The 72089-nt window shown below is 38.3% G+C and overlaps 1 non-coding gene across 5 annotated transcripts; it reads left to right on the forward strand.

Annotated features, from left to right (window-relative positions):
* Positions 1–8736: 8736 nt before the first annotated feature.
* On the forward strand, positions 8737–31672 carry LOC114283469 (uncharacterized). Of its 5 annotated transcripts, none has more exons than XR_014336367.1 (6): positions 8737–9621; positions 10115–10202; positions 11817–12894; positions 30510–30610; positions 30703–30880; positions 31257–31672. It is a non-coding gene; the product is annotated as an uncharacterized LOC114283469 (transcript). The 5 variants fall into 5 exon arrangements; XR_014336366.1 differs by having other exon boundaries at positions 30510–30601; XR_014336364.1 differs by having other exon boundaries at positions 11817–12567; positions 12803–12894; positions 30510–30880.
* Positions 31673–72089: the final 40417 nt, after the last annotated feature.

Below are 72089 nucleotides of genomic sequence, written 5' to 3' on the forward strand. Positions count from 1 at the left end.
TTGGCACTAGGGTTCATGATGAGGCGTTTGAGACTCGGACGCAGATGTATGCCCTATTTGAGCAGCATTTTCCACCACCGCTAGATCCAAATTAGTGATATCCATTGTATTTTCTTTGTTTTGGTTTTTCATTTATTTTTGTTTTGTTTTGTTTTTAATTTATTTTTCTTTTCCTTTTATACTGTACAGTTCAAAAAAAAAAGAAAAAAAAGTGTGTGTGTGTCTGGTGTGTCCTTGCCTCGCTGGATGTGCGCATACGCCGTTTGGTAAGATCCTCCCTCTCTCATTTTGCTATCTACTTTCCAGTTGCTTACATTGAGGACAATGTTGTATTCCAGTTGGGGGGTGAGGATTTTTATGAAAGCAATTCATGTTTGTATTTGCTGCACTTGATTGCACTACCTCACTTGATGTTTACTTTGTGCCAATATGGTAGTGATATGAGCATATGTTAATTGGGGAACGTAATGGGTTTGTATGAAAATGGTTTATTGGGTAGATACTCCCATGTGATGTTTGCACTACGAGAGTTGTTTGTGTTTGTGGTATTAGTACACTTGTCATGAGTATGCCTTGATTCACATTAACACACTTTCATAGCAGTGACCTCTCTATTCTAATCCCTGGTGTATATCATTGATAATTGCTAGGGTTGCAGAAAATAATAAATGAGTAACCAAGATTCTTTAAAAAAAAAAAGAAAAAAGAAAAGAAAAGAAAGAACACTTGACTTGTTTGGGTTTGTAGCCTCTTTAACTCGAGTTATTAAGCCCGTAGGGGTGTCTCTACACCTAGTGTCCTAAAATTGTCTGGTTTGGGAGTCATTGGCCCAATACTTGCTACATGGGTTAATTAGAAAGCTTAAGGGACCTAGACATTGCACAGTTAAGGAAAAATAAGGAGAATGACTTGTCCGGATTCATAGCTTTTTCAGCTTGAGTTATTAAGCCCATAGGGGTGCCTTCACACCTAGTTACCTAAAACCATTTGGTTTGGGAGTCATTGGCCTAATGCTTGTTACATGGGTTGATTAGAAAGCTTAATGCATCATAACAATGTGCAGTTTTTCAAAAAAAAATAAAAAAAAAATAAAATTGAGAATCTTGGTTGCAATAATTTAGTTTTTTTGTATATGTTGGGTGTTATTATGAGTTACACTGGGCTATTATAGTGGCCAGTTAACTAGTATGGAGATTGCACTTTACACCGAGGGTATTAATGATGTGTCTACTAGCATTCACAAGTAAAAGGGACTTTACTTTTGTCTTAATTGAATTGTGGTTTTGGCTCAATAGATTCCTTCATGCTTATCACTGTGCCTTCAATGAATCATCATGTCTTTATATCACACTGTAGTGGCACATAAGTTGATTGTTAGGTGGAATGGTGTGGTTAATTATTGTTGAGCAGATATGAATATGTTGATGTTTGTGGGTATCATTTCTGGAAACCCTCACGAGACTATACTCGTCCACTTGGGATAACCTAGTGGTTTAAAGGCTTGTTGCACATGCTAAATGCAATCGTGATCTCTACGAAAGTGGCTTAGAGTTATTTTACTTTTCTTATTTCTTTTGTTTTGCTTGAGGACTAGCAAAATGTGAGTTAGGAGATATGATGTAGGCCGAAAGGTACCATATTGAGGCCACTTAAGTTATATTTTTAGTCTTTTAATTTTTTTATTTGGTGCAGATGATGTGTTTGGTGTATTTGTATAGATTTGGCAGGAATACGCAAATTCAATCAAAAAGGGTGCAAAAGCAAATTCTCCGTGCCAGAAGCAAAAAAGCCGAGCCAGCCACCTCACTGTACGTGCGGCCCACCACAGCTCGAGTGGCCCACCTAGGGATGCATGCGCAAAATTTTGGGTTTGTTTTGCTGAGAACAAAAGGAAGAAAAATAGGCTAACCTAGGGTTCGAAAATTATTCTAAGGAAAGGGAGGCTAGGGCTTTGAAAAGGTGATTTTCCTCAAGCTTCAAGGAGAACTTTTATGGGGGCTTCTTCCTCTTCCATCTCTTCCACCTCTTCCCACTCCTCCATGAGCGGCTAGTGTAACACCCGCATCCTTTAATCCATTGGAGAGTGTATTTAATTCTCTTATTTTCTTTTTTGGGAGTCTTTGAAGTTGTTGAATGTTGGTTTTGGAGGAGTATGATCTGATTTAAACTTGTTGGGTTTGTTTGTTTGCGCTTGATCTTGCCAAAAAGTTCCTTGGGAACTTAGAAATTCTATTCTGGGGTCGACACTAGCATTCCTAAGGGTCGACCCTTACCTGTTGGTGAAGTTTCTGGAAGTGTTGCTGGAATTTAGGGTCAACACCAGCCTTGGTGGTGTCGACACCTGCCTTTTGTTTCTGTCCACAAGGGTCGACACCAGTTTGGGAAGGGTCGACCCTTGTATATTGCAGAATCTGTGTGCTAGTTGTTGGAAATTAGTGTCGACCCTTCCTGTCTAAGGGTCAACCCCTTGCTTGCTGCTAGATTGTCTTTTCTACCTGAAGGGTCGACACCTCTGCCAAAGGGTCGACCCCTACGTGTTTTTTTTTTTTTTTCCAGAATTTTAGGGTTCGAATGGGCCCTACTTTTGGGGGTTTTGGACTTATCCTTTTTCATTGACCTTAGGGCTATTCTTTACTACTATAAATAGACCCAAACTACACCTCTCTCATAATTTTCTCCTCTTTTTCCTCTCAAAACTGAGATTCTCTCTCTTTCTCTCAAAAACTCACTTTTCCACTTCAATTACTCTTTTAGAGGTGTTTTCTCACCTTGATCCTTTGAGACAACTTGTAGATCTTGCCAAGGGTTTCCTTTTGGTCCAATTAGTTCGTGGTTTCATTGCCATTGATTTTTGGCTCATCATCTCTTGGCTTCAAGAGGTAGGGGTTTCTAGTTCTCTTTCAATACTCTCATATATAGATAGATTTGTGGTATTTTCTTTATATAAATATAAAAGTTTATATTTTTATGCATATTGTGATTAATGATGAGATTGAGGGTTAGGTTTTGAAGAGTTGGGGTTTACTTGTTGGGTTATGGGTCATGAGTTTGGGTGTAAAAGTAATAGAATGGTTGGAATAAAATGTGTTTTTGTGAAAAGCTTTAACTTCTTTTAAAACCCCTAGTTTGGCTCATGAAGATGGTTAATGATTTGCTTCAATTGATGGTAGAATCATGAAATTGAGGTGTTAAATTACACATGTACAAGTTTAATTGAAATTTTAAAGAATTTGAGAAATTTATGTAAAAGTTGCAATTGAACTCATAATGTTGATATTTTAAATTATGTTATAATATGAAACCAAACTTAGGGAAAAAGAAATTACTAATGGTATGAATGATATGAGCTTTGTGTTGAAATGGTTGTGTTGAATTTTGTTGTGTGTTATGTGAATTGTATTGGGTTATGTTGTGTTGAGTTGGTTGTGTTGTGTTGTGTGGAGTTGAGTTATGTTGGGCTGAGTTGAGTTGAGTTGTGTTGGGTTGTGTTGTGGTTGGTACCCACGCGGGGAGTTGAAAAATGGTTTTTCGGTGCCCATAATCGTCCGTATAATAGCTGGTAAATGTGGGGGTGGTTTGAATTAAAGGTGCCCAATTTCCCTGTCTAGGCTTATCGTTGGACGAATGTGGGAAAAGTGTTTTTGGTTGTCCACACAGTCCTGCCGTATTGTAGCCGGCGAAAGTGGAAAAATGATTTTTGGGTGTCCACACAGTCCTATCGTATTGTAGTTGGCAAAAGTGGAAAAACGGATGGTTTCGAAAATGTTTTGGGTGCCCACGTTCTGCCGTATAATAGCCAGCAAATGTGGGTGATGGTTTTAAAAAGTTGAAAATGGTTTTTGGAAAAAGATATGGTTTTTTAGAAAATGATTTTTGAGAGTTCACTTCCCGCCGTATAATAGCCAGCAAAAGGTGGAATGTGCTATGAATTGGGCGCCCGCTATCTCGCCGTATCAAGCCAGCAAAAGGTGGAATGCGTTGTGAAGTGTGTTGAGTTCATTGATGATATATGTGACTTGTGATGAACTTGTGAAATTACCATTTGATGTGTAAATTGGTATGAAATGAGAATGCATATAGAAATTATTTGAAAAGAACGGATAATGAAATGGTAATTGGATAAGGGATTGGTGATAAAGAACTCACCGAGTTGTTTGTATCTATAAGGAAAAATTAAGAGTTTTGTTTTGTGATTAATTGAGAAATTGAATTAAAAGGGTTTATTATCCTTGTGATATGTTGAATTATGATTGATAACACACATGTGGATATGATGTAGTTGTGACATATTGAATTATAGTTGCTAATGCAAGTGTGGATGTGATGTAGTCGTTAGATATATAGGAGTTGAGTGTAGGATAACAATTATTGAATATAAAAGAGATTTGGATTTCTACATTGAGGAGTTACAGCAAATATGAAATAGATTGGTGGGAATAGCATGCATGTGGGATGTTTTGGAATATTAAGGGAACTTGAATTTGATGTTATGACATTATAATAAATGTAACTAGTAAAAGGGGAGAATGAGAATAAAAAGAGGAATGTTAAGATGAAAATTTAATAAGGAATATTTTGAAATGGGTTAATAAATATAAAATGATGTGGTTCCTTAAACATATTTGTTTCCAAAAAGGATTTATGATTTTCTGATAAAAAGGGATAGTTTTGATCGTTGAAGGTTTTCTTTACAATGTTCAAATAAATTTTGAGAAAAAGGTACTTTATGTATGATATTTTGAAATTACAAAACATTACTTTACTATATGGTATCACCTTGCATGCATGATCATTTCTATCTATAGGACGGTTATTGTTTTAGAACTATGAGATTTCTACTGGGCAATTGTGCTCACCCATTGTTGTTTCATTTTTTTTTGCAGAAAGAGAATTTCGGATTGATTGGTTGAAGGATTAGGAAGTTCATGTACTTCTTGTGTGTAATCTCATTGTACTTTGATGTTTGTAATTATTTATTTGTAACTCCGTAGCGGGAGCTTGCATGTATTATTATTATTATTATTATTATTATTATTATTATTGTTGTAATCATCATGAGAGAGACATGTACTATTATGTTTCTATTACTCAAGGGTAATAGATATTTGTTTTTTTTTTTTAAAAAAAAATGGACCTAAATTTCAGGTTCTTGGTAATGTTTCCGAGTAATTAAAATTCAGGGCGTGACAGCTAGCTCTTCTTTTCTAGGGTTTTGATGAAACCCTAGTTATGTAAAAGGATTTTTTTTTTAAGCTTTGATTGTGAAACGATTTGAATAAATGTATGGATGATTTAGAAGTTCATAATAATTGTTCTTTTCATCACTTCAAGTATTTTACTCTCTATGATTGTTTAATGTTTTCCATACATTAAATTTTTTTGTGTTTTTGTTCAAAGTATGAGACGAGTCATGCTATGAGAGACGGGTCGTGTTACTATCACAGTTTAGAGCAAACGACTCGTACTGCTTGGGATGATTCGCGCTTGTATGTTGAGTGCAACAACCCTCTTGATCAATATTTCAAACTTGTAGTTGTAAAATATTAGATATTTCAAATCGGATTGCAATTGATGGCCGATGTTAAATCTCATTTATGTGGTTAGTGGTGAATTCTTTGCCCTAGGATTTTTCCCAAAAATCAATATCTCAAACCTTACGTTTAATTGTCAATTTAATTTTTCAATTTCATTTAATTTTTGTTTAGTCATAGTATCCTTCAATCTTTTTAATCAAAATTAATTTAGGAATTTAGCAGTTAAATTAGTTTAATTTCACAATTGTCTTTGTGGATCGATACTTAGACTTGCCATTATTCTAAAAGAATTTAGTATAGTTTAGTATTTATATTTGGTTTGTGTAACGACCCATCAAATTGTTTGTTATCTTTTCACAAAAACTATATTTAGTTTATAGATTTAGGTAGGATTTTAAAATATAAGGGAAAATGTGTGTGAAATGTATTTATATTTCATTAACATTTCACTAATCTTCTTCTTCTTCTTCTTTTTTTTTTTTTTTTTTGTTTATTCTTATTATTAAATTTCTATCCAAATTCATAAACTAAACACAAAGGTGTCGGTGTATTTTTCCTAAATGCAAGGAAGTGCCTGTAATATAACAATTTCAAGAATGTATGCGATATAATTTTCAAAAGTCTTGACAATTTCAGGATGTTTGTGATATAATTTCTAAAGTTTTTATTTTCTGTTCATGTGGTTCAATTGAAAATAATTATACAAATTAATAACCATTAAAACTTCATTTAATGAGAATAACATGTTATTCCATAATTTGAAACGTTTAAATCATACAACAATATACTCATTTTTCTTATTATTCTCAACAAATTACACCATCACAACCAATTTAATAGTATTTTAAATTGTTTAAATTATAAATTTGTCTTTGCCATCATATCAGGATTTAATTCCCATAAAAAAAAAAAAAAATCATATTAGGATTTAACAATTAATAATTTATACAATCATCTTTAATTAGACCACATGAATAGAAATTAACAATATTTAGATGATTAAGAACGAAATAAAAAAAAATTAGTGGTAGTTTAAGGGATAAAAAGTAAAATTAAAAAAAGGGTAAATTACAAATACACCCTTGAGGTTCAGTTAAAATACAAATTGTCCCATGTGATTTGAAAAATTACAAATACCTCCCTATCATAATTTTTTATTTAACAGAATTAATTGAAAAGTGAAATTTGTAACTGTTTACCTATATAATAATAAAATCATCTGAATTATTAATCGAAATAAAATTTTAACATGATTAAAAACTGTTAATTAACTTAATGATTTATTAATAAAAGGATCTAGTTGTTATGAAATTAGAAACTTTAGTGGGTATAATGTAATTTTTAAAAGCACAGGAAGTAATTTATAATTTAAATAAATATCAAGGGATGTGTTTGTAATTTACCCTAAAAAAAAGAAAAAAGAAAAGAAGCACTCTCATCCAAAAGCAGAGAGATTAATACTTAAGGGGTGCTGGAAATGGGAAGGGGAGCAGCAACCGTTGTGAGGCCCACGGGAGCTTGTCATTTTATAAGATTTATTGAGTAGGTGATTCGTAAAAAATTTATGTTAATCAGATATTTTTAACCTTATAATAAGATCATATATTTTTTTTTTTGTAAAAAGATAAACAGCTATCATAATTTTGATAATGTTTTTAAAAATAATTATAACTCAATCTTTGGGTTACGAATATTTGATTAACCTGATTTTTTTACATAGATGATATGTTCGACAAATGTTATAATATTAACCTAATTTTTTTTACCTAGATGATATGTTCGACAAATGTCATAATTTGAACGTTTCGAATAATCGATATAGGCTTGAAATAAGCCCCAACAGGCCTTCCAACAGTTACTGTTGGGACATAGAAACAACAGTAGCACTGAATCCATGGAAATGAAACTGCAAATTATCTAAGCTATTTGTAAGCTTGACTCATTGAGTGCTTGATTCGTTAAATAAATAAATGAGTTCAAATTAATTTTTTTTGACTAATTTAATAAAGGATAAATTATAAATACACCTTTGAGATTTGATTAAAATACAAATAGCCCCTGTGGTTTTGAAAATTACATTCTATCTCCTGGTGTTTTTAATTTCATAACAAATCGTCCCTTTTATTAATAAATCATCGAGTCAATTGACAGTTTTTAATGATATTAAAAATCTGTTTCAATTAATAATTTAGGTAATTTTATTGTTGTATAGAAGAGCAATTATGAATTCATTTTTTAGTTAATTCTGTTAAATAAAAAATTCTAACAAGGGAGTATTTGTAATTTTTCAAACCACAGGAGGTAATCTGTATTTTAAACAAACATCTGGGGGTGTATTTGTAATTTACCCTTTAATAAATGAGTTGAATTTGAGATCAAATAAGCTTACCTGATAAAGTCTAAGAGCATCCTTATCAGACTATTTAAATTTTACCCTAAAATATTATTAAAAAATTCATTCCCTATTTTAGGAATCACTTTTTCATCTATTTCTCCCAACAAACTCCCTATTCTTTCTCTATTCTATTAAAATAATATTTTTAATTACTTTTAAATTAAAATATTTTTTTTAATAATAAAATAATAAAAACAAATGCAATAGCACAACATGCAACAACATATCAGGAAGGAGCAGAGGAAAGCAAATAGGGGCGGTCGACCGATCAAGCTAATTTTGGACATTTTCTTTCTTTAGCTCCAGGGCTATCACAAGACATCTAGGGGTATGTTCAGGGGGACGTCCGGGAGCTTGCAACACGAAATAAAATAAGAATTTATTAGATATGAGGGAGCTACAGCGACTCCCTACAAATAGGGAGTCATTATTGCAATACTTATATTTGGGGGGTTGGAGAGGGGAACTGCTGGGGATGTGTTTTGACAGAAAAACTCCTTATTTTGAGTAAGGAGGTAATATAAGGGAAGAGATGGGGATGCTCTAACTCGTTTACTTTAGGAAAATTTAGTCTCACATTCCTCTCCAACTTTTAATAATGGAAGAAATCCACAATATATATATATATATATATTTATATATTTTTGTAGCCTAAGGTCCCTCAACTACATCCATATATCACACCCATTCTTTCATCTCTCTCTCTCTCTCTCTCTCTCCTATCTTTCAGCATGGACCACTCATCACACCATCTAGTGATCCAAATATGTGGACCCATTCTTCTACTTGCAAGATCAAAAGGTGATAGCTATGAAGGTTTTGTTTTTGTTGATACTACTGGGCTTAGTAGTGTGGATGAAAATCACTCTAATGATGCTCGTGAGAATAGTCATTTGTTTAAATGAATCAATGAAGATAAATATGCATGCATGATGCAGTTTGTGTTTCTACATGTGTGTTTGTGTTTCTATTTGTCTATCCATGTATATAAATTCATATGAAATGGATATCAAAATTTAGATCATAATTGTGCAGAGGAAGGTTGCTATGATAATGGTTACTTGTTATTCTAGTTTCACTACAAGAAAAATAGATTTAGGCGGCGTTTTTTTAACGACATTTTTAAACACCACTTTTGTTAATATTTAACGACGCTTTATAAAAACGTCGCATATTTCTTTAATAAAACGACATCATTTTGGAATAGAAGGCATTTAAAAACACCTCCAAATACGTTGTGCCTCACACGGCTATTTTGAATCTGAGAATACTTGTTAAAGCTTTGTAAACCCTTATTTTGAATCCTCACGCTCTCTCTTGCTCACCCCCAATTGCTTCTAAACCCTTGAAAGTGATTTCGATTTAGAACGATTTTCTTTGAGATTCATTTTTGAGATTCATACAGATTCATCAAAGTAATTTCAATTTGAAGCTCTGAAGCTCCACTATCTCTCTCTCTCTCTCTCTCGATTCATCCTTTGTTCGATATCGATCTGAAGCTCTGAAGCTCTGAAGCTCTAGGAGATTGCGAAGAGAGAAGAGGGGTTGGTTTCGATCGCAGAGGAAGTGATCTCAGGAGAGGCTGTGCTTGATTTCTCAAAATGATTTCAGAGCAATTTCAATTTTGAGATTCATCTCAGAGCGATTTTGATTTGGAAGTTCTCTCTCTCAATTTCGAAGCTTCACCGCAAGGTATTGATTTCTCTCTCTCTCTCTCTCTCTCAAGATCTTCCTTCCCGTCTCTCTCGATTTGTTATTGAGATCTATTGCTTATTTGTGTTGAAACCTATAATCATTGACATACTGCTGTTGCAGCTTATAAAATATTTATATGAGCCTGTCTTGAAATTTTGTGGTTGTTGGGCTAGAATCTAGGAAACTATCTTGCTAATAGCATAACAAAATAATCGAGCAAACTATTTTGTTGTTGTTGTGAGATTCATCATTTCCATTCCTGAATTCCAGAAAAATGGTGTAGTTCCAAATTGAGCACTAACAGTTGGTACTTGTAAGACCTCATGGGCACTTCTCACTTCTTGCAAATTCCTAGAAACAATGTTCTATGATTTAAGCCCTATCATTAAAATCCAGTGCAAGCTCTGATCATTGAATTTAATTTAAGTATTGACTGTATGTTAATTGTGGAACTTAATAACACAATCTACATTTTTTTTTTTGTGGCAAGCCTTTCAACATATATTCTTAAGGGCAAGATCTACAGCAACAAGCACCGTCAAACCCATCTAGCTCTCTATGAAGACATTGTTTCAAAGGTTTCTTTCTCTAATCAGTCTATGCTTTCTTGTTTTCATTTCCATTTTCACAAGATTTTCCTCTTTGTTCTTAGTCTTGTTGACTATTTGCTTCTTATTTAACCCCGTCTCCCCCCCCCCCAAAAAATGTATTTAGTTTTTTTTTATTGATGATTAGATGACTGTTTTGATATGGTGATTTTGCTTATGACTTTGGTACTTACTAATGTGGAATTGATGAGGGTTTATTTTATGTTGTTATGCACAATTAGATACAAGTGATTGTTTGAGTTGTTTGTGGTCTGATCTTTAGTTATTTGTTTTTTAAACCTAGGCAAAGTTTGTATCATTGTCTTGTTTTCTCTGAGGATTCCAAATTCTCCCAATCTAGAAAATGAGGAACCCCCATTTTGTCCTTTGACTATGAGTTTTGCTTAACTAATTCAATCCCAATGATATGCTCAATATTAATACTAAGATTATTGAGTGTCTCAAAAAATTGGACTAGAAGGAGGACCAATATGGGCTTAAATGGAGCATGATGGTCAAAAAAGGATTGAAGCAACCCAAAATAGTTGAATGCAGCTTTGTAATGCTTGGAAGCTCTTTGCTTTGTAGGCCTTGGCATTAAGCAATTGTGTTAGCATTTACAATAGATCTTAATTGGCAATTGAGTTTTATTGATATAGTAGGTTAAAAGTTACAGTAATTCTTAGCACTTAGGAGAGCTCCCTGTCACTATTTTTTTTTCTTTTTGTGTTTCCTATTTTTATTCTTGTAAATGGAAGAATTTGTAGTTTGTCTTGATGCCATTCTTGTGTTTTGAATCCCCGGCCTCTAAACTTAGGCAATAAATCACTTCACTTTCTACCATTTTTACTTTCCATCATTTATTTCTTTTTAATCCTTTTTAACCAAGCGTACCCTAAGGCTATGCTTGATTAGAAAGAAAAAATGGTGGAAAGTGAAAGTGATAGAAAGTGAAGAGAGATAAGAAAAATATTTTCTTGCAAACATTTGATTGGGTTGAAAATTTTAAAAGAAAAAGATGGAGAAATTAAAATTTTCTTGTGTTTTTTGTTGCCAAAAATTATGAACTTAGTTACCATGCTAATAAGTGTTGTATGGAAAAATTAACTTTCTTGTAGTTTACACCATTTTCATCCTCAACAAACTTAGAAAAGTCCCTTTTTGTTTTTTTTTTCTTCCTCTTTCCTCCACTTTCCACCACTTGCATCCTAAACTAACTCAGCCTAAATTTGCCTTTCCAAATGAAATTTTTGCTCCATTACTAGCTTAGGTTTTTAATGCTTAATCTTGCATCTCCAAGAACACTCATACAAAGAATGTGAATGAGTCTACACTTCCAATCGAAGATAAGCATTTGATTGTCTTAAAGCATTAGTTTCTCAATCTTATTCTTCACTTCTTTCATGTTCAAATGTGAGACAAAAATATGATTCTGGAACTGTGAGATTATCAGAATTCAACAAACAAAACTGGGAATTGGAGAATTGAGGATGCAATGGATTGGCATGCTAAATCATATGCTCTTTGTAACATTTTAAGTCATTGATGTTGTACATTGACATTTCATTGTTCTTATGTTTTGTCTTGTTTCTTTATATCTGATAGAGTGAATGTCACTGTTGGAGAGGGAGAAGAAAGAATGATGATGACCGGATTGCACACTACTGCTGACATTTTTTGCATTGGGTGCAGATCCATTTTGGCATGGAAATAAGTAAGAGCACGAGGCAGAGTTCTTAAGATTATGGTTTACACGTGTTTAGTTGACTTGACTGTGGTGTTTAATTACTTTAGTTTTTTATTTTCAGGAGACTGCCTATGAAAAGAGCCAAAAGTACAAGGAAGGAAAATCTGTCCTTGAGCAGTTAGTAGATAGTTGTTTTGATGAGTCGAAGAAAGAGATATTTGCTATGAAACCAACCTTGGAATAAAAACATAAATAAAATAAAAAGGAAAAATAAGTTAAGGAAACTAGGAAAGCGTATTTTGACAACACAACTTCAAATATGAAATAGTGTTTTCAAAATATAGTTTTGAAGAGTTCTACAATAAGTTAATTGAGTTTTACTGTAAATATGAAATTGCATTTATGGTTTTATGATAGTTGTTAACTTCTATTGAGCTATGAAATTACTTTCCAATTCCAATTCCAGTATAGTATTCTGGTAGCTTTAACTTTAACCTCATCAGCTCTATTTATTGGTCTAAGAGTAAGATGAGCTTTAGGCTTTTCTTGATTCCATTTAGTTAATTTGTTGGCTCTCTCATTTTCCTTCATTTTCCCACAGTTCCTTTCTCATTTTCTCTCACTTTCTCGCCCCAGCAAATTCTGATGAACGGTCTTTAGCAAGAAAAGGTTAGTTCTGTTCTTCATTTCATAGCTTTACTCGCTTGAAATCGATTATTTTTGTGTCCTTGAAATGTCCATTGCTCTTTGCACTTGTTTGTGGTTTGTTTACTGAAATCGAAACTGCAAATTTTTGTGTTTAGCTGTTAAAATTTCAGCTTAATTTGTTCGGATTTGGTATAGATACTATTGCCGTACTCAAGATACTGTAATGGCGGCTCTAATAATTCTAGCTTGAAATTAGGCTTTGAATATGTAGAAAAACCGGTACGATGGAGTTGTGGAAGTGCCAATTATAGATCAAATCGAGTGAGAAAATTGGGCTTGGAAGTACCGGTAAAACGATATTACCTTGTTTACAACTCTTTTCAAATTTTTTATTGTTTGTTTGTTTGTTTTTGGAGCTCTATTTGTTTAACATTTACTATACAGTACTTCTGCTTTTAATAGTTAATGGCGCAATGCACTATTGATTGTGATACCAATATAGAATTCATATCATATCCTTGTTCTGTATAAAATTGGAGAGAAGTGAAGATATAATTGTCACGACCCCAACCCGCCCCTAGTAGGATGGTGCCGTGATGGCCAGTAATCCGAGATTACCGAAGGCCACTTACAAAATTCACAAACGATCACAGTATAAATATATGGGGCTAACATGTGCGGAAGCAATAATTTACAATACAAGTGGTCCATAAGAGCAGTGTATAAGTCAAATGGAATGGCATACATCTTTACATAGCTTTACAACTTGGATACAAATAAAATGAAGTACCAAAAATACATATTACATCTTAACAAAAGGCTTCTCAAGCCGACATAAACAAAATACATGAAATACAAGTCAAGAGACTTAGTCTTCAAAATTGTCGACATCCTCACTGCCGACATAACATGCATACAAAACACACATCTCGGCGTAGCCGACTTCTTGCTTGTTACCTACATACATACATAGGGAGGGTGAGCTTGGATACTCAGTGAATGGTACAAGTAATAAAGGGGTTAGATGAATGATACCCGAGATCTTTGCAAAACATACATAGTATATCTTTGTCAAAACCATACATAACATAGCTTAGCTTGGCTTGAAATAAAACATCAATCGAACCTTGGTCTTTCAAAACTTACTTACTTACTTACTTAACATACATCAACTCAAAACATGGGGTGATGACATTCCGGGCAAAACAAAAGCATAACCTCAGCATCGAGCACACCCGTTCATAGTCTGTCGGTGGCCGATATCTTAACAAGGGTGCTACTTAGGCTTAACGTCCCCTAGCACGAAAGGACGGTGCTACCTAGGCTTAAAATCCCCTAGCACGGAAGGACTTACAAGACCCACGCGGTAAACCGTCAGTGGAAAAACAAGACAAAGTAAGGGAGATATCTCAAACAAGGGTGCTACAAAAGTTTAGAGTCCTCCAGCACAAGGGACCTATGTTACAAAGGCCCGTAGCCCTTTAACACGAGAGTACTGCGAAAGTTTAGAGTCCTCCAGCACAAGGGACTTTCAAAACAAGATGTGCAGTTGCATTATAGTCCCCTGGCACTGAGGACTTTCCGAGAATGTCACCCAAAACAAAACTTATACTTGATACGCAAAACTTATACTTAATACACAAAATAGGGGTAATCATTCATGCTTAACAAATACTTTTCAAAACAAAGCAAAGCAAAGCTTATCAAAACATTGTAACATAGCTTTATTAAAAATACCACTCACATAGCTCTTGGGATGTCGGGATCAAGGCAAAGTGTAGACACCCCATTTTTGACCGCCCTTAAGACTTGGGCACTACTGATGGTTTGCTCCGTGTTGAGAGATGTGCAGGGCAAAGATTCAGTTTCTTCGGCAAGGAGAGAGGCAAACCCTTCAAAACACTTTGTTTAGGGGTTTGGAGTTGAAGAAAAGAGGAAAGGAGAGGAGAAAACTAGTTTGGGAGAAGTTTGGCATGAATCCGGGTAGAAGCGAGTCGAGCAGCCCTCGCTGAATCGGGCTTATCTGTCTGTACACTTGGAGTTTAGCTATGAGGCCACCACCGTCGGAAAGCTTACTTCCGGGGCTTCATTTTTCACTCAAGAATCTCTTAAAGCCAAGTCCGGGTGGGGGAGATATGATTGGTTGAAGTTGGGTATCATCCCGGTTGGATTGAATCTGCGCGGCTTCACGAAAATGGGCATAACTTTTTCCACAGGAGGAATTTTAATGCAAGGTTTGCGCCATTGGAAAGCTAACTTCCGGGGCTTCAATCTAGATACCAACCGGCCGTTCTTTGACCTTACCGGCCATCCACCGGCACTATATTTATCCGGCCGGCAATTTATTGTGCCGACCGGCACTTTATTTTTCTGACCGGCAATTTTCGCTAGCCGACGACCTTCCGGAGCATTCTGCAGATTGAGTGGATTCCAGCTGTGCCAGCTGGAATGCACAGAATTGATCCCCCACGCACATGTGTGTTTGTTTTGCACCTTGTGAGCCTTTGAACCCCTTATCCTTCTTGAAGCTTGAACCCTTTGGCCAAAGCTTGGCCAGCTGTTTTAGCTTCCTCTAGAAGCCTTGCACCCCCCTTGAACCCCTTGGCCCCTTTGAAGCTTGTCTTAGAAGCTTAGCATTGCTTATATAAGCACCTCTCCTCCTCCTTTGTTTAGGTTAGAGATTTGAAGCAAAAAAACCAGAGATATACCACATATATCTGATATACATACATACAACCCTCAATCTCTCTCCATATCTCTCTCATCCAACCATCAAACACCTTTGTTCTTGGGCCATTTCTTCATCAACTCATAGCACAAGGCATCCAACGCCTATTCCAGCAGCTTGAGGCTGTCCTCTAGAGGTTAAAAGTTCCCAAACTTGGTCCAAGAGGTGTTGGTTTGCTGGTCTTCAAGGGTGAGTCCTCATCTTCCCTTTTCTAGCCTTTTCTTGCTTCATATTTAAGCCATAGTTTCTTGCACTTTTGGGCTCCGACCTAAACTTCAAATCATCATATTTTGAGGTCCTCTTCATGTTTGATTGAGGACCTCTTGCTGTTTGAGGACAGTAGCTAGCACTTCCTTCATTAGCCCTCTTTATGCCATAATCTTGCATAGAATTTTTGGCTTGCGTGTGATCTGTTTTAGAGCCTGATGTAAACTGAAAATAGGCTTATTTTGAGCCCCTCTTCAACATTGAAGAAGGGCTCAACACTGTTTGGATACTCTATGTGCTACTTGCTTTGAAATCCATGTGGTAGCCCCGTTTTTTGTATGCCATTTTAGCCCTATCTTTGCTTGCTTTTTGGCCATGTCATGAACTGTAAAAATGCTTATCTCAAAGCTGTCTTGCTTCTGTCTTCATGTTCCATGTCCATATTATGCATGCTTTGTATAGCTGTAAGCCATTCCATATGCCTAATTTCGCATTTCGGGATTCATTCCATGCGTTGAGTGTTGTTTCGTTATGTTTCGGGGCTGTTTTGCATCACCTATCGCCTCTGAAATTTGCATGCGAATTGTCCATGTTTGTGCCTTTCAAATGCGTCGAAAAGCGGCTTCATTATGCTTAAGTCTTGGACCATGTATCTATGCATGTTTGCATGTCATTTGCCTCCATGCAGTTAGCACTTTGGCCACTGTTTTAGGCCTATTTGGGGCTGCCTAATTCATGTTTAAGTCCATCTTCTATTTGGTTTGCATGCTTACCTTGCATGTTTGCTTGTAAGCTTTGCATGATTACATTGCATTGTTCATGTTGCATGATAGCTAACATGCTTAGGTTGCATTGCATCAACATGCGTTCCTTGTCCCTTGATTTGGGTGATAGGGATTGGGAGTTTGTTTGATTGATTTGCATTGCATTTGAAATCAAAGTTGCATACTTGGTTCTTTGGGCCATCATGCATGGAAATGCGTGATTGGTGGTCCGAGAATCGAGGCACATGCCCCTTTGAGTCATTATCATGATAAGGGACATGGTTGGTGCATATATGCCTTGAATTGTGCTGCCATGCTTTGCCTTGCCCTCTGTTGCTGTCATTTGCAGATTCTGCAGGAATACTCTGCCGACCGGCAGTATAAGATGCCGACCGGCAATCTTTCCTCTGCCGATAGACTCCATTTTGTGTCGATGGCCATACCACACTGCCGGTGGCAATTTCAATCAGCCGGTGGTGATCCTCTCTGTCCAAGGGATCAGTCCTGAGGCTTTGACAGCCTCCAGAGGAGGAAAGGAAGGAAAACAGAGGCAGCCCATGCATGGTGGCGCGCTTCCCGAGGCGTTTTCCTGTTTTAATTAATTTATTTAATTTGTTAATTAAATTAGTTAATTTGTAATATTAATTAGCTTGCGTAGTTAATAAATTTGTAATATTTATTCGGTCCCTCCGAGCGAGGGCAAATCTGTAATAAGTGTGCGTGGGTGGTGTGTATGTCTTCCAACCTCACTTCTTTCTTCCCTTTTACTTACCCGCTTTAATGGTTAGTATTAGGGCACGTTTAATTTAGCATACCTCATGCTATGCATGTGTGCATCCATGCATTTGTATTGCATGCATTAGGCTCGGTACATCACGCTAATTGCATCAATACTTCAATTCCCAAACTGAATACATGATAATTGTGCATTTTCACATGACATGTTTAGGATAGCCGAGCCTATTCTAGCAACATTTTGTATGCGATGCATTAAGCACTTAACATGGACTTGGATCATGCATGTTTGCTAACAAGTTCTCTGTTTTGGCACGGAGTACAATGTAAGTATTTATGCTTTAGCATATCGCATGAGTGTGAACGTTGCCATGACAGCATGCTTAACATGTGGCTAGATGCTTATGTGTTAAACTGTTTTGAATGCCTGTGGGTGGAGGTTGGATTGCTTGAGTTGGAAAAACTCGTTGAAATCCGTATTTTAGCCTACTTACGAGTAGCAAATCCCGAAACATTTTCAAAACAAACGGATATGCAATGTTTATTTCCAAATTAGGCAATCTAGTCTATACTTGTTTGCTGCGCGCATAACATAGCAATTCTAGGCTAAAAATTAGAATAAGAACACATAACGTTTTCAAAATCGGATATCATGGTTAGTAGAGGCCGGTCTTCGGACCAGGCGAAACGGGGTGCTCATAGCTGACCTTCCCCGATCGTACCCTAGCTCCCGAGCCGAGACAACTCCGGTGATGACGGACATGTGGCCTTCGGCACCGAGTCAGGGTTTCCTAAATTCTCCCATTTTAAAAATATTTAGGTGGCGACTCTGTATCTGGCAAAGCAGTCCATGTTTGGCACTACTTTTTCAAAAATCTGTTTCTCAAAACGATTTGCCAGATTTGGACTCTTTGGTTCAGATTAAGAACCGTGACACAAATCGAGTCCGAACTGTAGCATGAGGCCCACGGGCGCGTCTACACAAAGGTCCAAGTCCTACAAACACATGGCAAAGTCTACTGAATGCACTTCTCAAAACAAGTCTTACATGCATGCAAATGATCTCGGAAAAATATGCTGGGAAACAAAACACTGTTTTACATGTCAGGAAGACATGCTGGGTACCAACCAGGTCTTTGCCAAGGTCCCACACCTCCTGGCCGAGGTGTGGCTACCTAGACTTCGGCGTGCGGCTGCATGCCGAGGTGCACACAAGACAAACTAAAGGCGTAAGTGATCATGCAAGGTAGGCCAAGGTGAGATACGATGCTTGGCCTAAGTGTGAGGTCTAGGTAAGAGTGATCTCGGCGACTACACTTCGGGAAGTGAGGTCTGGAGATCTGGGTTTCCACCCGTGGAGAACAGGAAGAACATGAACATGAAGATCATGAAGAACATGAATGCTAAAATCATAACTTTTTTATTACAAAATCTGGGATTTCATGCTATGAGTTCGAAAACATGGACCTGGTACCCATACTTGAAAATCATGTGAAAACAAACACAAAAACATGGATCTTGGCATGAGCTTTCGGATCAAAACATGACTTTTCTTGAAGAACACATGAATGCTATTTTCTCTTTCTAAAACCGAACTTCAAAGCAACACATGGCTTACAAATCATATTCAATCATGCAATGCAATAACATGAACATAAAGAACAACATGAGCAGATCAAGAATCTAACCTTAGAACACGGATCTAACGGTTCGATCTCTAGGGATCAAGCTTGGAAATCTGTAACGCCCTCAAAATAATAACATTAAACCCATCAATATAGACATGCATTGATATATATAAAAGCTCCACATTCTTCTATTTATCAGAGTTCCATTACCAAAAAAGTATTACATGTTAACAACAAAAGCAAATGCCCTACGGGCTTACAGCTTTCCAAGTTAACACTTGGTTACAAAAGAGAGTACTAACTCGGTTACATATTAAGCCCTTGGCTTGAATTTACATGTAATAAATCAAAAAAGAAATAAGACAACAAAAGTGTGTCCGCCTCTAGCCTCCCAAGCTATGTCCTTGGAGGTGGCATGCTACCTGTACCTGAAAATGATATTCCCATATAGGGTGAGCCACAGCCCAGTAGAGATATGCTAAACACAGTATGAGCAATGACTAAGACATTAGCAATTGATAAATGTTCAATTTTCATAAACCAATTCATAATCCATTTCCATTTCTTATCAATTTCACAGTTCCCATCAATGGCTCAGAACCTGGCCAACCACTTATATGAGACCAAGACTCATATTAAACATTTTCCATTTTTACAATAGATAAACTCATAGGTTATATCAATATCTCAACAGATAAGCATACAAGCTATATCCACATTTCAACAGATATGCATAATAGCTATATCAACATTTCCCATGACAAGCATACGAGCTGTATCAACACTTCCAATGACAAGCATATAAGCTGTACCAACACATTATCTGACAAGCATATGAGTTGTATCAGTGGAGTCCATCCCCTATCTCCTCCCAAACAACATCCGGTTTAGAGGTCCATCCCCTATCTTCCCCTAAACCGTGGAGTACATCCCTTATCTCCTCCTACACACACAATGCATATATACACAAAGGTCATATACGCAATCAATCAATACATAACGTTAATGTATTCTATCAACCGTCATACTCTATGACATATCCAATTGATTAGTTTTAGTTTGCCTAATCATCATGCATTGTCTACAACAATCAAAACTACCCTCCACCGGTAGCCCAAGCAATTATTTCTAAACAGATAATAAAAGCTCCAACAGATAAAATATCAATGTTTTCAAAAGCGAGCGATTTATAAATCCAACTCCACCATTTCACAACATAATGAACCAATTTCATTATTTCCAACACAGTTCCATAAGTTCACAATTTTTCCCAAATTAATTATGCCAATTAATTTATACCACAAATTAGGGTTTTCTACCCCCTTTCCCAATATTGACCCAATGGCCTAATATCAACAACCAACAACCATATCATCACTTTGGAACCAAAAAAAATACAAGTTATGAGCCCAAAATCACACAACCCTTTTTACACATTTTGAAACCCTAAGTCCCAAAATTTCCCAAGTTCAACACTCTATCAAAACAACTAAGAATCTAGGTCAAAGACCATAAGAGTGAGTAGGAATCCCTACCTCAAAGGATGACAACCAACGGAGAAGATGATGAAAACGAACTTGCTCCAAATCACGAGTTTCTCGGATCAAAAGATAGCCCTCGACGATCAACAACTCTTTTGTAAAGGCCAAAGGTGAGGAAATCACTCCTACTAGATCAATACCTAGAGAGAAGATAGAGTTCTAGAGTGAGAAGCTCAACAATGGTGTTTTTGGAAAAGTAAGAGAGAGAAGAAAAGTGAAAAAGTGATTTAAAATGACCCAGCGGATAACTCATATACGCATGACCCACTCGAGCGAAGAACACAACGCTCGAGCGCCAAGAACAAAATCTGGACACGCTCGAGCACAATAATGCCCCCTCGAGCGCCAAGACACAAGAATAAAGCACTTCCGCTCGAGCGCACAAACCAGTCCGCTCGAGCGTAGATTTCCCCTTCCCAGAACCTACATCCAGAAAGTACTACCCGCTCGAGCGCCAACAAACCTGCTCGAGCGCCACCGCTCGAGCGTAAACAAACCCGCTCGAGCGCAAAAATCACATCTGCAGAAGTTTCGCAGGAACCCGAAATACTGGAGGTGTGCAATACTCGCTCGAGCGCAAGAAGACCCGCTCGAGCGGACCGCCTAAAAACTGAACAACAAGGAATTGAAACCAAGGCCTAACCAACCTATAACAACCCTCCTCAAAACATCCTAAAACTCAATCAAGTGGAATTAAAGGACGACAACAAGATAGATACCACTACCACTTCACGGAACCGAGTCCGGAATACAACAGAACAGTAAAGGGACAATCGGGATCGCTATAACCTCCCCCCCCTTAAAGAATTTCGTCCCTGAAATTAAACACAAGTTTTTCAAAAACAGGTTTTCTCCATTCTCAACAATATTACAACATAATATTAAACAACCCGACCCATTACTGGTCAATTCTATCTCCTTTCAAGAGGCATTTCACAACATATATTACAAGTGCATTATCAACATGCAATTTTCTTCCATTTCCAACCATTTCCAACGTACATGGTTCACAGTTCATATCATAATCAATACACATGATATAACTCCAATTCGACAATATAGTCAACATATGCAATATTATAATCAACTCCCATATCAAGGTAAGTTCTACAACATACTTTCATTAAACCAAAACATTATCAATGTTTTACAACTTAAAACATATATAAAGCTCTTAAGTCCAACAACATTACATAATCTAAATACCAGATTACTCATCGATAAACAAGTCCGGGTATTTCTCGCGGATCTCCAACTCACGTTCCCAAGTGGCTTCCTCCACTCCGTGATGTTTCCACAAAACCTTTACCAAAGGGATGGTCTTGCCACGCAGGACTTGATCCCGCCTATCCAAGACTCGAACCGGTCTCTCCTCATACGAGGCATCCTCATCTACCTCTAAGTCGGTCCAATCTAACACATGCGATGGATCCGGCTCATACTTCCGAAGCATACTCACATGAAACACGTCATGAACCCCGGACAACTGTGGCGGCAACGCTAAACGATAAGCAACCTCGCCGATCCTCTCAAGGATCTCAAAGGGACCAATAAACCGATGGGATAACTTCCCACTCTTCCCAAACCTCATCAAACCTCGCCTAGGTGATATTTTCAAGAAGACGTGATCACCTACCTCAAACGCCAAAGGTCTCCTCCTACGGTCGGCATAACTCTTTTGGCGACACTGGGCTGTAACAAGCCTCCTACGGATAAGCTCAACTTTCTCTGTCGTCTCCCTAACCAACTTCGGACCCAACAAAGGTGCATCACCCACCTCGGCCCAACAAACTGGAGACCTACACGGTCGGCCGTACAAGGCCTCAAACGGTGCCATACCGATACTAGACTGAAAGCTGTTGTTGTAGGCAAACTCCACCAATGGTAAGTGCCTCTCCCATGTCCCACTAAAGTCAAGGACACAACCTCGAAGCATATCCTCAAGGATCTGAATAGTACGCTCGGACTGCCCGTCAGTCTGAGGATGATAAGCCGTACTAAAGGTCAACTTAGTGCCCAAGGCACTCTGCAAACTCTGCCACAACCTAGCAGTAAAACGAGGATCTCTATTTGAGACAATCGTCACTAGGACCCCGTGCAATCTCACTATGTCCCGAATATACAAGTCGGCAAGATGATCTACCGAATCTCTCACGCGCATAGGAATGAAGTGCGCCGACTTAGTCAACCGGTCTACAACCACCCAAATAGCATCACTACCCCGCTGAGTCCTCGGAAGACCTACAACGAAGTCCATAGTGACATGCTCCCACTTCCACTCGGCAATAGGCAAGGGTTGCAACAAACCCTTCTCAACTTTCCCACTGGAGATCTTCTCTCGGAAGGACTCTACCTCAAGGTCACCTCTCTGTGCCTCTAACACTCTAGTCACAAGTGTAGGCTTTGCAACAATAGAAAACAAGGCCGCAGCCTCAACAGATTCGCCCAGATGCAAATCAAACTCGCCAAGTACACCCAACATCCCCCATTCCTGGATGGCTATACAAGCTACATCACTAATGGATTTCCTACTAAAGGCATCGGCCACAACATTGGCCTTTCCCGGGTGATAGTGCAACTCAAAATCGTAGTCCTCAATGAACTCCATCCACCTCCTCTGCCTCAAATTCAAGTCCCTCTGGGTAAACAGGTACTTCAAACTCTTGTGGTCCGAGAACACCTCGAACCTCTCACCATAAAGGTAGTGCCTCCAAATTTTCAAGGCAAAGATCACTGCTGCTAACTCTAGGTCGTGTGTAGGGTAGTTCTTCTCGTGTATTTTCAACTGACGCGAGCCATAAGCTACTACTTTCCCCTCTTGCATTAACAAACAACCCAAACCCTCTTGTGAGGCATCACAATAAACCGCATAACCCAACCCTCTCTTCGGAATAATCAAAACCGGAGCGGTGGTCAATCTAACCTTCAACTCTTGGAACGACTTTTCGCAAGTCTCACTCCACACAAATTTAACCCCTTTCCGCGTCAATCTAGTTAATGGCGAAGCTAGCCTGGAGAAATCTTTCACAAACCGACGGTAATACCCAGCTAATCCCAGAAAACTACGGATCTCAAACATACTCTTAGGCTGTGCCCAGTCTTGCACTGCCTCAATCTTGGATGTATCAACAGATACCCCTTCTCTGGAAACCACATGGCCTAAGAATTTCACCTCTTCTAGCCAGAACTCACATTTCCCAAACTTGGCATACAGCCTATGGGCTCTAAGCAACTCAAGCACCACTCTCAAGTGTTCCTCGTGCTCCTCCTCAGAAGGCGAGTAGATAAAAATGTCGTCCACGAAGACGACTACAAATCGATCCAAGAATTCCCGGAAGATCCGGTTCACCAAGTCCATAAAGACTGCCGGTGCATTGGTAAGTCCGAATGGCATCACCAGAAACTCATAATGGCCATACCGCGTACGGAATGCCGTCTTAGGAATATCTTCCTCCCTGACCCTCAACTGGTGGTAACCCGATCTCAAGTCTATCATAGAGAAACAACAGGAACCCTTCAACTGGTCAAACAGATCATCTATACGGGGCATAGGGTACTTATTCTTGACCGTAGCCCGATTCAACTTCCGGTAGTCTATACACAATCTCAAGGCACCATCTTTCTTTTTACAAACAGGGGCGGTGCTCCCCACGGCGAAACACTAGGGCGAACAAAACCCTTATCTAGCAATTCCTGGAGCTAAATCTTCAGCTCAACCAACTCTGCTGGAGCAAAACGGTAGGGTGCCATAGAAATCGGCGCTGTGCCGGGCACTAAATCAATAGAGAACTCTATCTCTTGATGAGGTGGCAAACTAACGAGATCCTCGGGAAAGACATCCGAATACTCACAAACCACCCTCGGTAAAACAATCTGGGTCTCATCACACTCACCACTCAAAAAGCTAGCAAGTAGACCACTAAGCTCACTCCGCCCTTGCGGATCATACCCCGGTGGCAAAACACAACCAACCCGGTCTCCCAAGAAATGGAACCACTCCCCGCTCAAGGTACATAATGTGACCCTCTGGCGGTAGCAATCGATAACAGCCCGGTATGACGATAGCCAGTCCATACCCAAAATAACATCAAAGCCTTTCATGGGCATGACCACAAATGGAAAAGGAAGCTTATGGTCGGCGACCTCTATATCACAACCTCTAACACCCTGTTTCAAGATCAACTCACCACCAATAGGCGATACCACACAAATAGGAGATGCTAACTGTGCCAACTCCAATTCCAAAACAGATGCAAATGCAGCAGATACAAAAGAATGAGATGCACCCGTATCAATCAACACACTAGCAACCGAGTTGCAAAACAAAAAGGTACCTCTCACTACTGATGGAGCCGGTACGAGGTCCTGCACGGTAACAGCATACACGCGTCCTGTAGGCCCCTGATCCAGCTGCTCACCTCTAGGAGCAAAAGACTGCTGCACAGACTGGGATGACGAAGCTCCCGGATTGGCCCTCGAGGCCTGCACAGACTGAGCTGGCTGATAACTCTACGTCTGCCTAGAACCAGACGCTCTCGAAGTGGCACTCAACTGTGGGCAATACCTCTTCAGGTGCCCGGGTTGACCACACTGATAACAAGACAAAGGCTGGCCCCTGCCCTGACTCTGGCCCTGAGGTCTAGCTGAAGAAGAAGCAGCTCGCTGACCCCCTCCCTTCTGCGGGCAAACCGAAGACTTGTGACCCAGCTGGCCACACGCAAAACAAGTCAAGCCTCCCTTACTACCTCTCTCTGAGCCCGAACTCGGTACTGGAAAGGTCGATCTAGCCACACCACCCTGAGACTGCTGAGGGTTAGAATCCCTCTCTGTCTCCTGCCATCACTCTGACCATCCTGGCCCCTCTTGGAGCCTTTCTGCCCGTCATCCTCCTCCTGCATCATGAGCTCCATATGAGCTGCTGCATCCACCAAACGTCTATACTCCCGGATGAAAGATCCACCAACCCTCAACTTGAGGCCTCGCCTTAACTTCCGCTCAAACTCAAAGCAACGGCGTTCCTCGGACGCCACCAGTTCAGGTGCAAACCTGGACAGACTTGTAAAAGTGGCCTCAAACTCGGCCACAGACAAGCCTTGCTGTCTAAGCTGGCAAAACTGCTCTCTCAGCTTCTCCCTCGCAGCTGAAGATAAAAACTTCTCCTGGAAAGCATTCACAAACGCCTCCCATGCACCACCAACACTGCCCTTCTCATACTTACACCATTGACCCGCATCTCCCTTCAGCTGGAAGGATGCTAAGGTCACCTTCAAAGCCCCGTCCTCGATGCCAAGCATCTCGAACGTCTTCTCCATTTGTTCCAACCACTCGTCAGCCTTAAGTGGCTCCTTTGGATCCCTAACAAACTCGTCCGGGTTAGACCGGAAGAATTCCCTCTTCAAGAAAGAAGGCCCTGCCTCAGCAACCTGATTCTCAGCTCTGAGAATACCCAAAGCTCCCGTTATCTCTCAGGCCAAGGCGCCCATAGCCTGCTGACCCGCTGGCTCGGCCACATTGGCCTGACCAACTCCCTCCTACACTGCCGGAACGTCATCCGGTACAGGTACCTTCTACCTACCATGCCTGCCACGCCTACCACGCCCTCGTCCTGACATCTTAATAAAGGTAACCAAGACTATTAGCACATTCACAATGTGCCGAAGCTATAACACCCTCGTCCTAATGCATGGACAACTGTAATTCACTCCACGTAAGCACATAAACACATAAACATTTACGAATTTCATTTCCGGATAATGATAGTCCCGAGGCATTACTAGAGTTCCGGTTAGAAACAGCATTGATCAAGTGCTTTTCCAACAAGACTCCCAGAAACCCAAGGATCCAATCAACATCCTAGAAACTAAATCCCATACCCACATAGTCACATAAGCATGTTATCAATTAAGCATATAGCATATGACAATACATCTAAGTCTCTATCAAGCGAGACAAACCCATTGTGATCCTAATCACTTCCCACGTACCCAAAGTATTCGAACCCGGTAAGCTCTGATACCAAGTTGTAACGCCCTCAAAATAATAACATTAAACCCATCAATATAGACATGCATTGATATATATAAAAGCTCCACATTCTTCTATTCATCAGAGTTCCATTACCAAAAAAGTATTACATGTTAACAACAAAAGCAAATGCCCTGCGGGCTTACAGTTTTCCAAGTTAACACTTGGTTACAAAAGAGAGTACTAACTTGGTTACATATTAAGCCCTTGGCTTGAATTTACATGTAATAAATCAAAAAAGAAATAAGACAACAAAAGTGTGTCCGCCTCTAGCCTCCCAAGCTATGTCCTTGGAGGTGGCATGCTACTTGTACCTGAAAATGATATTCCCATATAGGGTGAGCCACAACCTAGTAGAGATATGCTAAACACAGTATGAGCAATGACTAAGACATTAGCAATTGAAAAATGTTCAATTTTCATAAACCAATTCATAATCCATTTCCATTTCTTATCAATTTCACAGTTCCCATCAATGGCTCAGAACCTGGCCAACCACTTATATGAGACCAAGACTCATATTAAACATTTTCCATTTTTACAATAGATAAACACACAGGTTATATCAATATCTCAACAGATAAGCATACAAGCTATATCCACATTTCAACAGATATGCATATTAGCTATATCAACACGTCCCATGACAAGCATATGAGCTGTATCAACACTTCCAATGACAAGCATATAAGCTGTATCAACACATTATCTGACAAGCATATGAGCTGTATCAGTGGAGTCCATTCCCTATCTCCTCCCAAACAACATCCGGTTTAGAGGTCCATCCCCTATCTTCTCCTAAACCGTGGAGTACATCCCCTATCTCCTCCCACACACACAATGCATATATACACAAAGGTCATATACGTAATCAATCAATACATAACGTTAATGTATTCTATCAACCGTCATACTCTATGACATATCCAATTGATTAGTTTTAGTTTGCCTAATCATCATGCATTGTCTACAACAATCAAAACTACCCTCCACCGGTAGCCCAAGTAATTATTTCTAAACAGATAATAAAAGCTCCAACAGATAAAATATCAATGTTTTCAAAAGCGAGCGATTTATAAATCCAACTCCACCATTTCACAACATAATGAACCAATTTCATTATTTCCAACACAGTTCCATAAGTTCACAATTTTTCCCAAATTAATTATGCCAATTAATTTATACCACAAATTATGGTTTTCTACCCCCTTTCCCAATATTGACCCAATGGCCTAATATCAACAACCAACAACCATATCATCACTTTGGAACCAAAAAAAATACAAGTTATGAGCCCAAAATCACACAACCCTTTTTACACATTTTGAAACCCTAAGTCCCAAAATTTCCCAAGTTCAACACTCTATCAAAACAACTAAGAATCTAGGTCAAAGACCATAAGAGTGAGTAGGAATCCCTACCTCAAAGGATGACAACCAACGGAGAAGATGATGAAAACAAACTTGCTCCAAATCACGAGTTTCTCGGATCAAAAGATAGCCCTCGACGATCAACAACTCTTTTGTAAAGGCCAAAGGTGAGGAAATCACTCCTACTAGATCAATACCTAGAGAGAAGATAGAGTTCTAGAGTGAGAAGCTCAACAATGGTGTTTTTGGAAAAGTAAGAGAGAGAAGAAAAGTGAAAAAGTGATTTAAAATGACCCAGCGGATAACTCATATACGCATGACCCGCTCGAGCGGAGAACACAACGCTCGAGCGCCAAGAACAAAATCTGGACACGCTCGAGCGCAATAATGCCCGCTCGAGCGCCAAGACACAAGAATAAAGCACTTCCGCTCGAGCGCGCAAACCAGTCCGCTCGAGCGTAGATTTCCCCTTCCCAGAACCTACATCCAGAAAGTACTACCCGCTCGAGCGCCAACAAACCCGCTCGAGCGCCACCGCTCGAGCGTAAACAAACCCGCTCAAGCGCAAAAATCACATCTGCAGAAGTTTCGCAGGAACCCGAAATACTGGAGGTGTGCAATACCCGCTCGAGCGCAAGAAGACCCGCTCGAGCGGACCGCCTAAAAACTGAACAGCAAGGAATTGAAACCAAGGCCTAGCCAACCTGTAACAACCCTCCTCAAAACATCCTAAAACTCAATCAAGTGGAATTAAAGGACGACAACAAGATAGATACCACTACCACTTCACGGAACCGAGTCCGGAATACAACAGAACAGTAAAGGGACAACCGGGATCGCTATAACCTCTATCTCCTCTCAAGAACTCCTCTCCCTCTTCTAGAGCTTCTCTCTCCTCTTCAAAAACAAGGATATAGAAATGATAGGTTTTCTCCCTCTGCCGGCTGACTAAACACTCAGCTCGGACACGTGGCAACGGCTGGTTGGTTCTCCTCAAAAAGGTGATAGATTGACAAGACAAGACTATGACAAAGTGTATCTAACAAGCTACCCGGCAAGGCACTCCGGCAAGTGATGACATCGGCTAAGGACAAAGCTTCGGCAACTAAGGTGACAATGACCTCGGCTAGGAAGGACAACACTTGACTAAGCTGTGCCACACCTTGGCCTAGATGTGCCACACCTCGGTCTAGGTCATACCACTCCAGGACAAGATTACTTAGGTCCAAGGGTAACATCTCGGCCTAGATAATACACATCTCGGCCTTGGTGATGAACACCTCGGCCTAGATAATGACATCTCGGCCAATATGTCAAGGCAAAGGTGGAGGTCAAACAAAGGGGTTCCAAGATAAATTCTAGACTGAAGATGACCTCGGCTTGGAATGATCTAGGCTTAGCATGACCTAGGCTTGGCATGACCTAGGCTTAACATAGTAGGGAAGGGACAAAGCATGCAAGCAACACTTAAGCAAAACAAGACAAGATTCATGAATGCAAACTTAACAAGACAAAGTTATGTAAATGAACATGAACATGACCATGACATGAATATGGGTCGTTACAGCATCTTAACATGGCAAAACATACAAATGCATGCAAACATGACTAGGACATAAAATGTGGGTTGTTACAATAATAGATTTTACGTAGGATATAATTGTTATTCTGGTCTCAGGATCTAAGGGTGAAAAGAGATAAATTAATACTAAGCGAAGTCTATAAATTGAATAGAATGTTTTGTGGGACGTAATAGGTACTAATATAAATTGCAGCATGAAAAGAGATAAAATAAAGTATTTTTAGAACCTGTACGTAACACATTTGTTATAATATCTTCTAAAAAGCTCTTCCATGCCTTTGCTTTATGGAGAAATCTACACAACTTTGATATTGTGCATTAGAGTAGATTTTTTTGCTATGCCACGTTTCATTTCAGATTGGCTTGTGTTATTCTTTGCTTGACTAGAACTGAAGGCTTCTAGGGCATTCTACATGGACTAAATTCTTAAAAGAAGCTGTTATTTATCAAAAAAAAATAAAAAATAATATGAGCGTTATCATATGAGCGTTAGGACATTATTTAGAACTTCATGTTAAATCTTTTGATTTCATTCTAGCATTCATTTGTTTTCATAGTAGTTAAGAGACTTTTATCTCCATTGAAAGGGACAATAGAAAGTAGCCTTCATTAAATACCTAACAAGTTGTATATATCCAAGTTTGTGATCTAGGAACCTGGTTTGGAAGATTGCTTTCACTCCCTCTGTAATGCCTTCAATTGTCAACAGTAATAGGTATGGTTATAGAGTTGGTGGTTGGAGATAGTGCTATAATGATGGGGGAGTTGGGTGGGGATAGATGATAAGGGGAGGACTTGTGAGAAAATCTATCAACACATAAAAGAAAACCCTTACAATTTCAGATCTATGTGCTTGAAATTTGTAGTCAGAACTTTTTTTGTTATGATGGCTGCATAACATTGTTTCTAACGGCTTTTTTGAGACATTGTACTCATGAATTCTCTCTTTTCTTACTTTACTGTACTTGCTCTTTTTTATTATTATTGCATGCATATTGACCCATTCATGAAACATATTTATTATTTGTAACCAAATCATGACCCAATTCACAATTTGGATGTTAATAGCTGCCAACTAGTTGTGATGTATTTTTGAACTATGATGTAATTGTGCCAAGCCTTATCTTGTATTACTTCTTTATTAATAAAATTCCATTTTCTTTGCTGATGATTTTTTTTTCTTCTTTTGTATGTCTGGTGATTTAAAAAAAATTCATGACTGTGTAATATACATTTGTTGATACTACCAATGTTGCTATATGGGGACCAATATCGACTCCTATCCGGATACTGTTATCTAAAATCCCGATTCTAACTCCATTTTGTAACCTTTTGCTCTGAATGCATCAATCTGCGACAAGTATATTATGAGGTATTTTTGTAGGGCTTATGATAAAGTTGCAACCAAGTGTGACGGCAAGGAGGCTGTCACCAACTTCGATCCCAGCATCTATGAAGATGAGCTTAAATCTACTAGTAATTATAGTACTGAATAATACTGATGCCAATTTTGTATAATGTTTGTTCTTTCAAAGTGTTTCTGAATCAAATTTGATTGTTATATATCTGTTTCCCAGAGTCTCCTAGAAATGCTGCACCGAACCATAACTTAGATTTGAGATTGGGTAGTTTGACCTCAAAACACAAAATAGCCGAGAATTGGGAAATGAAATCCAAAATGTTGATCAGTCAGATCAGCATCATACTACCATACCATTTGAAGCAGATTGGCACAACCGGGCATTTAGGCCACGGGTACATAGAAACTGCTTAGTTTAATTTTGTCAATTTCTTTAATTGAACTTTTTATTCTAATAATATTAATAATTTCCATAACTTATATTAATGTGACCCAGCTCAATATTCAACAAGAACCATATAGAATTAATTCCTATAGAAGAGAAGGGTACAATGAGACCGAGACAGTGCAACTTCTAAGCCAAACCCACATTCAATCTTTGAGTTCACTAAGACCCAGACAATTCGTTAAGGAGAGTGAAAACTCAATGCTTCACATGTTTTCACCCTCATCAAACTATCAAGTCTGTATTGAAACCCATTTCATGAGTTCGGTATAACTGGGTTAATTAATTAGACCGGCTAATAAATTGTTTTAATCGTGTGATTGTAGGTTCAGTATCCTAGCAGCAGCAACAATGGAGGTCAAATTGGAGCCACCACCAGAGGCAATCACCTCTCCCTGTCAATGAGCAACAATCAACAAAGGTCGTTCATCAATCCTCTGCAATTGTTTGCAACTGCTGCAACATCATTAGGATTCCCACAGTAGATAACTACCCGACCCCAAAATTGGCTACACTAGAAAAATGGATTTTACTTTCTGAAGAGACCCTCTTGACCCAACTTTTTGTTTTTGGTTTTTTAAATCTTTATGTAACAAGGCCTTTCGAGTTTGTAAGCATGTAAAGATTAATGCTTTGAGCTTAAATTTCTTCTTTTCCATTCTCAAAATAGTATGTCAAACCCATGTCACGAGTATATCACTTGGATTCAATATTAGATGAGATAAATTCAACGTTTGCATAATCAGGATCTAGATATTCATGCGTTCTATTCTATACTTGTGATTCGTTGATGTGTTTCTAAAACCGTATATACGTATTATTATTTAGGCTGCCCTCTTATTTATTACTACATCAATAGTAGGTCCTTGTTCATATTTAAAAAAAGGAAGAAAAAAAAAAAAGGATATCACGTCGTTTCTCAAAATGCCACCTAAACTCTCAAGCTAACGGTCAGTTTTTAAAAAACGATGTGACGGCATTTTGAAAACTTCGCTAAAATCGAAGTGACATCATAGTACCGTGAAGGTGGGACATTTAAAAATGCCGCCTATAGTAATATAACGACGTTTTTCAAATGCTATAAAGCTATAGCAACGGCCGCATTGTTGGCGTTTGGTACTAAACGTCACAAAAAGAATTAGTGACGTTTATTGTACCTATAGTAGCATTTTTTAAACGTCGCTAATTGTGGTTTTTCCTGCAGTGTTTTCTGTATCACTGCTATAATATCAGCTTTTGCATTCCATGATCACCACCATCACCTACAGAACTCGAATCGATCTTGATCGAAGGAATTGCTTCCGCGAGAAAGGTATCTGTTTTTGGTTTATGAGTAGCTCAATTTTCTCTGGTTTGTTCAAAACACAGAAAATTATGAGCAAACTAGAGAAAATTGATCAAAATACAGAGAAATTTGTAAGCAAATCAGAGAAATTTCAAATCAGATAAATTTAAAAACACAGAGAAAATGAGCAAATCAGAGAAATTTCAAAACATAGAGAATTTCGTTTGAAATTTCTCTGTGTTTTGAAATTTCTCAGAATCGAAATTTCTTTGGAAAATGTTAAGGGACCCAAACTACTATGAAAATATTACATGTTCTTTATCATATAAAATCTTAATATCAGGGATCATAAAAAAAATTCTCCAAAAATATATGAAAAAAAATATTTGTCAAATAAAATCCATATAAAATAGGTAAAATTATTATAATTTAAATTATGTTTGAGTTTGCATAGAACTCTATATGTAATAAAGAAAATATAAACCCTTATAAAATGGAAAACACTATTTTATAAACTCCATATAAAATAAGTAAAATTAGTAAAATTTACATGAAGTTTGAGTTTGTATAAAACACTATTTTATAAATACCATATAAAATAGGTAAAATTAGCAAAATGTACATGAAGTTTGAATTTGTATAAAACTCTATAGGTAACAAAGAAATACTGTAATGCCGCCGAAAATATGATACAAATAAACCATTTATAAGATCTATGAACATAACAGAAATGTTGTACTTTTATTCATCAGAGTTTATATTACAAAAAATATTACGTGTATTACACTTTCATAAATGTTCATCCTGAAACTACAGCGTGTAACACTAGTTGATAACAACTAAATAAATGCCCTACGGGTTTACATCTTCCCACGATATCTCTTGGTTACAACAAAAGAGTCCTAAGCTCTATAAGTGTAAAGCCCTCGGCTTGAATAAACATTTAAACATAACATAACAAAAATAGAGTCTTCAGCCCCTAGTCCTCCTAAGCTATGTCCTTGGAGGTGGCATGTCACCAGTACATGAAAATGGTTTCCCAAGTAGGGTGAGCCAAAGCCCAATAGAGATATACTAACACAATATATGAGATTTAACTAAGATATAAGCATCAGATAAATGCTCAATACTTAAAACCAACTTACATTCTTTCCATGACCAATCAATATCGATAACCATACCTCAATCCATTTCTATTCATTCATTTCAAGTTAATCTATTAACCAAATCCATTATTATCTAATCAATCAAAATGAGATTACAACTCAATGGTTCACAATTCAATACATTCATCACTCCAACACTTCGATTTTGCCATTTTACGAAATTCTCATCCAAGGGAATCGGCACCCGTATATACACAAAATGTCGGGACTTTCACCCTGGACACTCCGGCCAACTTAATTTTTAAATGGAGTCCGTCCCCTATCTCCTCCCAAACAATAGAGTACATTCCCTTTCTCCTCTCCAACAATTATACATAGACAATGTATTAAAAACATCGTCATATACAATGACTATCCACAACACATATTCAATGTTTCAATCATACTGTCATATTCAATGACATAATTTAAATGACAGGTTTTAATTCACCTAGTCCTCATGAAATTTCTATAACAATCATAGCTATCCTCCACCGATAGCCCAAAACAGATATTTCTAGACAAATAGAAAATCTCTACAACAAATAATTTGTCAAATTTTCCATAGGTGAGTGGTTTATCAAATCCAACTACACCATTTATTCATACAACCTCCCAATTTCATATTTCCCATATCAATTTCATTATTTACACAAAATAATATTTGACACAAATTAGGGCAATTTTCCCATTTTTCCAAATATCAACCCCAAGGCCAAATTTCACCATTTTAACCCAAGTAACCTCATATTCAATATCCCATATATTTATTCATGGACCCAATATAGAAAACCCCTCTTTCAAATTTTAAGCTCAAACCCTAGTTTCACCCAAATCCTTCTACATTCCACTATTTATACAAAATGACCAATACCTAGGTTAAAAACCATATCAAGGTGTAGAAAATCCCTACCTTAAGAAGAACCTCAAAAGTGCCCAAACTCGATTTTGCTAAGATTAAGAAGAAGCCCACAAGGTGCTCTAGCTCTTTATCAAAGGGAGTAGGGTAGAGAGACCCTTAGATCATGGAGAATTTGTAGAGAGAGAGAGTGCCGGATTAGGGCTTTTAGGAGAAAGGAAATCAAAAAGTGATGTAAAATTGCTCTGCTGCGAACTGATATACGCAACCCTTGCTCGAGCGAATGAGTTGTCGCTCGAGCGACCAGACACAACAAGTGACCTCGCTCAAGCACAAGAAGTGTCGCTCGAGCGTAGAATACATACCTTCAGGTATTCATAGACACACACCCTCGCTCGAGCACAATAAGCCTTGCTTGAGCAAAGAACTTTATCTTCCCAGAAATGCTGTGTCTGGGAAGGAAACCTGAGAACTGTCAAACCTCACTCGAGCGCAAGAAACCTCGCTCGAGCGAAGAAGCAAATTTCGCAAGGCTCGCTTGAGCGCAAGAAGCCTTGCTCGAGCGAAGAAGCCAAAATCTGGGCAACAACCATCTAGACCAACTAACAACCAACCTGTTCCAAACACGCCCAATATACTCCAAATCCCAAATTCAAGAGTTAAAGGAGGAAAACAAGGCATGGATACAATATTAAACTACGAAACCCGAGTTCGGAATACAATGAAGGTCGAGTCAAAACCGGGATCGCTATAAATACAAACCCTTATAAAATAGAAAACCCTATACATATATATATATAAATATATATGATTGAAACAACCTAACCTACGTACTTACCAGTAGTCTTCACAAATACGATATATATATATATATATGATTGAAACAACCTAACCTATGTACATACCAGTAGTTTTCACAAATACGAATCACCGCGTCTAGGAACTCATTGCTCTGTTCTATTTTTGGGTAAATCAATCAATGTGAATGGGTATGGCAGCAATGGAGGCCTGAAAGAAGAAGTTGGAAGCCGTAGATGATATATTCATTGTGATTGAATCAGCCATCAATGTCGTAGTGTGGTATTGATCCAATGGTTTTTTTTAGCGAAGAGATAGAATCGTTGAGAAACTCTACGTAAGGCAGCTGATTAGAGGAGGTTACTGCGGTACTAATGATGATTCTTTGGATATGGATTTGAATGATGGAGATGTTGATTGGTTGAATGAGATTGTATTAGAGCTGGTGAAAGACTTTACTTTTGGATATAGAAGAAAAGCTAGGAGATTATGTTTCTGTTTCTAAGATCGATCATCATCATCATCACCATTATGATCATGATCTCCCAATCCCCACACACTGCAAAGGAAAGCAATTGTCTCTCGTTCAGAACGCATTATTACAATCACTGAAAAGAAAGAGAAGCATCGAGTCTAAAAGCCAGAAAGAGGAGCAAAGTTTTGTCCCTCAGGTGATTGCAAAGTGTCTGAGGCAAAGCACCGAGATCAGCAAAATCAGTGAACCGGCCAAAGCGAAAGTGAAAGAACACAAGTCTACGTGCTTCAATGATGCAGAAGCTTATGAACTGAAGATGGAAGCCACGAAGAGGAAACTCCAACAAAGGTACAAGCAAATTGAGAGGGCGAAGAAGAAGATACGAGTGGTACAGGCTTGAAAGATCTTCCCTAATAAGGTGTTAGTTGCAGCAACAATGGTAGCAAAGGAATGATATTTGTGTGAATTGAAAATCACAACTCTTTAATGGAATGATTTAATTAGAAGAACTACGTGCAGCTTGATCCTCCCCTGATTTTGGGGGTACGTAGGCAGCCTTCTTAGTAGGTTCAGCTGCTTTTATTAATGAAACCATTTTTATAGGTTCAGTTGTTTCTTTGTAACATATCATATATGTTTTTTGGTTATACCTAGGCTAGGTAGTACATAAGCCTTAGATAGCAATTTTTTTGTATTAACACATTTTAGAACCTCTTTCCCTCTTTGCAAAACTTCTCCATAAATAGGCAACATTTTTTGTACCTTTTTTTTAAAAAAAAATTATCAACAAAGCAAAAGAGCAATTTTGTTGATGGATACAAATGAAATGCATTACAATCAACAAAAACAATAGGGAAAATAAGAAAACAAAGCAAGACCACCTGTAAAAACAACACACACACAAAAAGGGTTGCCACCTTTCAAGTTTGTGTGCATTTGTGTTTGTTTTTCCCATTAAATAAATTTTGTGTTACAAAAGTTTAGACTCTTTACAAGTAATTTGTGGTTGGAGAATGAAATATAGTTCTCATGACCATATAAATCAAAATGAATGTCCTGTCATAATTTGATAATGTAATCAAATAAATGGGACTAAGGTTTCAGAATTCACACTCAAATATCAATAATAATCAAATAACATAATATGATCAATTCCCTTAATGTCCAACACAATAATCTAGAATTCAATCTTAATTATTATGGAAGATATCATCTTTCAGTTCATTTAAAATAATAATCTTGTGTATGTTCTTCCTCGCCAAATTATTCAAAATTAAATCATCTAATGTATCTGTTGGCAACAAATCACAATAGATATCCAATATTTGATTTTTAACAGAGATATGATCAAGGCAAGTAAATTAACTCAAAAATTTCAAATCATAAAAGAAACCAAATTAAATTCATATCCAAAATTTACTGAATTAATTTAGAAGAGACAAGAACAATTAATCACTAAAACCTCAATTTAGGGAATATGATCGGATCACGTATTCAATTACTACCATACAAGAGGCTCCATCCTTAACCTTAGCTAATAATTTAGCTACACATAATTATTTTAACATACACACTAAAATCAAACATGAAAATTAAACTTACAACTAAAAGAAGAAAATTACATCAAAATACAAGACCGAGCTCCACGTTTCCCCCCCTCGCCTAAACACTCCTCTCTTTCTCACATTCAGTTCATCCCATTTATAGAGCTCACTACACACTCCTAAAGTTGTCTAATCTTTAGAAGCCGGTATTATTGAGATTTTGAGGTTGAAATTGTTGAAATTTGATGCATCGATTTTCATTAACAGATCGCACGCCTCCATCTTTGTCTCCATTCTTTGACTTCTTGTCTTCTGCAATTGTGTTCAGTCTTCAATTCAGAGATAATGTTCATGACCCTGAGGAAATGATTTTATTGCACTTGCATAATTGCGTAGCTAAGTCAATAGAGTGGTTCAAAACTTTCTCTTTTCTTTCTTGTTTTTTTAATATGTTATAATATATATTTATATAGAAACAAACAAACAAATGGGTGGCTTTTCATTTTTTTATTATATTTTCTTTATATTATATTATAATATTAAAATATATATATATATATATATATATGAAAATATATCATTTATTATAATTTGTATAAAACACTCAAAATATATAAAAACACTCAAAATCACACAAAATTATAAAATAATACTTGTTATCAGACTAATAAAGTGTATATAAGCGGGCTAAATATGTAACGTTATGGCACTTATCATCTTCATTTTTTTTCATTTTGCAATGCTTCAATGGTGTTGTGATTGAAATTGGGTGCATGCTTTGTTAAGAGTCATCACTAACCCTCCTCACTCTCTAGAATCTTCTCTCTAGAATATTCTAGAAGTTTCCACATGAATCTAGAATATTTCGGAAAGATCTAGAAGATTCTGGAAAGACTTAGAGAAATCTGGAAGATTCTAGAATATCCTAGAAGGTTCCGGAACATTAAAGAAGTTTGGAGAAAACTAGAGAAATCTAGAAAGTTCCGGAAGATTCTAGAATATTTTAGAGAAGAATAGAAAGCTCTAATATGTACTAGGGTAACCTAGATTGTTCTAGAGTGTAGGGAAAATATGAGTATATTCTATAAAAGTTCTTCAACTAGTATAAATATGAGATGAGTGCATGTACTAAGCAATTAGACAATTGGACAATTGAGTAAAAGAAGAGTGAGTCCAAAGTCAGTCCAAAGTGAGTGGTCAAGCACTATCTAGTGTAAGGTGTCTCAAGGTCTTGTGTGAGGAAGACACAAAGTGTGAGTGCTTGAATGTATGTGTGAGTGGATAAGTGAAGTGTATTAGTGTGTGATTGTGTACAAGTGTTTTGTGTACTAAATTGTTATCAATAAAGGTTGTATTGCTGGGTCCACCAGTGTCTCAAACTCAACATGCTTCACTTAATCATCCATTCTTTGCTATCCTAGAGGATATGAACTCTGTGGTGAAGAGTTGCCATGACTTATATAGATTAAAAGGCAATTCATTTTTCTGTCCTAGGTGTGACACTTTATAATTAACTTGCGTTTAAAACCTTGTTCCGCAACAACTTCTTATAGAACATTGAGTCATACATGAGTGGTGCAATCCCATGGCAGCTACTGTTGATACCCCAAGGTTGGATTACAGAGATGCTAACATGAACAAGTATGCAATTTAATTCCAAAATAGCTAATCCTGAAGAACAATGACGACGACCAAGTCAAAGACGAACAAGGTAGACATTAGTGTCGATTCAAATTGAAAATCGTGACATATATGTGTACATGTATAATGCTTGAATACATAATTGATCAAATAAAAATTCAATGAATTTGATGCGTGCAAAGAATGGGTTACAACCATAGATTGTGACAGAGTTGCTAAGGGCATGGTTCTAATATATATATATATATATATATCAGCAATTACAAGGAGCAGTATGCTATGATATGGAGAGAAACTGTGGTGATATTCGGAGAACTAATCCTAGGACAACCACCATGCTGTATGCCAAAAAGATCTATAAATCTTGGCCAACTACTAATTAAACCCCAGTCAACCTTCAATGTTGGTTTTTTTTTTTCTTCAAAATTGATCAGTTATAATATAAAAATCAATCAAATAGTTGGTGCGCTCAAAACTACAAGATGGTGGCGGTGCCTATACAAAAAATGTTTTTCAAAAGGAAAAGGCTCAAAGATATTGAATGGAAGGACACTGCAACAACTAACTGGGATCATAATATCTTCAAAAACATCAACAGCTTGATTAGTAATCTTACTATCAAATTGGGGCCCAGCTAATTAATGATATAAAATTCTGGTTGGGGAATGTACCTTTGACAGAGCTATTTCCAAGACTGTTTTTACTTTCTGTTCAGAAACAGTCAATTAGTTGCTGAACTTTTTTTTAGATCCTAATTGTAATACATATAGATGGAGGTTGAAGTTCAGACGATTTTTATTCGAATTGGAGATATATAAGTTAAATCCTTTTTGTGAACTACTTGGGAGTACTAGAATTAAGCATCATAAGAATGACAAGGTTGAGTGGAAGCTAGACAAAGAAGCCGGTCATTTTACCATGAAATCTTTTTTTCAAGATACATGAAGTTAATGAATCAAAGGAGTTAGGTGCTTAAAACTGAAAAATCTAGCAGGTAGTTAGGTTTGTTTGATGGTGAAGAGGGGCTGAACAGAAGAGTCATAAAATGTTTTTTTGTATGTTATCGCCAGTGGTCTTGTCTAGGGAACCCTTTCATCTTGCTATGTTCTCTTATTTTCTTTTTTTCTTTTTGATTTCATTTCTATTAATAAAATTTCTCTCTCTGCAAATAAAAAAAACAAAAAATAAAATTATTTCCTAGTAATGGAAAATGATTGTAGGATTGTTCCTAGTCTGGTAGGCATCTGCTATTCATGACTGCGTATGCTAGGTAATGATTTGGAAATGAAGGAACAAAAACATTGTTTCAGGTTGTATTTTGTCTCCACATCCCATGCATTGCTGGCCTTGTTAATTTTATTGATCTTAAACATTCAATAACATACCGTGTTTCCATCTATTGCTTTCAAGCGTTATCATTAAAGATGCCATGTTATAGTTGAATCGACCCTTTTATAATTAAAATTTTTGTTGCTCTCTTTTCATTTCTTCATAAGCTATTGGATAGGATTAATGAATGATTTTGTTTTCTCAAATGGAACAGCAGCAGGGTCTAATGATTTTGCTTTGCTTGAGATTTGAATGGTTAGAGCTGATAATTGAGTTCGTATATTACTTTACTTCAAGTCATAAATGGGTTTTTAAAAGAACATGGTTTCCAATCTGATGATATGGCTTAATTCTCCGAACTTTCCCAAATAACATTACCATCTAATATAAGGAGTCAATAAATATGAACCCCATAAAAAAGTACTTTTTGCAACCATTACAAGCCATCGCAAATAATAGAAATATAGTTGCAAAAGACCTTTTGCAATGGCCCATTTGACGGCAAATGGGGATTGTGAATGTGGGGATGACATTTGCGACTGCCTAAACTACTTATGGTGGCTGCTATTTTGCCATCGTAAATAACAAAGAAAAAATGCTAACATGTTTTTTGGAGACCATCTTGTTATCATCGCAAATAATTTTCAATGACATTTGTTGCATATAATTATTTATTATAAAAATTATATAAGCATTTGTTACAACAAAAATATCAATTGCAAGCACTAAACATTTTTTTTATTATTTAAAATTACATGAAATTAACAAATTAATTTAAACATTTAACATAAATATCAATCTATCTCATATATTGTACCCATGAAAGTTACCAACACTATATAAATTTCATAAAGGTTAAAAAAAAAAAAATCTTATTGCAACAATTTTTCTATATATTGCGACTAAAAAATGAATCTGGAAAAATAAAATAAAATTAGAGATCAGAAGTTCAGTGACCTAACAACCTTATCAACACACAATGTTCACCAAAATCTTCTCTCCTAATAAATATGCCCAAACCACCACCATGGGCCAAACGTATTTTTGTAACATTTGAAAACATGAACTAGAAAAAATAATATTACCTAAAAGTAGATCTCTATAATGCCCCAAAAAATACACAGTAAATACAACCCAAAAGCGGAAAGATAACATACTTCCATTCATCAGAGTTCGTGTACAAAAGATAACACATGTGATGTAATTACTCGACCCTCTTGTATGTTTCTGGTATGTTTTTAGTATTTTATTATATGTGCAGTTATATACTTAATGTGAAATTCCATGTAAAGTTAAGTTTAATTGTGTACATTATATGATTATGGGTTTATATCTGTCAATTATGAGAAAGATCTGTTAAAATTGTGACGTTTGGGTTAGTAATTGAAAGCCTTAGAAGCTTGATAACCCGAAACTGACCTTATAATTGTGATAAGCATGATTTTTGGATCATAATATGAATAAAAATTTGATTCGTAATGATTAAACTGATTAATTTGTGGTTAAATCTTAAATAACCCTTTTTAAGCTCTTAACTTAGCAACTTCTATCACACAAAAATATCTCCTGAGAGAAGGATAGAGTTGGAAAGGGAGGGAAAGGGGAGAAGGCTTCAACAAGGAAGAAGATTGGAGAATTGGAAAGTATTGTGAGGATTTGGGCTCAAGGTAGGTACAATCCACCTAGAATAACCTTTCTAATTGATTTAAGCAAGAACTTTTCTACATATGTAAGTTAGGGTTTATAATTAAGACTACGTGTGTAATAATTGATTAATTGGAAGAATACTTCTTGTGTTTGGTTGATTCAGGGTTATGTTGAGCTATATGGAGGAGAATTGCATCCTATCCTTTAATTTTGCATGTTGAGGTTCACCTATGCAATTAGATGGTTAACTATATGTTTGCTTAAATAAATAAATAAATAAAGTTAGAGATTTAAGGAATTGAGTTGTGAATATGAATTTGAAGTGAACGAAGATCTAATTTAACTTGTGATTCATGTTAGTCTGATGTTATATCATAATATTGCATCAAATTCCTCTATTTTGTACCTTACGATGCGTTGACCTAGTTGGAGATTTGCCTTGTTTCGGACTGCCCAAAATAGGGGTTCTGACCGCACGTGTGGGGCTCATGGCCGCACATACGGGAAGCACCACCACAAGTGCGGGGATCATAGCCGCATGTGCGGAAAGCAGGAGAGTGTGAAGTTAAAGTTCTGAAATAAATGCACGTGCGGGGCGCACGTGCGGCCCAAGGGAAGAAAATCTGTGTGCTTCTTTTCTTCTATTTGACTCTCTGGGATTGCTAAAATGTGTATTTGAAACTTTTAAAATGCTTGTAATTAAATGAAAGTCGAACAAATCAGATATTGAATTAAAAGAAAAGTAATTGATTTATAAGTTGTGTGTTGTATGTAGGTCACATACAGGAAGGGAACATTGCTTCTCCATAGCACTGTGAGTAATAGTAGTGTATCTTGTGTTCTATTTTCTTTGATAATCATCGTTGATATATCATTACTCGTGAACGAGTTGTGTTATGATGTGCGGGATAATTAGAATTCTGATATTGTAAGATTTGAGCAATGGCATAATTATGGACCCGAGGTCGCTTTATTTTGTTATCAATGGGCCTAAGGCTATTCTGATGTGAGCTACTAAATATTGGCAGCCCTAAGGCCGAGGGAGGTGGGGACATGCCGATGTCTCACCGACCCTAATGTGATGTGAACTATTATGACTCGTGGACTAAGGCCAGGGAAGGTAGCGTACATGTCGATGTTCTACCCGCCTCCAATGTTTCGAATAGCTGTTAATATGTTGGGCCCAAGGCCGTTTTGATTAATGTTGGGCCTGAGGCCCTTCTGTATAATATTGGGCTTAAGGCCGTTTCGAACACTGTTGGGCCCGAGGCCGTTATGGAAATAAATACAGGACAAGTCAAGTACATGAATTATTAGTTTATGTTCAATGTGTCTTACGCTTATTCACATGAGATTTTATTACATTACTATTATTCACTAAGCTTTGCTCACTCTATGTTATGTATATCTATGTAGGTTATCAGCTCGGAGGTCAATCTTAGTCCAGCCCTAGTAGTCCTTTTGTCAACCCTGCTGTGACCAATCAATTAAACGAAGTATTTATTTTCCTTTCACGACTCATAATGTTTGGGTCACCAGCACTTTTGTCAAATGTTGACAAACATGTATAACTTTCTCCCTTGAATGTTTAGGTTATACCCCCAGTTGTGGGGTTGGGATTTGTATATGTGTGTATGTGTGTATGTATATAGTTGTCACTTGTGTATATGCTTCATTATATGTTGGATTATGTGATGAAAAGTTCTGTGATCTTGGCATTTAAACACTAGCTCGATGGATGACATCTTAGATTGATAATTGCTTCCGTTCAGGTCCCGTGCCATATATGGTATTCATGTTATGTATTTATTTGATTTTGGAACTCATTGCGGGTCAGCCATGCCCAAACTTTTAGGGGCGAGTTTGGGGTGTAACATGTGATATACATTCGCAAACTATTCATCCTGAATCTACAACATGTGTTACAATGATAAGAGAAATGAAGATTAAACAAGTAATCATATGCCTTATAGGGTTACATCTTTCCAAGTCCTTGCTTGGTTACACAAAAGTGGGCCTACCCAATACAATTTAAGCCCTCATCTATGAAAGAATAAAACAAAATAAAGAAGCTCTTGCTCCCAAAAGTTCCTCCAGGCTATTGCCTTGGCGGAGGCATGTCACCAACACTTGAAAATGTTTTTCCCAACTAGGGTGAGCCACAACCCAGTAGGAATCATCTAACATAATATATGAGGTTTAGCAAAGATATAAGTACGATGCACATAGATAATGCTTGTGATAAAACGTCCACATTTATATAATCATAAAATACCATGTTCACATCTTATTATAATTTCCCTTAATTCATTTCAATTCATGGGCCTATTCCATTGTCATTCAACAACCCAACTGAGACCACAACTCAGTGGTTCTCCAATCACACAATTAACGCACAAACACTTGAAATTGAGAGGGTGAAGAAGAAGATATAGGTGGTACAGGCTCGAAAGATCTTCAAGAAAACTTTCTTATGGACTTGTTGTAATGCACAAATGTTGATATTTATTCAAAATCAGATGTTATGACAGCTTCATTTGTTTCATTTTATAATGCTTTGATGGTTTTAGGGTTAAAATTAGGTGTATGCTTCACTTGATTTATGCATCAATTCTTTGGTTATTTCAGACTTTTGCTGAAATTTGTTTCTCCAGTTGCTTATGCACATACCATGCAACCACTGGCCATGTTGTCCTTAGCGATCTTAGCATTCAATTATATGTCTTATTTTTAAGCCCAAAACATCTCTATATATTTCATTATTTTTCTGCCCTACTGCCTAGAAAGCAGTATATAAACAAATATATTGAAATTGCACCATACAAACTCGGTGGTGAAGAGTTACCAGCCACAACTTATTTGGATGAAAGGACAAAAGAAAATGGGAAATAGGCGATTTTGCGTTGACACAGTTGTCGTAAACTACACAACCTATTCCCATCAAACCCACATACCATGGTAAGCATATTACTGTTTATTATTTTCTCTAATGCTTTCACACAATTTTTTATTTTTTTATTTTTGTTAATCAATTTGGTATTATAGCAATTTAGAAGGAAATTATGTTACTTTCCTAAATGATACTTCATAACAAACCAATGTTTAAAATCTTGTTCCCAACTTCTAAGATGACATGGAATCATACATGATTGAGGGGTGAAACCACAAATTGCGATAGAGTTGCCAAAGGCATGGTTAAAAAAATAAAAATAAATCCAAATTGAATAGTTGGTTCGGACGCTTTGCTTCTCCTGGGCCTTTCTTCAGGCTTGCTGTAGGCCGTCCAAAACCCAGGGTCAATCTTTTTTTGTGTGTGTTGGTGTTTTGACCCGGGTTTGTATTCACTTGAAGAAAATTTGTACAACTCTTGGATGGTTTGAAACAAATGAGCTTCTCCCCTATTTATAAGCAAGCTTGGACTTATAGAAAGTTCTAGAATACACAGGAAATGAGGTTTGTGGAAGCTTTATGGAAGCTTTTTGCAACCAACAATGTTCTATCACACTCTCTAAAACTATCTACACAATTATCTACATGTTTTCTAAAATCATGTACAAGTCCTTTACTTTCTCAATTTCTCAATTTTTTGAAGACTATTTAAGAATCATTTATTGACTTCCACTCCTCTAATCTTCATTTTAATTGGGCCTTTGCACTAGGAAATTCAGTAGAATGTGACACTTTCTCCTGCCTATGTTGGCGACGACCTTGTTGCATCCTCCTCTCAATTTTCGTATTTGCTCTTGGAACTGTCGCAAAGCTAGAGATAGCCAGTGGTGGTAAATGAGTAGTGGGTGGTGGTCGGAGTTAAGGATGTTCACGGGTTGGGTTTGTAGCGAGTTTGCAGTAATCTGCCTCACTCTGTATCATATTAGAAAGGGTGGTGGCGGCTGGGCAGGTGTGGGGTGAGAGACGGGTTAATTTTATAAGTTGAAGAACGAAAATATTAATAAAAATTATAGAAAATATAGTATATTACGAATAAAAATTTACATTTAATGACAATTTAAGATATAAAATAAAAAATAAATGAATAAAAATTACTATTTTAATGATTAATTTTATTTTAGTGAAAAATAAATAAATATACTTATTATACACATATAAATATGTTTAATAAATATAATCGGGTGGTGGTCGGGTATAACGGGGTAAGGGAAGTAAAATCCATTCCCGTCTAAAGGGGCATGGAAAACCTGAGCAAAAAGATGCAGGAGCGGAGCGAGGTGGGAGAAAATGACCATCCCTACCTGGAGGGGATGTGAGAATGAGAAAATAATGATTTTATTTTTTTTTATTTTTTTATATACAAGTGAACCTATTTTTTTGTGATTACAAAATTAAAATTAATAGACTGATTACAATTTTTTGAAAATAAAAATAGATACCAAAATAGTATTTATTTATGTTTTTTAATAATTTTTATAAGAAAAATATTTTATCCACACAATTTCCTCCCCCACAATTCTCACAATTCCCACAAATGAGGTGGCAAGACATAATGCAAGTTATACCAATTGAAGTGTGGGTCAACTTTTAAAATTTTGGTTGTCACCTCATTTGTGGAGATTGTAGGGGAGGAAATTGTGTGGATGTAACACTGCTATTTTAATAAATATAAGCATAAGGAGGTGGATTCCTTCTAATCTATAATGTGGAAGAGAGGGCGTTGTGTCTGGGTCCATGGGGGCATATCACGGGTCTCATTTTGATAATTCGAACCTTAATTTTGTTAGGCATTTCATGTATATCATCTAAACAAAATTATAAGTCAATCTGATAATTGTAACCTATTCAGTTTATTGCATTTGTCACAAAAAAAGATGGTATATTTTAAAACGTGCACATATTGTTTACTTTTTTTTTTTAAAATTTCCCTTAATATGATATACACAAGGGGCCTTATAAGAAAAATGGTTCACATCATCAAAAGGGAACCCCTGATAAGCCCTGGGGGTCCAAACAAAACTATGAAAAGAGTCCAACTCTTAATTCTATGGGAAGTGTTTGGACAAGGTGCATACAATATGCACTTACGTAAGTTCTCACAAATATACATAAATTATCTCACAAAATCTCATAAGTTCTCACAGATATATGTAAAGTGTAATTTCTTAAATTTTTATGGGTTAACTTACATATGTTTGTGAAAACTTATGCAATTTTGTGAGATAACTTATATATATTTGTGAGAACTTACGCAAGTGCGTATGGTATGCAGTTGCATATTTAAGAATTGCCCTAATTCTATATCACTAATAATTCCTATTTTAAAACTTATGTTTGACCAAAAAAATTCTACGTAGACATTGAGGAAAAGGTTATTCTCTAATCCAAAGTACACAAATTCCTGCAACTCAAATAATGTGACATCGTAATTCACCTTCTTAGAATGACTTCTGTGTCTACTCTAGATTTTGAACTGGAACAAATCCACATTTTTTACATTCAACAATGCTTTGTAACTTGAATTTGAGCTTGCCTCGAATGGCTCGAATTTCAACTTGCTGGTCTTCTGGTAAGAAGGTTGACAGCCATGGCCAACAAGGTGACAACTGTGATAGACAAGTGTTTCATCGGTTGTTCGGGTAATTGTCCAACAAGCATACATTTAGGCCATTCGGGAAAGTTCAATTCGAGCTACCAATCTTTATTCTTTTACATTTTTGTTTTCCAAAGAGAAATTCCAATGAGTCTATAGTCACTCAAGGTAATGGTTGCTATTTTTTATTATTTTTTTAACTCCTCCCGAGTTGCATTTGACATTTTACCTCTTCAAAAAGGCAGATCAAACCCAGTGATGACACAACTTATTGAATATAAGATTTGGAATGAGATTTGACAAACTGTTTGAGACAAAATCATTTTTTTTTTTGGAAAGAAATGTATGGTTGCATTGTTTTTTTTTTAAATTTTGTTTTTTGTTTTTCATTTTTTTTTTGTTTTTAGTAAATATTTTTAATAACTTCTGTAGATTTTTTATTTTTTAGATACACCTAATCTAGATATACTCTTTTTTTTAGAGTGTAATTTAGATACACTTAAAAAGTATAATATTTGTAAAACAATCACCAAATACAAAAAAATAAAAAGTCAGTATATTTTTATATTTTGTTATATTTAATAAACATTTTAAAGATTTTTATATAAATTTTGTACTTTTTAATATATCAAGATTTAAGTAGATCTAAAAAGCTAAAAAAAAATTGTTTAAAATATTTTTAAAAAATTACTGAAAATATAAAAATAAGAATTGAAAAATCAGAAAATTATTTTTGAAAACTCTAAACTGAATAGAGTGAGTTATATTTCACTTATTTTTTTAAGAACAAATTGGCCATAAATCCTATATGAAGGAAAGTTAAACCATTTAGTCCCGAGAGTTTTCTTATGGACCAATTAGTCCTATTTTTTTGGTAAGTTTTATTTAGTTGATTTTGGTTCCATTTGAGTTTACATGAATACCCTTTGTGTGATTTATTTTCCTAAATGAGTGATTTGGTTTTGGTTGGGAAAGGCAATGTTGTCGTGTAAGGGGTTTTGATTGTTTAACATTGATTGGATTGTTTGGGGGAGAGAATGTTGGGTTATTGATTGTGCTATGTTCCTTTTTCTGGTGGTGACCATATTCCGGTTGCGTGACCCTTCATTAAACGGTGGTTGATGGGTTTGCTCCGGTGTTGCCTGCGCCGATCGTATTGTAACAGGGTGTTTTGGTTGTTTTTTGTTTACGTTTGTATGTTTATTTGTGCGTGGTATTGGTGTTGTGTCGTTGAGTTATGTTCTTATTGTGATGCTCTTTTTTTTTTTTTTTTTTTTTTGTGTGTGTGTGTGTGTTAACTGTTGGTGTGATATGCTGTTTGTGTGTTGTGTGCTCTTAACATTGCTTACGCACAGTTGGTTTTTTGATTGGCATGCCAAATGTCATTTGTTTTTTCGTTTCATCTTTGTATATGTTAGCGTTGTAATGGGAGCCTTACTACATCACAATGACGTAATCAAGTACAACTACAACACAACGATGCTATACTAATCAAAACCATTGGGACATTAACATTTAACGCACATGTTGACCCCACCAATTTCACATTAGTACGGCACCACCAACTCAATGACTAACACCACCATTCCACACCTCCAACAAGGATTACAACCATATCAACATGACTGCACCACACCAAAACGACATGATCAGAAACAAAATCATAACAAAATGAACTCCATACAACCATACCCCCCATGGAATTTGCAACCCGTCAATCATTACGTAACATGAGAACTAAATTACATTACAACAAGACACTACATTTTTGTGTACTCAACAAACATAGAGATTTAAGGTTCACAAAACAAATTGACTTCAACCGGCTTACACCACCACCACCACAACCACAACACCACTTCAAACAACTACACCTGTCTTACGCAGTTACAACATTGACATCTTTAACATCCAAGGGACTCCAAAAATCCAACTTACACTACGATATTCCCAATAGCGATAAGAATATCAAGAAACAAGGGCCCGTTAACGTGTACATTACACATGTCAATACAAACATTCCACATCACGATGACAAAATGTAGCCAACAAACAACAAAGTTACACAACATAATCATTTGTCTGGTAACACAAAGTTACAATAATGTACCAACTGGCATATACAGATATAGAACTTATAACAGAATAATGACCACACGACCAAAACCCCAATGTATTCCAAACCCACATTACCACACATACAACAACAGCACGATGAGAACATATAGCATTATCGACCCAACATTACATATAAGAATAGACAACGATGTTGACAACACAATCGGGTTTGGGTTATCAAACAAGTGAAATAACAACATCAAAATTATTAACTGACGCCATTGCCCACCAACACAATCGCTGCCGCCGGTGCAATGAGGAGTGCACACACGCCGGTTACATGTCGGTAATGTCAACCCAAATAACGGAATGATGTAGTTCTCGCTCCTTATCGCGCGACTAAGATGTATTCACAAAATAAGGGATTTGTATTTCTAGGGTTTGAGATGAACCAAACGTCAAATTTGGCAGCCCAAAAAGAGGGGTTTAACAATGCCAAAACTAAATAAATAACAAACACAACAACCTGCATCCATTAACATTGCGAATCTACAATATTTCCATCTTCGTCTCTTCTGTTTTGATTGGGATGGAGCGAAAACAGAAAAGACTATAGTAAGTGAAAAAAATCTAGAAATCCCCTAGATATTGATTTGTGATTATGTATCAATTTTAAGCAGTAAATAACAATCCCAATCAAACAATCAAGACAAATCGACACAATGATTTTACATGGAAAAACCACAATTGGAGCGCCTCCAATTGTGATAAAAAAGCACGAGCAAAAGCCACAAAACAATCCACTAAGAAGACATAATGGAATTATACAAGTGTACTCTCAATTACATAGCGAATCCACGCCCGAATCGAACTGACCACTTTGTGCCTCTTCCACCCCTGTCTTCACATCGGAATTGTCTTGTACAACGTTGAATCCACAATGTCGATGTCGAATCCACGACGATGAGCCACTCTAGAATCCATCAAAGCTGCAGGCCCAAATTCCTCAGAATCCACCGAAGAACAACTCTCTCTATTTTGTATTGAATAAGTAAAACAAACAAACCCTTTGATATAATCCACTCAAATCATGATTAAACTCTCACAGATATCAAAGGAAACAAGCAAAGAAGCCCCAGAAGAAAAACCTAATACCCAAAAAGAAGATCTAGCAGCCGTAACCCTAAAATCTGACCGAACCGCATATTTATAGAAAACAGATCAGCGATCTCGCTCGAGCAGATCTACGTTTAAGCGCAGGAATGGCCGCTTGAGTAGAAAAAACAACTCCTAGTACTTTTGCAGGCGAGTGAAACTTTTGAAAGGTTGTGAACTCCGCTCGAGCTCAGGAATGGCTGCTCGAGCAGACAAACAACTTCCACTGCAATTCCCGACATAGTCAGCGAAGTGGTAAACATGAAAGAATTAATTTCTAAAACATCTCTGCAAGGCACAATTCGGATTGGATTTGCATCTAAAAACTCATAGCCTCACTAAAAAAAAATTGAACAAAATTACAATTGAATGGAGTTTTGTCAAATGAGATTGCCAAGAATAAAAACGTAATAGTAAGCTTTTTAGGTACAAACGTAATTTTTACATCACCGAATCCCTAATTTACTTAAAAAATTTGGGACAACACGCGCTAACATTGGGGACATCAATGCCATTATCACTCAAATAGGACTTATTAGTGCGGGGAATTCTATTTCTACACTCTTTTATCTCTGTGTAAATTATTTCTCAGTGCACACCCTTATGAAATTGGTTTTATGTTTTTGTCCTCAGTCCACATCTCACATGTTCTAATTATATCCTAAACTAACATCCTTCTACACACACCACTTAAACCATTTGTTCCACAAAGAATCATTGGTGTAGACCCATTTTTTTATTCCACCCACCTTGAAAACAAAACAACATCTTTCATAAGAAATCCCTCTGCAAATCGCTCTATGAATCTTCTGATTATACAACAAACTACCTCCTTTGATTTCCAGTTACGTCATCAAATAGATTCCTTCAATCAACAATCTAGTCAACATTGAAAGAGTCATTAATTGCCATCGACTTGTATCAACATAGATCTTGAAACAACATCATTTTGTATCGAACTCCATTGAAGACGTACAACTCCATCTATCTCTTATTTTTCATCAACTCTCTTTTTTTTCTAGAAGCAATTCGATTTTGCTTATTCGGTACTAGTTATTTGAATGAAAAAGGTTTATTCGGTTTTTAACTTCCGAAACATGTAAAAAAATTCGGAACTTGGTTTCCGAAATAAATTCTTAAATTCAAAAGTTGAGTTCCGAATAGAATTAATAATTTCGACAGTTGATATCTAAAAAAAGTAACATGTTTCGGCACTGGTTTACTGAATTAAAATTGTGAAAAAAAATTTTGCACAAAAAAACTTATATTTTCATAACTGCTTTTGTTGTAACTAGGCTTATTGTTTTTTGAATTTGAATTTTCATTGATTTGCAACTCTTTCATCACAAAATTCAAGAATTGTGGTGGATTCTAATGACAAAACGATATAATCAATGGAGTATAAACTTAGAGAGTAAAGCAAACAATGGAAAAACTAGGGTTTAATTTTATTTTATTTTTAACTCAAAAGATGTATATTGAGTTTTTTATTTTTTGTTTTAAAAGATGTGTACAAAGAATTTTTCTACATAATATTATGGATGTTATCAGATGTCTATTATGATCGTTTTTATTTAAGATATAATTGTCACTAAATTAATATTTCATTAAGTGAGTGCCTTGAGTTAATTAGGGGTATGGAAATAGAATTTTCCTATTAGTGCATAAGATAAAAGGCAGGACTAAATTCCAAAGTTTATGATTTGGGGTTTATTGTTGCATTCCCTCCCCCCGCCACCCACCCACCCACCCACCCACCCACTTTTTTTTTCTTTTTTTTTTTTTTTGCGTCCATCTGGTTTGATTTTAAAAAAATTATTTTTAAATTTTATTGAAATTTTTTTGATATTTTAATTAATTTTTTATACTTTTAAATGTATCTAAGCAAATATGTCTAAAAATTAAAACAAATTGACTAAAAAAATAAAATAAAAAATAAAACAAATAAAAACTCAACACCCTAAATCTTAGAGTCTAAAAACTTAAACCCTAAACTTGTGTATATTAGTGGTGCTTATAAACCCCATTTTTGAAAAAAACGTGGCATTGCAAATAGTTTGAACGTTTTCAAACACTAATAAGTTTATTGTAAAATAACAATAAATTAGCAGTTGATCTGTGCAATGCATGTATTATTTGTTTTTTCAAATATATTTGATGGTACAATGTGTTATAAGAAAATAATTTTTTCAAATAATGATTTTATATGATATATATATATGTTAAATTATAATATAGTAAAAAAATACTCTTAATTAAATTAAAATATCAACTATATAAAAGAAATTCAACAACGACTAACCAAAAAAGAAACACATAATAGCATCTAAACCCAGAAAGAAAAAATAACGAAAGTTTCCGAACGATAAATATATGTGTGTGAAGTGATTAATAATCTATAATATGATGTCAAAATATAAAAAAACTTATTGTTCAACAATTGAAAAAGTAACTCAAGCAATCCAAACTTTAGAGATTCCTCAAGAGTATCATTGGTGTGCAGATCTCTTATCAGTTGTGAATATATAAAATAATGTAGCAAATAAAGTATAATTTCATATATGGAATTGCCATAAAATTTAAAAGATAAATCCATAATATAGAATTGACATTGAGTATAGAATAGTGGACAGGAAAATAAGAAGAAGAAAAAAAAAGAAAAAGAAAAAAGAAGGCAATTTAGTATTGAAAAAAAATCCTAATACCCTTGAAAGAATTAAGAAGAAAAACATGAAACTTAAAATTGGTATTGGGTTTATGGATTATCTCAATTTATCAAGAAAAATATATGAAAATATATTTGTCAAATAAAATCCATATAAAATTAGTATAATTTAAATTAGGTTTAAGTTTGTATAATTTAAATTAGGTTTAAGTTTTTATAAAAATAATACAATTACATTTTCCTTATAGATAATGGATTAAAAAATTAGTGGGTGTTTGGAGTTTGCTTATTTGGTGAATTTTTTTTTCGTCTTTATTGATTTGTTTTTTTTTTTAAATTCAATTTTTTTTAAATTTCTAGATTTAGCTTGACAAAACGAATCGAAAATGAAAAAAATTTATAAAAAATCTAAAAATGAAAAAGATAAATAAAAAAATAGTAAACTAATTTGTTTACTTTATAAATTCATCTACAAAAGCCAGATCAGGAAAAAAAATTGACTTAATTTTGAAAAAAAAAATCAATATAGAAAAAAAATCAAAAAAATAAAATTGACTTATTTAGTTTACTCCAAAGAAAAACATGAAACTTAAAATTGGTATTAGGTTTATGGATTATCCTAATTTATTATGAAAAATATATGAAAAAAATATTTGTCAAATAAAGTTCATAAAAAACAGGTAAAATAAGTATAATTTAAATTAGGTTTAAATTTGTATAGAACTCTATATGTAATAAAAGAAATATAAATCTATGAAAACACTAATTAGTAAAATTTATATGAAATTTGAGTTGGTATAAAACTCTATAGGTAATAAAAGAAATAAATCCATAAAAATACTACTTTTAAAAGAAATCTAAATCCATAAAACACTACTTTTAAATATATATATATATATAGATAGATAGATAGATAGAGAGGATTGAAACAACCTGCTCTGTTCCGTCTCTCTACTCCTTCGAAAGGGTTTTCTGTTTTTGCGTAAATCAATCGATGGGAATGAGTATGGCAGCAATGGAGGCCTGGAAGAAGAAGTTGGAAGCCGTAGATGATATATTCACCGTGATTGATTCAGCCATCAACATCGCAGCGTGGTATCGACCCAATGATTTTTTTGAGCGAAGAGATAGAATCGCTGAGAAACTCTATGTAAGGCAGCCCATCAGAGGAGGTTACTGCGGTACCCATGATGATGTTGATGATGATGATGATTCTTTGGATATGGATTTGAATGATGGAGATGTTGATTGGTTGAATGGGATTGTATCAGAGCTGGTGAAAGACTCTGCTTTGGATACAAACGAAGAGCTAGGAGATTATTTTTCTGATTCTGAGATCGATCATCATGATGATCATCACCGTCATGATCATTATCTCCCAATCCCCACACACGGCAAAGGAAAGCAATTGTCTCTCGTTCAGAACGCATTATTACAATCACCCAAGAGAAAGAGAAGCACTGAGTCTGAGAACAAGAAAGAGGAGCAATGCTCTGTCCCTCAGGCGATTGCAAAGTGTCCGAGGCGAAGCACCGAGATCAGCAAAATCAGTGCATTATTACAATCACCCAAGAGAAAGAGAAGCACCGAGTCTGAGAACAAGAAAGAGGAGCAATGTTCTGTCCGTCAGGCGATTGCAAAGCGTCCGAGGCAGAGCACCGAGATCAGCAAAATCAGTGCGTTATTACAATCACCCAAGAGAAAGAGAAGCACCGAGTCTGAGAACAAGAAAGATGAGCAATGTTCTGTCCCTCAGGCGATTGCAAAGTGCCCGACGCAAAGCACCGAGATCAGCAAAATCAGTGAACCGGCCAAAGCGAAAGTGAAAGAACACAAGTCTACGTGCTTCGATGATGCAGAAGCTTATGAACTGAAGATGGAAGCCACGAAGAGGAAACTCCAACAAAGGTACAAGCAAATTGAGAGGGCGAAGAAGAAGATACGGGTGGTACAGGCTTGAAAGACGGCAATTTTTTGTATTAACACATCTGAGAACCTCTTTCCCTCTCTGCAAAACTTCTCCATAAATAGGCAACATTTTTTGTAAATCCCCATCTCAAAATCCGTAAGTCCAAACATAGCGTATTTGAAGTAGTGACTCTCTGTCAACGATTTTGCATTTTCATTAGTTGTTGTGAGCACTATGATATTTCTAACTCATATGATAATTTTTTATGGATGGAGAGTCCAAGGAAAAAAAAAAAAACAGGGGGAAATTACTGTTCAATTGTAAATTTAAAAAAAATTATTACACATTAAAGAAAAAAATGAATATAACTATTCCCAATCCCTTTTGTTTTAAGTTGAATTAGAAAATTCAAATCATAAAAACAAAATTGATCTTTGTTTGTAGTCAAGCTTTTTCACGTATGCAATCTTCATCAATACATGTAAATGGTTTGAGAGAGAGAGAGGGGGAGAGAGAGACCAATCCCTTTTTTCATTTACTGAAACTCAAATAACATAAATGTGTTTAAGAATTATTCAATAACACAAACTCCGTGAGAATTTCTCATAACAAGTATAAAAAAATAACACCCGACGGGCACTCATCTGCAACATTTTTACACCATGTTAAATGTCTCCAATAAAATTGAAGAGAAGATTTATAAGATCAAGCATGCCCTTCCCAGTTTTGGCGTCCTGTGTCTTTTCCATCGCCAGATCCATGGGAGTATCTTTCGCACCAACTGAAAAAACAAACAAAAACAAGCCACCAGAAGTTAGCAAGGACCGTACTAAAGGTTGCCAATTGAGTGGAAGCTATTCAGAGACAGTATCAAAATTAAATTCCATCCAGAAGTTACTAATCTTCCAAATATTCTCTTAAGTTTCAGACATGCCTAACAGAAACTATGGCCTTTTCATTTCCTACTAAACTAAATATGATAAACATATAGAATGTTTTGAATGCTCTCATAACTGAGAGAACTGTTTGAACTATACACGTGAGCCCTGGCAATAGGCAGTCAAGAAATTACAACATACACAACGGCTGCAAAATCAACACAAAAACCCATGTTGACAAGTTACTACCTTAGAAAGGCAAAAAAATTATGGAAAGTGAAAGTACTAGAAAGTAAAATCAATGAAAGGAAAATGAAGAGAGAAGTAACTTTTCAATATGCATTTGGTTGGGTAGCAAGTTTGTCCAAGATGTTATTTGAATATAATGAAATTTAAAATTTTATTGTGCGTATATTGACCTCATCCATATGTCTACAAGACAAAAGTTAAATATAATCGAGTAGCTTAGGAAGGTGCCACTCACCAGATTTTCCCCCTCAACAATCAAATGATTTTGAGAGCGAATGACATGCTTAACAACTCCAGTCCCACCTATATCTTTATCCCTGGTTACCATCACCTGCAAATTAAAAGAAGGAAACATTCATTTAAGATGAGAACAAGGCGGAGAATAGAGCCATACAGGTACAAAGAGGAAAATAATCCTCTCTCTTTCTCTTACATTATCTCCTCGAGAATCTTCCAGTGGTGCATGATTTTTTGAGCTGCTCTCCAACCCATTTCAAATTAAAACTATAATCAAGGATTAACCAGGTAGTATTAGCATTTAGCAGTATTAGCATGACATGGCTAATAATTATCTTAGCCAGTAGATGGTCAAAATTAAATAATAAAATTGAAAAGAGCATGTCAATTTACCAAGCATATGAGATTGCAAGTCTAATTCCAATGGAAGCCACTCTTTGCAAATCATATAAAGGTAAGAGCTAAACCTAGTCTACCCCGCATCCCAGCACACCCCAGTGTAATGGGATCGTTTCGGGTAATGCTTTTAAGATCATAGTTTAAAACCCACATTATGTAACATTCTGCACTAAAAATGGTATAAAAATCCGGATTTTATTCGGTTATATTCCAAATCTCCCATAGCTGTGTGATTGTGATGCTAAATGTCATGGAACATAAAGTTGATAATCAATTTCTCTTTACAGTGGTGGAAGCTAGAATAACTGAAGAATGTATATACTTCAACAATAAAGGAAAATTCAAGTATAAATTGAAAACATCTGAACACAGCATCATCATAACCACACACACAAACTTTATTCAACACAATAATTGGTAATTTACTTTGAACATCAATGTGAGCCGCAATAATTAAAGGTCAAATTGGGAAACAAGCAAAATTAAGATTTACTGACATAAAATCCAAGACTTATACCTTTTTCCTACATTTTCTCAGCAACCAAACAGTACTCGGCTCATTTCCAAAAACAAAGAGAAAATAAAAGCAAACACATCTTGAAAGTCCTGAATGAAGGTTGATTTTTTACTTCATATCTGAAGCGTTTGGTTGCTGAGAAAATAAAAGGGATGAAAGAAAAACTTGCGTTCAGAAGACAGTTCCAGAGATTATTGGAGGCCCAAACTTGTTGGTCTCGTTTCTCTCGATCATATCCTATTTGGACCATTTGACCCGACCCGAGTGTGAACCTACTTATGATCCGATCCATTTAAACTTTATATTTGAGTTTACTTTCAATTTAAATCATTTATCTATATTTACACCAATGAGAATACCAATAAATCATTTATCTATTCTTGTTATGTAAAATTAATGAAGAAATAAATATTTTAATTATTAAACTTATGAAAAAATGTATTTTAGATATTTTAGGTATATTTACATTGAGTTTAATGACTAAAAAATTCTATTTTTCTTCAATTTTACTTAACGAAAATAATTTAATGGTTTAGATTGAAAAAAAAAATCAAAAAATTAGAGTTTAAATTGACAAAATTAAAATATCAAAATTTATTTTCTTGCAAGGCTTAAATTCTAGATTTATTTATTTATTTATTTATTTATTTTTTCTTGTCCCATATAAAATATACAAAAATAATACAATTACATTTTCCTTAGAGATAATAAATTAAAAAATTAGTGGGTGTTTGGAGTTTGATTATTTGGTGATTTTTTTTTTTCGTCTTTACTGATTATTTTTTTTTAAATTCAAAATATTTTAAATTTCTAGATTTAGCTTGACAAAATGAATCGAAAATGAAAAAAAATATATAAAAAATCTAAAAATGAAAAAGATAAATAAAAAATAGTAAACTAAGTTTTTTTTATAAAAAAATTTACTTTATAAACTCATCTACAGAAGACAGATCAGAAAAAAAAATCAATATAGAAAAAAATTGAAAAAATAAAATTGACTTATTTAGTTTACTCTAAACAACCCCTTAAGAAATCAAAGCAATCGATTGGTCAATTATTAGAAGAACATGTATACTATTAAATCTCACAAGTGTTTGTATAAATCCAAATATCCTTTAAAAAAAAGGTGACATTTAGTGACGTTTTTCATAATCTGTTGCTAAAATCAAGTAGGGTGTTATGTTGTTATCTAAATTACTTTATTATCTGTATAAGATAGTTGGTTAGTGATTCATGTGACTATCTCTTGAGATTGCAAGAAATTTAGAGTTTTAAAATTTGAGTTAATAAAGTAACTGTGACCTTACGAACCTAAGTGCAAGATATGGATAATGCAGCGGGTAAAAGGATTTAAACCATACCTTGTGTAAAAGAATCTGAAATGAAGAACCTTGTGGGTAAATCACGTGCTTGACAACCACGAATTATGAACACCCAGCAATGGAGTGATACTATAGTATGAGTATCACCCACACTAGTCACAGTGCAAAGGCTTGATCGTTTTACATATGGAGAGAGAGTTAGAGAGAGAGTATGGAAAAAACAAATCATTGGTTATTCTAATCATCCCTCATCCCATATATAACGTATCTGATATGTAAGTTGATTCTATCTATCTATCCATATCTCTTGATAAGATATGATAGATATAAATAATAGATAGTGGGTTATCTAAACAGGATAGAAAATAATTTAAATTCAAATTCAAATTATTTAGATGATCTTATATGGGTCATAGGTCATGCCACATGGGTGCCTGTACGGGGAGTAAATATTCAGGCAAGCTCGTATTCCTTTCTTCCAAGCTCCGTTTCTGTCCGATCACTTGCGTGCACAACAGCAGTGAGCTACCCGGCGGTGTGTGGCCGAAAAACCCCTCCGACGACCAAGTTAGCACACACCTGAGGATAGAGAGTGAGGAGAGAGTTGAGTGTAAGTGTTTCTCTTACCAAATGTTCATCCCCTAGGCATGGGGGGCGCAGACTCGCTTATATACCTTCTGCGCCCCAAATCTACTCCCATTAGTCTCTCGATACGTGGTGCTGCTATCCCATCTGTCAGCACAAATCGAGCAATCACCACCTAACCAAACTGTTAGGATACCTCGGCGGAGCTCGGCAGACCGGCGAAACCTCCTCGGTTTCTCTTGACCGCGCTGAGCGGCATACCTTAATGAACCATTCGCCGAGCTCCTGTACAACCAAACTCGGTTGCATTCCGGCAAGCCAAGCTCGAGGTAGGTCGAGCCGGTTAGTCGTCGGTCTTCCTGCCGAGCTAACGCATGAACCGTGGAACCCATGGAGACAGGCAGACATCTCGGCCGAACTCCCAGTAGACCGGCTTCCGCACCAACAAGCCAAGTAGCTCGGTCCCACATGCCTTGTGCCTTAACCAAGCAAAACCCTTCCGAACAGGCCCAAGCTACCACGACCCAATCGTGTTCGGCCCACAATTTGCCTGGCCATTACCACGGCCCAATTCAGCTCATAAATCTCCCTCTCAATTGCCCCTTAATTCCGTCCGCGCAAGCGTGACTGGGATTATTTATCCTGACCGGGGTAACACTTCCTCGCTCTTCGGTTTTGCAAGAAGTCAACCGAGCTGGTTTCCTTGCTCGACTCCTTGATTCACTCGGTCGACACCTCGTCTGGCCTTCTTGTCTCTTCAACTCTGACGCTGCCATTAATAGGGGCACGTGTCAATCTCTTATTGGTCCTCGAGTAGCCAACCCAACCGTCTCCTCAAATTTGAATTTGGGTGGCTTCTCCCCCTCTATAAACATACCCCTTCTCGCTTCCTTTCATTCCGACTGCCTCTCTTCAAGCCTTCGACGTTTCAGAGCTCAAGCTCCCCCAGCAAAACTTCGTCCCTGCCATTCCTTGCATTTGTGCTCGAAGAAGTAGGCCCTGCCCTCAACTGGTAAGTTCCTTGAACCTCGTTTTTTCTATTTCAGTCGGCATTTCACATATTAGGGCACTAAATTCATAGGTTTTAGGACATAGGCACCCAAAACTATCCCTGACCCTTCACTCTCCTTGTTGTTCTTAATTTTCTCTGATGAACACTGAGGATCTGGGGCGGACTGGGCTCCAGGTCTTCTTTTGATCCAAAAAATCATTCGGACCGAACAAATACGCAGTTTGTCCCAACCTTAGTAGAAACCAGGCTAACCAAATGACTTGGCCGTTCGACCGGGCTAACATCTGGTCCGCTTGGGCGACCGAGCTCCTTCATTAGCCTTTACGACCGAGGTGGTTTGGCACTCTTCATGACCGAGCTAAAGTCAAGCTTGCTTTGCGCGATCGCGCTCCCTCTTACACTTGCCATCCTTTTCCTGCAGAGTCCAAGGGGACCATTGACCATTACCGAGGTTCTCAAAGACCGAGCAGCCATCAATCACCAGAGAGTTCCAAACCTCCTCAGCCCAGCCAAATTAGCCGGTTTCACATAGGAAAATTTCACTTCCTTGTCGATACTCCGGCTGCGCTGGCCGCGTTCAGGGAGGAGTACGGTATCTCGGCCGACGTCCACCTTGAGCTCGCAAAAATTGAAACAACGCCTTGGGGCAGATTAGAACAGTGCCCCTTCACCGTGCTGTCTATCATCGAAGGAGGCCTCCGCTTCCCGGTCAACCCATTAATGACCGAATTTCTGCGCCGGACTAGGCTTGCACCCACACAAGTATCAACAAACACTTACCGAATTATCAACGGCGTCCACGAGCTAAACAACCGGCTAGGCACCAACTTAGGTTTAGCCGAGATACTGAGGCAATACACACTTGGGCACACCGGCGATGGCCTCGCTTATTATTTAAAAATCTGACCGGGCAAAGAAAAACTAGTAACCGGCACCCCAGATAAAGATTTACACGACGATAACTTTTTCTGGGTGTCTGGCAACTATGAAACAGTCGACGTACCGAGCTGGTCAATTAGCAAGAACTTCGGTTCCACAAGTAAGTCGCGCTAATTTGCTCGGTCAGGTGCTTTTCTCCAATATTCTGTACTTAACCATTTTTCCTGTTTCCTTTGCAACGATTCAAACCTTGCAAGCCAACTACCAATATCCCAACGTAGAAGCCATCCGGACCGTGCTCCGCTACAGCCACCGGGATTGTAACGAGTTGCTCGGCTACACTCAACTTATAGATACTCAGCTCCACCCTGGAGCAAAGTGACAGACTTTCTCCGTGCTCCATCACCTCCTCCAAACCCAACTCTACCAGACGTGCCGCTAATCTGGTTGACCGAAGAACAAGAGATGGCCAAACGAAGCCGCATCAAGAACCTCCTCACAACCACTTCAACCGAGATACAGAGCATCATTACCCATCCGCTAGCTGCCGGTCAATCCAGCGGCCCCGTGGTTGCCTTGGCATCTCCAGCCGCCAGGCAGGCCAGACAAGAGACTCGCCGGGCTGGCAAAAGACCTCACGCAGACCCATCTGCTGAGCTGGTTGCCGAGATAACCACCGAGCAACCCGCCGTCACCGCCGACCCCACACCATCATGGCGACCGCAGCTAAAGCACCGAGGTAAAGACATCCCGGCTGACGCTTCCGTCAAGGGCGATAAGGAGCACTTGCTTGCCTTCGACCTTTCAAAAGCCCTTCTGCTGCCGAGCGACGTGGTTGGCAGCGACCACGTCCCTGACACCCAGTTGGTGAAATCCGCCGTGAAGTCCATGACCAGGGTAAGAATCTCAATCTTCTACTGAAATTTTTACAAATGTTTGCACGGTTTCTTCTCTGATCAAATTTTCTTCTTACAGGCCATCTAAAAGCAACACTTGGTCATGGAGCACATCCATCAACTGCGGCAAAAGGCGAATGACACCGCCAGCCAAGTCCAAAGCCTTCAAACCGAGCTTGGCCGAGCAAAGTCCTCACTTCAGATCGCCAATGCTGACAACAACAGGTTGCTTGGCCAGCTTGACGAAGCCGAGAAGAAGAGGGATGAGCTCCAGGCCGAGCTGGATGCACTCAAGAAGTCAAGGGAGAAGGAGTGCGAAGATGCCATCAACGTCGGCTTCAAGGAAGCCGAGGACAACTACAAGAAGCAGGTCTTCGCAACTCAAGACATTTGTTTCAATGCGGGCTGGAAGTCTGCCTGCGAACATCTCGGTCAAGGTCCTGATACTGACGTGTTTGCCACTCCACCGCCTGCCTTCCTACCGACCTATCTCGTTCCATATGCCAACGACGTCTACAGCGTGTTGCAGGCTGAGGCCGAGGAAGGTCTTGAAGAAGAGGTCGAGGCAGATGCTGAGGGAGAGGACCACTAAGAGCAGGAGCAGCCCGGCCGAAGTGAGCCCGGTGCCCAAGACCAATCTCCAACGGTCAACTTGGAGGCAACCGAGGATGAATTCCCCAACCTTTCCCCCTTAGCTTAGCTTTCTTTTTTCTTTGTTTTTTGCTTTGCACATGTAACCGGGCTCTCTGCCCCTCCTTTTGTACTTCTTTTTTCATTAATGAAAAAGATCTAGTTTCACCAAGTGTTTGCACGGTCCTAGAGCTGAGTAACTTCAACCAGACAAAATATCTCGGCAAGACAAATTTCATTAATTAACTCATATAACCGGGATAAATCATCTCGGTAGTACACCCAGAGTTGAGCAAAACATCAAGTCTTTCAACCGGAATAAACATCTCGGTTGAGAATACCTAAGTTGAGCAAAACATCAACTTTTAAACCGAAATAATCATCTTGGTTGCGGCGAACTAATTTGAACAAAACATCAACTTTTCAACCGGAATAAACATCTCGGTTGCCTAAGTTGAACAAAACATCAACTCTTTCAACCGGAGTAAACATCTCGGTTGAGAGTACCTTAGTTGAACAAAACATCAACTCTTTCAACCGGAGTAAACATCTCGGTTGAGAATACCTTAGTTGAACAAAACATTAACTCTTTCCACCTGAGTAAACATCTCAGTTGAGGGTACCTAAGTTGAACAAAACATCAACTCCTTCAACCGGAGTAAGTCATCTCGGTTGAGAATACGCAAAACGCAAAGCAACAAAAAATTCTAAGGCAAAGATGAGTCACTTCTATATATTGACAAAAATGAATATTACATGAAGTGTAAGGCAAAAAATTCCTTTGCACAAAAAAGAGAGCAAAAGCTAGAAATAATACAACTTGAGGTTGGCTGCATTCCATGGTCGGGGTATTCCTCTACCATCCAAGTCCTCCAAGTGATATGCCCCCTTGCCCGCCAGACCGGTTATCTTGTAGGGCCCTTCCCAATTTGCCCCTAGTTTGCCTTCGCCTGGAAGCAGGGTATTGCCCATGACCTTCCGCAAGACCCAATCACCCACTTTGAACGGTCTGGGATGCACGGTTTTGTTGTATTTCCTTGAAAGCTCTTGTTGGTAGGCAGCCACATAGATAAGAGCCTTTTCCCGGCGTTCTTCCACTAGGTCCAATTCCAAGGCAATGGCTTTGGCGTTCAGCTCGGGCTCAAAACTTTCACTTCTGAGGGTGGGCATACCAACTTCTAAAAGGATGACCACCTCCATGCCATATGCCAAAGCAAAAGGAGTTTTCCCGATAGATCGCCGCGGGGTTGTTCGGTATGCCTAAAGGACACTGGGGAGTTCCTCAGCCCACTTTTCTTTGGCTTTCTCAAGCCTCTTCTTCAGTCCATCTAGAATGGTCTTGTTTGAAGCCTCGGCTTGCCTGTTGGACTGCGGGTAAGCCGGAGTAGAGTTGTGGAATTCGATCTTCAAATCTTCACAGAACCCCCTAAATAGGCAGCCGTCAAATTGGGTGCCGTTATCAGAGATCAGAATTTTGGGGACGCCAAACCGCGTGACCACATTTTGCCAGACAAACCGCTTCACGTCTTTCTCCTTGATTGTTGCCAAAGGCTCCGCTTCAACCTATTTGGTGAAGTAGCTTGTGGCCGCAATGAAGAACTTCCGGTTGCCTGGTGCTGTTGGGAGCGGCCCCACTATATCTAGCCCCCACATCGCAAAGGGCCAGGGGCTAGTGAGGAGAAGAAGTTCCCTGGCCGGCTGGTGGATCTGGTGGGCAAACTTCTGGCATTTCTTACACTTGCGAACATATTTCTGGGCGTCGGCTTGCATGCACGGTTACCAATAGCCTTACGAAATAGCTTGGTAGGCCAACGACCTGCCCCCTATATGACTGCCACAGATGTCTTCGTGAATTTCGCAAAGGAAGGCTTCCACGCTGCTAGGGTGCACACACTTCAGGTAGGGGCCGGTGAAAGACTTCTTGTATAAAGCGCTTGATGGAGAGAGCCAAAACCGCTCAGACTTTACCCGCACTTTATGCGCTTCCTTCTTGTCGGCTGGAAGGGTCCGTTCTCTGAGAAAGAGGATTATAGGGTCCATCCAAGAAGGACCTAGCTCGGCGCAGAATACTTCTGTCTGCCTGGTTTCCTCAATGCTTGGCCGCGAAAGGAATTCAATCAAAAGAGGGTTGGGAGATGTGCTGTCGACCATAGAAGCAAGGCCGGCCAACTCATCTGCTCGACAGTTTTCTTCTCGGCCAATCTGCTGGACCCTGATCGCTTGAAATCGCTTAATGTGGTCTCTGACCAGAGCTTGGTACTTCATCATTCTGTCATCCTTTGCCTCGTAAACCCCAGAAACTTGGTTAACCACAAGCTGGGAATCACTGTAAACCATTAGCTCGGATGCTTGAATCCGAAGCGCGCTCTTGAGACCGGCCAATAGCGCCTCGTACTCGGCCTCATTGTTGGATGCTGGGAAGCCAAGGGTGATAGAATGTTCAATAGTCAGTCCGTCTGGCGAAATCAGAACTATACCCAGCCTAGCACCGTGACGGTTCGAGGCTCCATCAACAAAAAGTTTCCACATTTCGCCGACAAAGAGCTTCCAACACTCTGAGGGGTCCTGAGAAGCTTGAAGGTTGATGGGATCACAGTTGCTCAGCTGTTCGGCTTCCGGTCCCGTGCTGAGCGGTTCCACTTCAGCCCCCCTTGGCGATTCGGCGCCGGACTCAGCAAGTTGATCCATAATGCCTAAGTCTGTAGGCGAATCGCCAGGTTACGGTATTATGCCGGCCGCAGGCTCTATGCTGAGCGGTTCCATTTCTTCCCTCCTCAGTGATGTGGTGTCGGACAAAGTGGGTTGGTTAGTGATAGCCAACTCCGTCATCGCATCACCGGGCTGTAGTATCGTATTAACTGAAGGGGCTTCGGCGGGGCGTGCAAGTTTCGCGTCGCCAATACCGCCAAGCTGTGGTATTTCGGTCGAGCTTGCATTCACCTCTTCATTTTCCACGGCAATATCGACCGGGCATACCGGATGAGTTCCAGGTGAGAATTCAGCAATGAAGTCGGCCAGAGTCCAGGCTTTTATGGCTGTGCGCGGTTGGAACTTCACATCAAACTATCCCAATTCGACCGCCCACTTAAGAATCCGACCGGAGAAGTCTGCCCATTCGAACAAAGCTTTGAGAGGGAACTTGGTCAAGACGATGATGGTATGGGCATGGAAATAGTGTGCCAACTTCCTTGAAGCCATCATCAAAGCTAACGCAAGTTTTTCCAGCGGCAAGTACCTCGACTCTGCCGGTAGCAAGGTTTTGCTGACGTAGAAGATGGGTAGATGTTTGATTCCTTCCGACCGGACAAGCACTACACTGACTGCATGCTGCGATACGGCCAGATAAAGGTAAAGTTCTTCTCTGGGCTCCGGTGTGACCAACAACGGCGCTGAAGACAAACACTCTTTGAGCTTGGCCAAAGCCCGGTCACACTATTCATCCCATGAGAACTTTGATTTCAAGGCTTGAAAAAAAGGGCGGCAGCGATCTGATGACCGGCTTATAAATCGGTTAAGCGCGGTGGCCATTCCGGCCAGATGCTGCACATCCTTAGCCGAGCTAGGCTGTTTTAACTCTTGCACGGCTCGGATTTGTGTAGGGTCTGCTTCGATACCTCGGTTCGTGACTAGGAAACCCAAAAATTTTCCGGATCCCACGCCGAAGGCACACTTAGATGCATTCAGGCATAGCTTGTGCTTTTTGAGAATGGCGAACATTTTGGCCAAATCGGACAAATGGTCTGCTTGATGCCGGCTCTTAACCACCATATCATCAATATAAGACTCCATTGTCCGGCCTAGCAGAGGAGCGAACATCTTGGTCACCATCCTTTAAAAAATTGCCCCGGTGTTCTTCAAACCAAAAGGCATGACTCGGTAGCAGAAGAGTCCCCTTGGTGTAGTAAACGAGGTGATCTCTCGGTCGGGCCCATGCATGGCAATCTGATGGTAGCCGCGGTAGGTGTCCAAGAAATTGAGCCTGTTATGTCCAGCCATTAAGTCCACAAGCTGGTCTATTCTAGGCAGAGGGAAGCTGTCTTTCGGACAAGCTCGGTTGACGGTCTTGTAGTCAACGCAAACTCGCCACTTCCCATTCTTCTTGGGCACCATGATTGTGTTTGAAATCCACCGAGGGTAGTGCACTTCCTGAATTACTCGCGCCTCAAGCAAGTTCTTCACTTCCTCGGCAACTACCTCGGCGTGATGCAGCACCGATCTCCTTGTGCGCTAAATGACCGGCTTTGCTCCGGGGAAGACATTGAGATGATGGCATATAAAACTCGAATCGAGACCGGGCATGTCGTAAGGTGACCATGCGAAGACTTCGATGTTGGCCATCAAAAATTCAACCATGTCGGTCCTTTCTTGGGCGGTAAGGCTTGAGCCGAGCAGGAAGAACTTGTTCGGATGCTCTGTATCAATGCGCACTTCCACCAATTCCTCGACAACTTTGTCCTCGGCCTTGGTGCCCACATCGTCAAGGACTCCCCGGTCTTCCGGTCCCTCAATCATTTGAACGAAGCCTTTGGCAGCTCGGCTCCCGTTGACCGCCACGAAGCATTGCTTCGGCATGACTTGATCGCCCCAAATCTCCTTGATTGCCCCCATAACCGAGGGGAATCTCATCACCTAATGATAGGTCGACGCTATGGCTTGCATAGCGTGAAGCCATCCCCTTCCAAGGATCAAATTATAAGTGGATGGCACCTGCAACACCCAGAACTCCACTTGTTTGACCAGGGATCCCGTTTTGACCGGCAGGATAATCTTTCCCAAAGGCCACTCCGGTTGTGAGTTGAAACCAACCAGTGGCGAAGTTGCCGGGGCCAAATCTGTATCCCGGAGCTTGAGTTGTTTGAAAGCGTCGTAGTACATGATCTCGACCGAGCTTCCTTGATCGATCAAGATCCGTTTGACATCAAATTCTTTGACGCAGAGTGTAACCACTAGGGCATCGTTGTACGGCGTCTGAATGCGCTCCAGATCTCTTGAGGAGAATTTGATCACATCTTTCTCTTCGGTCTTCCCCCTCTTGATCGCAGGCTGAACCGAAAAAACTTCTCTCATGTGTTCTGCCTTCTTGATCATACCTCGGAGCTCGCATACACGCGCCGGTTCCACTATGCCATGGATGACATTAACAACCCCTTGTGGAGGCGCATCTCGGTCATCCGGTCCCCACAGGTCAATCGGAGCTTGATTGGCCTTCACGCCCCCATCAATGTAAAGGTCCAGGTGTCCGACTGCGACTAGCTCTTCCAAGTGTTGCCTCAAAGGCAAACAGTCCTCTGTCCGGTGGCCTCGCTCTCGGTGAAACGTGTAACGGTACCTCGGATTGAAGCCCTTCTGTCCGTCGCCTAACTTAGCAGGAAACCGGACATACTCCTCGTCATGGATTTCACTAAGTATGCGATAGATTGGAATCTTAAAGACCGTGGTGATGCCTGGCCTTGCTTTCAACCTTTTGTTTGCATCGGCTACGTCATCCCGGGGGTAGTCATCCCGGTCATTCCGACGTCCCCTACCCCGATTTTTGCGATTAGTGCCACAGTCCGATTCCTTAGCGCAGTCGCTGGATCGGCCGGACTCCTGCCCGACCGCGTGCACTTTGCCAGCTGACCTCTTGTCCACTACTACCGGAGTTGTTTTCGCGCTAGATGCCGACGCATCATCCTCCACACATATGTGCTCATTGATGCGTTGTATTAGTTGGCCCATGGATGTCGGCTGGTGCATGGTAAGCGAGTCCCGCAGTCTATGTCCGACCGGGAGACCTCGCTTGTATTGTGTGATTGCAAGGTTGACCGAGCAATCCAAAATCTCGTTGAAGGTCTCCCAATATCTGGAGTTGTATGCCTTCAATGTGTCGCTTGGTTTCATTTTAACACTCAGTAGGTGGTCAACTTCCTTTGGTGTTTTCGTGTTGGTTTTGAAGTGCGTCACAAAGGCCTCGGCCAACTGATGCCACCTTTCTATGCTCCCCTCCGGTAACCTCTCGAACCATTTCAAGCCCAGTTCGCCTAAACTTGACGGGAAGATGAGGCACATAAGTGCATCATTCCGCCTATGCCCGGCCATGACCTGTCGGAAGTGACTCACATGCATGTAGGGATTGGTTTTCCCGTCGTAGAGTGTAAATTTAGGCTGGTGGAAGCCTGCCGGAAGCAGTGTCGTTTCTATCTCCAAGGAGAAAGGGGTGGCGCTCAGCCTTGCCAAGTCTGTATCTAGAAGGAGTGGCGCTGCTTGGCGAGGGTGGAGGCATTCCGACCTCCTCGCTAGCGTGAACCCCATAGGATAGCCGCTGGAACGCCGGCACCCTCTGAGCCTCCCGCCGGCGAGCTCGTTCCTTTAAGACTGCCCGCAAATCCTTTGAACGAGCAGAATAAGAATACCTCGACGTCGTCACTGGACGTGAGGGTCGATAGGCGCTGTCTTGCGCGCTGGACTTCTCTTCGTGCAGGTCAGAATCTCAAACCTTGTAACTTCTGGTGATGGAAATGGACGCAGTGTGTCGCTGACTCTGACTGCCTGAACAGCAGGGTTGGGTGCGCTCACTGTGGTCTCCCACTCCAGCTACACCGTTCCCTTTAACATGCCGCTTCAGCTCCTCTATCTCCGCCACCATTCGCCGGATGACGGCGTCCTGGTCCCTTAACTTGTGTTCCAGACGTCTGGCATGTGATTCTCTTCGCCGCCGATGACTGTCTGAACTCCGTGAACGACCATAACTTCTTCCGCGCTTATCTCGCGCATCTCTTGAATGTCCTCCTAGAGAAGTCTCCAAGTCCGCCATCGGAAGAACGATGGTGGGATGCCCTTCTCTCCATCTGCCTGACTCCGGGGTAATTCTGTCAATGGTAGACAATGGAATCTCGTCGTTGTTCGCCATGAACGGCGATCAGATGAGCCTGGAAGACAAGGTTTTGTCTGTCAAGTTCCCACAGACGGCGTTAATTGTACGGGGAGCAAATATTCAGGCAAGCCCGTATTCCTTTATTCCAAGCTCCGTTTCTGTCCGATTACTTGCGTGCACAACAGCAGTGAGCTATCCGGCGGTGTGTGGCCGGAAAACCCCTCCGACAACCAAGTTAGCACACACCTGAGGATAGAGAGAGTGAGGAGAGAGTTGAGTGTAAGTGTTTCTCTTACCAAATGTTCATCCCCTAGGCATGGGGGGCGCAGACTCGCTTATATACCTTCTGCGCCCCAAATCTACTCTCATTAGTCTCTCGACACGTGGTGTTGCTATCCCATCTGTCAGCACAAATCCAGCAATCATCACCTAACCAAACTGTTAGGATACCTCGGCGGAGCTCGGCAGACCGGTGGAACCTCCTCGGTTTCTCCTGATCGCGCTGCGCAGTATATCTTAATGAACCATTCGCCGAGCCCTTGTACAACCAAACTCGGCTGCATTCTGGCAAGCCGAGCTCGAGATAGGTCGAGCCGGTTAGCCGTCGGTCTTCCGGCCGAGCTAACGCATGAACCGTGGAACCCATGGAGACAGGCAGACATCTCGGCCGAACTCCCAGTAGACCGACTTCCGCACCAACAAGCCAAGTAGCTCGGTCCCACATGGCTTGTGACTTAACCAAGCAAAACCCTTCCGAACAGGCCCAAGCTACCACGGCCCAATCGTGTTCGGCCCACAATTTGCCCGGCCATTACCACGGCCCAATTCAGCTCATAAATCTCCCTCTCAGTGCCCAAATCTGAGTCCAATACCCGGCCCAATTTCCAACATCTCCCACTCGCACATGAGTTGGCATGACATTGCCACATCTTTATCTCAATCTCCCCAAACATTTAACAATCTCATACTAGCCAATGAACCGTGCAACCGCTGAGAACACCTGTATGTGGGAGCTCTATACTAGAAACTCAATATGAGCCAGCATAGAGACATCAACCCAAAAAGAATAGAAATAGTGTCTCATGTACCTAGACTTATCTCGTTACATCAATCCAAAACATCTCTAATCCTTTAAAGAGCATGTTTGACCCTCCTAGGTCCCACATTATATTCACACCCAATCAGCATCCCATACATAGCAATATGAGTTGTCGACAGTGAATATAGCGCAGAGATGTAAAACTAGATTATCTTCCATTCACCCTCATATCATTTAATTCGAAATTGAGAGTTTTCTCAGTAATGTCCCTTAAAGCCGAATCATACATGACCGCAAACAACATACCAAAGTAGCTGCACATCAACTCCTCATCTTATGACATAGTCAAAGTAGGGATGGCAATGGATAACCCACCCTGTGGGTATCCATGGAGACCCAACCCAAATACATGGGTTTTCCCCTTTTTTTTCTTATCCATTGGGTAGGGTAAGTGATATTCTTTAAATATCCACAGGGGATGGGTTGGGGATGGGTACCCACTAATTTCCCCGTAGGTTTATTTTTTTTATTTTTTTATTTTTAAGGTTAACAACCATTTTTTTTTTAATTTTTAAGATTCACAACTAAAGCTAAATATACATTCAATCTTTTTTCTTTTGTTTTTTTTTTTAATTTTTAAATTTTTTTTAAGGTTCACAACCATTTTTTTTTTAAAGATTCACAACCAAAGCTAAATATATATTCAATCTTATTTTATTTTATTTGGCTCAACAATAAAATCAAATACATATTAATTAACATCGTCACATTATTCTTGTCAAATTCTATGCATATCTAGAATTTTTTAAATTTATTTAAAAAAATTAAGGACACTGTCTAGTGCAGGTTTCGGCTTGCTTTTCTATGTTATTTTATTTTGTTATGTATTGTAATTTTCATAATGGTTTGCTTGTTCTGAAATTTCAAGTAACGAGTATGAATCTATTTGTTTTATGTTATCACACAATTTATACAACATATATATATATATATATATGAATGTATTTGAAAATAAGGAAATTGTAGGGAATCGAAACAAGCATGAGTCATGATTGGTTAGAAAGCATGGGTACAAAGATTTATTTGCTAGAAAAACAAAAAGGGGATACAAAGTCTTACTAAATAATTTTTTTTAAAATAAAAGAATTTTTCTTAGTTATGAACAGATATAACTTAAATCAGCTTGTTTCCCAATGTTATGCTTCATTTATTTAGATAGAAAATATTTTTTATAAAAAAAATTAAAAATATATTTTTTTATATTTGGTGGTGGTGGTGATGAAACGAAGGTGAAAGTAGAGATTATGACATAGTGGTGGGGTGATGGCGGCAGTGATGATGCTAGTGGCTATGGTGATGGTAGTGTGATAGTGAATGTGAGAATAGTGGTGATGGTGTTGTGAAATTAGTAAAAATTTAATTGAAAAAACATTTTTTGTTTTTTAAAAGTAACAAACAACAAAATTCGTGGGGGACTAAAGGAAGAAGATGGAGGATGGATTGGGTGTGGTAAGGCATAGATATCTTAAAATGAATGGTTCAAATTTGCTAAGAGAAAGATGGTTTAATGTCTAAAATGTCTGTGGCCAAGAGATCAACAAACAATTCCTT

Source organism: Camellia sinensis, chromosome 7 (genome assembly GCF_055761805.1).
Source record: "Camellia sinensis isolate YWXY chromosome 7, ASM5576180v1, whole genome shotgun sequence".
In the NCBI taxonomy this organism is placed as follows: Eukaryota; Viridiplantae; Streptophyta; class Magnoliopsida; order Ericales; family Theaceae; genus Camellia; species Camellia sinensis.